This window comes from Rana temporaria, chromosome 1 (assembly GCF_905171775.1).
Source record: "Rana temporaria chromosome 1, aRanTem1.1, whole genome shotgun sequence".
Lineage (NCBI taxonomy): Eukaryota > Metazoa > Chordata > Amphibia > Anura > Ranidae > Rana > Rana temporaria.
The window spans coordinates 13,060,952-13,133,040 of NC_053489.1; the positions used below are offsets into that span (position 1 = coordinate 13,060,952).

Below are 72,089 nucleotides of genomic sequence, written 5' to 3' on the forward strand. Positions count from 1 at the left end.
GTGTAATTAAATTGTAATGCATTAGTTAACATTTCTCTACAATTTCCAAACTCATTGGGCCAGATTCTCAAAGAGATACGACGGTGTATCTCCTGATACACTGTAGTATCTCTGAGTTCGGCCGGTCGTATCTATGCGACTGATTCATAGAATCAGTTACGCATAGATATGCCTAAGATCTGACAGGTGTAAGTGACTTACACTGTCGGATCCTAACTGCAATTTAAAAATGGCCGCTGGGGGCGTTCTCGCTGATTTACACACAGCGCGTCACGACTTCCCGAAGGAAGCTCGGGTCGGCTTGGCTCTATTCGGCGCCAGCGCACCGGCGCCGAATAGAGCCGAGCCGACCCGAGCTTCCTTCGGGAAGTTGTGACGCGCTGTGTGCGCCGTCGTTTAGCATGTCAATCAATTGGCATGACAATAGGAACACCCACTCCCACCGGATTCCCTACCCGGAAAAAATTCCACGGCTAAACGCTATCTACGGCAAAGAAAAAAAAAAAGGTCAGTGTCATTTTATATGCAGGACTGGGCTGGATGTATTGTTAGAAATTTTTTATAGGGTGAACCTCCACTTTAAGCCCTGGACTATTTCGCTGGCCAAAGACCAGGCCACTTTTTACGATTTGGCACTGCGTCGATTTAACTGACAATTGCGCGGTCGTGCGACGTGGCTCCCAAACAAAATTTACGTCCTTTTTTCCACAAATAGAGCTTTATTTTGGTGGTATTTGATCACCTCTGTGTTTTTATTTTTTTGCGCTATAAATAATATTCTATATTTTTTGCTATGAATAAATATATAAAAAAACATTTTTTTTCCTCAGTTTAGACCGATACATATTCTTCTACATATCTTTGGTAAAAAAAAAATCGCAATAGGCGTTTATTGATTGGTTTGCACAAAAGTTATAGCGTCAGCAAAATAGGGGATCGTTTTATGCCATTTTTATTTATTTGTTACGAGTAATGGCAGAGATATGCGATTTTTATCGTGACTGTGACTTTATGATGGACACATCGGACACTTTTGATACCATTTTGGGACCATTGTCATTTTTACAGTGATCAGTGCTATAATAATGAACTGATTACTGTAAAAATTACACTGGCAGGGAAGGGGTTAACCTGTAAGGGGTGATGAAGGGGTTAAGTGTGACCTAGAGAGTGCTTCTAACTGTTGGGGAGCGTGGCTTGCAGTGACACATCACTGATCGCTTTTCCCGATGACAGGGAACAGACGATTAGTGACATGTCACTAGGAAGAACGGGGAGATGTTGTGTTTACACTAACATCTCCCCGTTCTTCAGCTCTGTGACCCGATCGCGGAACACCGGCGGACATCGATTCCGCGGTCCCGTGGGCACGGTCATGGAGCTTGCAACGGAGCTCAACCATACCCAACAATACCCAGCCATACTCAGCCATACCCAGCCATGCAATCTATCCCCATCCATACTCAGCCATACCCAGCCATACTCAGCCATGCTCAGCCATACTCAGCCATACCCAGCCATGCTCAGTCATTCCCATTCATGCTTATCCATGCCAAATCCGTGCTCATCCATGCCACATCAATGCCACTACAGTGCTTTTCAGTGCCTCACAAAAGTGCAATAGGTAGTCAAATTAAATTTGATATTTATGCCCTAGAGCACCTGATGGGCCTCACACATGTGGTATTGCCATACTCAGGAAGAGTAGCAGAATGTATTTTGGGGTGTACATTTTGGTATGTACAGTAGGTGAACTCGATATTGTGTCAATCTCGCTCCCTTTCTCGGCGAGATTGACCACCTACGAGCCCCATCGCGGGAGCCAGCGCCGAGCTGGCTTGCCGCGATGGAGACAGAGCCGTCATAGAAGCGACGGGAGATCCGACTTGGATTCCCGCCAATTCTAAACGTGTGCGGCGTTTGTTATGAATCCTGAGGGGGAAGTCCCCGCCGGATTTTAAATAAAAATCCGGCATGGGTTCCCCCTCAGGAGCATACCGGGCCCTTAGGTCTGTTATGGGTTGTAAGGAGAGCCCCCCTACGCCGAAAAAAACGGCGTAGGGGGTCCCCCTACAATCCATACCAGACCCGTATCCAAAGCACGCTACCCGGCCAGCCAGGAAGGGAGTGGGGACGAGCGAGCGCCCCCCCCTGAGCCGTACCAGGCTGAATGCCCTCAACATGGGGGGGGTTGGGTGCTCTGGGGCAGGGGGGCGCACTGCGGCCCCCCCACCTCAGAGCACCCTGTCCCCATGTTGATGAGGACAGGGCCCTTTCCCGACAACCCTGGCCGTTGGTTGTCGGGGTATGCGGGCGGGAGGCTTATCGGAATCTGGGAGCAGCCCCCTTTAATAAGGGGGCCCCCAGATACCGGCCCCCCACCCTAAGTGAATGAGTATGGGGTACATCGTACCCCTACCTATTCACCTGCAAGAAAAGTGGTAAAAACACAAATAAACCACAAAGGGTATTAAAATATTTTATTAGTCTGCTCCGGAGGCCTCCCCTGTCTTCTTTAGCTCTTTTACCAGGGTAGGCTTCTTCTTCCGATTTCCGGGGGTCTTCTCCTGCTAGGTATCACATGGGTAGGTACAGAGCATGATGGGAATGTGAGGCCTATATAAATCCGACGCAAGCTGGGCACACGTCATTGCAGCGAGAAGAGCTGGCCGGCGTGTCAACATCTGGAGAAGACGGAAGACGAGAAGAGAAGAAGATGACGCTACAGAAGAGCGGACTGACCGCCGCCAGTATAGCGGCGGCCAGCCCTGAAGGAGAAGGAACCGGACAGCGGGAGGAAGAACCGGGGTGCGCCGAGTCAAGAGCGGAGAGCGGCGAATATAGAAGAAGACCCCCCCAGAGCTGAGAAGACCCCCGGAGCGGAGAAGACGTCACAGAAGAGCTGAGAAGACCCCCGGAGCGGAGAAGACGTCACAGAAGAGCTGAGAAGACCCCCGGAGCGGAGAAGACGTCACAGAAGAGCGGTGAAGACCCCGGAGAGCAGGAGAAGACCCCCAGAAATAATCTGCTAATATGACAACAGAGTAAACCAAATTCTTGATTTTTCCAAGAATTGTGGGAAAAAATTATATTTAATTAAAAAAACTCACCATGCCTCTTACTAAATACCTTGGAATGTCTACTTTCCAAAAAGGGGTAATCTGGGGGAAATTTGTACGTTCCTGGCTTGTTAGGGTCTGAAGAAACAAGATCAGTACTTCAGGTGTGATACATTTTCAGAGAAAATTGCCATTCTCTGAAAATTGTTGCTTGTGAACTTCATAACTTTCACACAGACCAAATAATATACACAGATTTTGGTTATTTTTACCTAAGATATGTAGCAGTATACATTTTGGCCAAATTTTATGAAGAAAAATTACTAATTTGCAATTTTTTATAACAGAAACAAAGAAAAAAAATACAGAATTTTTGGTCTTTTTTATTTTATAGTGTAAACAATAAATAAACCAGTGGTGATTAATTAACCACTTAAGACCCAGACCATTATACAGGTTAAGGACCTTGCCCCTTTTTACGATTCGGCACTGCGTCACTTTAACTGACAATTGTGCGGTCATTCAACGTGGCTCCCAAACAAAATTGGTGTCCTTTTTTCCCCACAAATAGAGCTTTCTTTTGGTGGTATTTTGCGGTTTTTATTTTTTGCGCTATAAACAAATATAGAGCGACAATTTTGAAAAAAAATCTATATTTTTTTACTTTTTGCTATAATAAATATCCCACAAACATATATAAAAAACAAGTTTTCCCCAGTTTAGACTGATACGTATTATTCTACCTATTAATGGTAAAAAAAATCGCAATACGTGTTTATCCATTGCTTTTTGCGCAAAATTTATAGCGTTTACAAAATAGGGGATAATTTAATTTCATTTTTATTAATTTTTTTTGTTACTACTAATGACGGCGAACATGACTGCTATAAAAATGCACTGTTTACTGTGAAAATGACAATTGCAATTTAGGAGTTAACCACTAGGGGGCACTGTAGGTGTTAAGTGTGACCTCATATGTGTTTCTAACTATAGGGGGGCGGGCTGGACGTATGACATTAGTTATCGTCTTTCCCTATATCAGGAAACAGACGATCACTGACATTGCCACAATGAAGAACGGGGAAGGTGTGTTTACACACACCTCTCCCTGTTCTTCAGCTCCGGTAACCGATCGCAGGACTCTGGCGGCGATCGGGTCAGCGGGACCCGCGGGCACGGTCACTGAGCTTCGGTCACGGAGCTTTGCTCGCGACCCCACGGCTGTGCTTAACCACTTAACGCCCACCGCACGACTATTTACGTCTGCAAAATGGCACGGACAGGCAGAAGGGCGTATATATACGTCCTTGCCTTCTAGCGGGTGGGGGGTCCGATTGGGACCCCCCGCTGCGTGCGGCGGGCGGATTCCCGCGGGGAGCGATCCGGGACGATGGCGCAGCTGTTTGTTTATAGACGCTCCATTGTGATCGCTCCCCGGAGCTGAAGAACGGGGAGAGCCGTATGTAAACACGGCTTCCCTGTGCTTCACTGTGGCGGCGTATCGATCGAGTGATCCTTTTTATAGGAAGACTCGATCGATGACGTCAGTCCTACAGCCACACCCCCCTACAATTGTAAACACACACTAGGTGAACCCTAACTCCTACAGCGCCCCCTTGTGGTTAACTCCCAAACTGCAACTGTCATTTTCCCAATAAACAATACAATTTAAATGCATTTTTTGCTGTGAAAATTACAATGGTCCCAAAAATGTGTCAAAATTGTCCGAAGTTCCCGCCATAATGTCGCAGTCACAAAAAAAATCGCTGATCGCCGCCAATAGTAGTAAAAAAAAAGAATTAATAAAAATGCAAAAAAACTATCCCCTATTTTGTAAACGCTATAAATTTTGCGCAAACCAATCGATAAACACTTATTGCGATTTTTTTTTACCAAAAATAGGTAGAAGAATACGTATCGGCCTAAACTGAGGAAAAAAAATGTTTTTATATATGTTTTTGGGGGATATTTATTATAGCAAAAAGTAAAAAATATTGATTTTTTTTCAAAATTGTCGCTCTATTTTTGTTTATAGCGCAAAAAATAAATACCACAGAGGTGATCAAACACCACCAAAAGAAAGCTCTATTTGTGGGGAAAAAAGGACGCCAATTTTGTTTGGGAGCCACGTCGCACGACCGCGCAATTGTCTGTTAAAGCAACGCAGTGCCGAATTGTAAAAACGCCTTTGGGCATTTAGCAGCATATTGGTCCGGGGCTTAAGTGGTTAAAGAGACACATACAGGTACGTGATTGTGCCCAGCCATGCCATTCTGCCGACGTATATCGGCGTGAAGGGGGTCCTTAAGTGGTTAACACCTAAAGAAATCTCTGTTTGTGTGAAAAAAGGGACAAACATTTCATATGGGTCCAGTGTTGCATGACTGAGTAATTGTCATTGAAAATGTGAGAGCACCAAAAGCTGAAAATTGGTCTGGTTAGGAAGGGGGTTTAAGTGCCCAGTGGGTATGTGGTTAATGTAGAAAAATGTAAAATAGAGCAATTGAGTGGCAAAAATATGAATGCAATCTACTCACTCTGGGTGGGAACTTAGGATGGAAAGGGACCTGGAGGTCCTAGCTAAGGATGAGACGAACACCCCCCTGTTCGGTTCGCATCAGAACTTGCAAACACACCAAATGTTTGTGTGAACTTTAGAACCCTGTTAAAGTCTATGGGACTCGAACATATGAAATCTACAGTGTTAATTTTAAAGGCTAATATGCAAGTTATTGTCCTAAAAAGTGTTTGGGGACCTGGGTCCTGTCCCAGGAAACATGTATCAATGCAAAAAAAAGTTTTAAAACGGCAGTTTTTTCAGGAGCAGTGAATTTAATAATGCTAAAAGTGAAACAATAAAAGTGTAATATTACTTTAAATTTCGTACCTAGGGGGGGGGGTGTAAAGTCAGCATGTGAAAAAGCACATGTTTCCCGTACATAGAACTGTCTCTGCACAAAGTGTCATTTCTGAAAGAAAAAAAGGCATTTAAAACCGGCTTTGCGGCTCTAATGAATTGTCGGCTCCCGGCAATTTAGAGATGATTCATTCATAAAAAATTAAAAAGGAAAGCCTGGGGGTCCCCCCAAATTCCATTAACAGGCCCTTCAGGTCTGATATGGATATTAAGGGGAACCCCACCGTCAATTTAAAAAAAAAATGACGTGGGGTTCCCCCCAAATATCCATACCAGACCCTTCAGGTCTGGTGTGGATTTTAAGGGGAACTCCACCCCAAATTAAAAAAAAATGGCGTGGATATCCCCCAAAAAATCCACACCAGACCCTTATCCGAGCACGTTAACCTGGCCGGCTGCAGAAAAGAGGGGGGGACAGAGTGCGGCCCCCCCTCTCCTGAACCGCACCAGGCCACATGCCCTCAACATGGGGAAGATGTCCCCATGTTGATGGGGACAAGGGCCTCATCCCCACAACCCTTGCCCGGTGGTTGTGGGGGTCTGCGGGTGGGGGGCTTATCAGAATCTGGAAGACCCCTTTAACAAAGAGGACCCCCAGATCCTGGCCCCCCCTATGTGAATTGGTAATGGGGTACATTGTACCCCTACCATTTCACGAAGGAAGTGTAAATACTGTAGTTAAAAAAAATACACACAGACACCGTAGAAAAAATTCCTTTATTAATAAAAAAAAAATCCAGCGGTGGTAATCCACTGTCGATGCGGCTCCCTGCTCCAACGTTGTCTTCTATCCAGCGACGGATGATCAGCGGTCTGGTCCAGCGATGAGAAGATCCATCCTTCCAGAGCGCAGCAGGCGAGCTCCACTCTCCGCTGGACACAGCCCAGCGGAATGACGCGCTGGAGCTTTGAAATTACTTATATAGGGGAAGCGGCCACCCGTCACGTGACCCCGTGACGATTTTTTTTTATTAATAAAGGATTTTTTTCTACGGTGTCTGTGTATATTTTTTTTAACTATTTACACTTCCTTTGTGAAATGGTAGAGTTACAGTGTACCCTATTACCAATTCACATAGGGGGGGCCAGGATCTGGGGGTCCCCTTTGTTAAAGGGGTCTTCCAGATTCTGATAAGCCCCCCGCCCGCAGACCCCCACAACCACCGGGCAAGGGTTGTGGGGATGAGGCCCTTGTCCCCATCAACATGGGGACATCCTCCCCATGTTGAGGGCATGTGGCCTGGTGCGGTTCAGGAGAGGGGGGCCACACTCTGTCCCCCCCTCTTTTCTGCGGCCGGCCAGGTTAACGTGCTCGGATAAGGGTCTGGTGTGGAATTTTGGGGAAACTCCACGCCATTTTTTTTTAAATTTGGGGTGGAGTTCCCCTTAAAATCCACACCAGACCTGAAGGGTCTGTTATGTATATTTGGGGAGAACCCCACGCCTTTTTTTTTTAAATTGACGGCGGGGTTCCCCTTAATATCCATATCAGACCTGAAGGGCATGGAGCCGACAATTCATTAGAGCGGCAAAGCCGGTTTTAAATGCCTTTTTTTCTTTCAGAAATGACACTTTGTGCAGAGACAGTTCTATGTACGGGAAACATGTGCTTTTTCACATATTGACTTTACACCCCCCCCCCCCCGGTACGAAATTTAAAGTAATATTACACTTTTAGCATTATTAAATTCACTGCTCCTGAAAAAAGCGTCCGTTTTTAAAACTTTTTTTTGCATTGATACATGTTTCCTGGGACAGGACCCGGGTCCCCAAACACTTTTTAGGACAATAACTTGCATATTAGCCTTTAAAATTAGCACTTTAGATTTCTCCCATAGACTTTAACAGGGTGTTCCGCTGCTTTTCGAATTTGCCGCGAACACCCCTAATTGTTCGTTGTTTGCCGAACAGGCGAACAGGCAATGTTCGAGTGGAACATGAGTTTGACTCGAACTCAAAGCTCATCTCTAGTCCTAGCAGATGATAATGCAATGCCAAGCTGCTGCTAACAAAGGAAACATAATATTGGCATGCATTAAAAAGGTTATTTACTCCAGAGATAAGACAATAATTCTCCCGCTCTACAAGACTCTGGTCCAGCCGTACCAGGAGTATGCCGTCCAGTTCTGGGCACCAGTCCTCAAGAAGGATGTACTGGAGAGAGTCCAAAGAAGGGTAACAAAGCTAATAAAGGGTCTGAAGGACATTAGTTATAATGAAAGGTTGCAAACACTGAACTCATTGGGCCAGATTCTCAAAAGAGTTACGACGGTGTATCTCAGGAAACACCGTCGTATCTCTGTTTCTGAGCCCGGGTATCTATGCGAGTGATTCCTAGAATCATTTTCGCATAGATACGGCCAAGATCCGACATGTGTAAGTGACTTACACCGTCGGATCTTAAATGTAATTCGACGCTGGCCGCTAGGTGGCGTTTACGGTCAGTTCTCATTTGACTATGCAAATGAGCCTGATACGCCGATTCCCGAACTAATTTGCGCCGCGTAGTCATCATTTACGTAGTTTCCGTAAGCATAAGGGTACCCCTGCTATATGAGGGGTAACCTTACGCCAGTCCGCCGTATGCCATGTTAAGTATGGCGTCGGGTCAGCGCTGTCTTTTTCCGTCGGCTACGTTGTTTTACTAAGTCGTCCGCGAATAAGACTTTACGTCAATGACGCTCACGTCGGCGTCATTGACGTTTTCCGTCGTGAGCTGGAGCATGCGCACTGGGCTCTTTTTCCGCCCGGCGCAAGCGCAGTTCGATCGGCGCGGGGGTGCGCTTAATTTGAATACAAGCCGCCCCCTTTGAATTACGCGGCCATACGCCGGGCCATTTACACTACGCCGCCGCGAATTATGGAGCAAGTGTTTGGGGAATGCGGCACTTGCTCCAGTAAGTTGCGGTGGCGTGGTGTAAATGGCTTACACTACGCCAACGCAGAATCTTAGAGAATCTGGCCCATTCTCTCTGGAAAAGAGAAGCTTGAGAGGGGATATGATTTCAATGTACAAATACCGTACTGGTGACCCCACAATAGGGATAAAACTTTTCTGCAAAAGGGAATTTAAAAAGACATGTGGCCATTCACTAAAATTAGAAGAGAGATGTTTACCCTTAAACTGTGTAGAGGGTTCTTTACTGTAAGAGCGGTAAGGATGTGAAATTCACTTCCACGGGCAGTAGTCACAGCAGGGAGCATCGATCGTTTAAAAAAAAAAAAACTACACCATACCAAACGACCACACCATACAGGGATATACAATGTAATACTGACATACAAGCACACACGTAGGTTGGACTTGATGGAGTGCAATTTTGCCAACCTACCAGATTGAAATTTACTGACACGACAACCAAAATTTACTGGCACAGCCAAGTTTTTACTGCCATTTCTAAAAGTTACAAAACTACAGTTTTAGGTGCAAATTTCACTATTTAGGGTACAAACAAGTATAATATGGAATTAGCAATATGATTTTAGGTAGATATTAAGGCAAAAAGCATTTTCCTTATTTTATTTTTTGATGCTCCCACTTGCTTACTGGGCACTTGTGCCCAGACCAATTTTCAGCTTTCAGCGCTGATGCACTTTGAACGACAATTGCGCAGTCATACAACACTGTACCTAAATGACATTTTAATTATTTTTTCCCACAAATTGAGCTTTCTTTTGGTGGTATTTTATCACCTCTGTGGTTTTTATTTTTTGTTAAAAAAATTAAAAAGACACACATTTTTAAAAAATAAATTATATATTTTTTAATTTTGTTATAAAAATTTGCAAACAGGTAGTTTTTCTCCTTCATTGATGTACGCTGATGCTGCACTGATGGGTTGCACTGATGGGCACTGATGGGCTGCACTGGTGGGCACTAATAGGCAACACTGGTGGGCACTGATAGGCAACTCTGGTGGGTCGCACTGAAGGGCACTAATAGGTGGCACTGATAGCTGGCAGTGATGGGCATTGATGGGTGACAGTCATGGACACTGATAGGCAGCACTGCTAGGTGGCACTGACTGGCACCAATGGTGGTGGGCATTGATAGGTGGCACTTGTGGGCACTGATAGGTGCCACTCGTGGGCATTCATAGGTGGCACTGTTGGGCACTGTGAACACTGACAGGTGGCACTGGCAGGGGGTTTAGATTGGCACATGAGGCATATGTGCCTCCTTCCTCTTCGGGACCAATGTCCCTTGCACCTAAGCCGGTGATCGGCTTTTTTTTCTCCTCACGCTCCTCACGATTACCGAGCTTTGTTTACATCACGTGATCAGCTGTCATTGGCCGACAGCTGATCACGTAGTAAGGGACCGGGACCGGCGGCCCCTTAGTCGGATCTGTAATCACCCGAGTCTCAGTGACTTGAGTGATCACAGCGTGCGCAGGGGAGGACACCTATTTGACATCCTCCCGGCAATTGGGGTTCGCGCTGTAGCCGTCATTCGGCTATAGCGCGGACGAGAAGTGGTTAAATAGCTCAGGGACAGGGCAAGACATTAGAATGGGCAGGCACACACAGCAGTGTTGCCAACCTACCAGATTGAAATGTACTGGCACGACACCCGAAATTTACTGGAACAGCCATGTTTTTACTGGCGTTTCACAAAAGTTACTAAATTACATTTTTAGGTGCAAATTTCAGTATTTAGGCTACAAACAAGTACTCTAGGCCAATAGTAATGTGATTGAAGGTAGATTGTATGTTAAAAAAAAAACATATTATTGTTATTTTCAATATAATAAGGGCTAATTATTTAGTCACATCACCCCCTGCCTCCATCCCCCTCTGCCACCACCAACACCCACTGCCTTCACCCCCCTCTGCGGTGCCACAATCCCCCCTGCCTCCAATCTCCCACTGCCTCCAATCTCCCTCTGCCTCCAATCTCCCCCTGCCTCCAATCTCCCTCTCCCTCCAATCTCCCTCTGCCTCCAATCTCCCCCTGCCTCCAATCTCCCCCTGCCTCCAATCTCCCCCTGCCTCCAATCTCCCTCTGCCTCCAATCTCCCCCTGCCTCCAATCTCCCCCTGCCTCCAATCTCCCCCTGCCTCCAATCTCCCTCTGCCTCCAATCTCCCTCTGCCTCCAATCTCCCTCTGCCTCCAATCTCCCCCTGCCTCCAATCTCCCCCAGGCCCCCTGCCTCCAATCACACCCTGCCTCCATTGTCCCCTGCCTCCATCCCCCTCTGCGGTGCCACCAACAACCCCTGTCTCCATCCCTACCCTCTGCGATGCCACCATCCCCCTCTGTTGTGCCACCAACACCCCCTGCCTCCAATCTCCCCCTGCCACTAACACCCCCTGCCTCTAATCTCCCTCAGGCCCTCTGCCTCCATCGTCCCCTGCCTCCATCCCCCTCTGCGGTGCCACCAACAACCCCTGTCTCCATCCCCCAGCCTCTGCAGTGCAACCATCTCCCTCTGCGGTGCCACCAACACCCCCTGCCTTCAATCATCCCCTGCCACTAACACCCCCTGCCTCCAATCATCCCCTGCCACTAACACCCCCTGCCTCCAATCTCCCCCTGCCCCAATTGCCCCCTGCCTCCATCCCCCTCTGCAGTTCCACCACAGCCACCATCACCCCCTGCCTCCAATCTCCATGCGCAGTTCCAAGCCAAACCGATCTCAGCTATTTTTACTGGCACATTTCCGCAACCATGGACATTTACGAATGGGGGAAAAAAGAGCCCGTTTTTACGAACTGTCCGTAAAAATACGGACGGTTGGCAACACTGATGGAGTGGCATATTTTATATTTTTCAACCTCACCAACTATGTAACTGTGTTTTGGGGATGCTTTTCTTCAGCAGTGAAGCTGGTCAGAGTTGATGTGAAGATGGATGGAGACAAATACAGGGCAATCTTAGAAGAAAACCTGTTATGCCGCGTACACGCGATCAGTTTTCTCATCGGGAAAACTGTCATGTTTTCTCTTGGAAAGGCTCTCCAGCAGTTATCCCGACGAGAAAACCGCCGAGAATCACGATGGGAAAACTTAAACCACATTCTTTTTTCAGCAGGTTTGCCATAGGGAAACACTGCTAGGTAGCCTACACACGTCTGGTTTTCTCGACCAAGAGCAAACCTCTCAGGAAAACTGGCCATGTGTACACGGGGAAAAGGGACCAAGCTGGTCCTCGGTTTTCCCGTCGGGTTTCTTGGTGGTGTTTTCACACCCCTCGAGAAACCCGATCGTGTGTACGCGGCATTAGAGTCTGCAAAAGACTTGAGACTGGGACGGAAGTTCACCTTCCAACAGAACAACGACCCTAAACATACAACCAGAGCTACAATGGAATGGATTAGATCAAAGTATATTCATGTATTAGACCTCATACATACTATAAGGTTTTCTTCAGATTTTTGTCTTAAGATTTACCAAAAACATATAATATGAGTTCAAAACTTGATGTCATGCTTCACTTTAGTGTATTTTTACGGAAATGTTATGTTTCCTAAATCATTGCACTAATATTGTGTGACATAATTTTATTTTATTTTTATGTTTTTTACGTTTGTTAATTATATGAGGAGCAGCGCCACACCTACACTTTCCCTTTTCACTTACCTTGTACTCCACCCAGGTGGTAGTGTTTTTGTAGGGGCAGCTGCCCTCTTATTTACCCTTTTCTGCACTGTACTCTCCTCTGCGTGGAATCAGACACACTTTTTCCGATAAAAAATAGGAGCTACCACTATTTTATTATTTTCTGCTTTCAGAAAATAGATAACGTCTGGGGGTTTATGTAATCTGCAGGGCTAAAAGGACTTTGTAATCATTGCAAAAGACACCAAAACTGCCTTTTTCAGTTAAATGGTTTAAATAAATCAATACCAATCTCTCCATTTAAAGCTTCCTCTGATTACTGTATATACTCGAGTATAAGCCGACCCGAATATAAGCCGAGGCACCTAATTTTACCACAAAAAAAATGGGAAAACATATTGACTTGAGTATAAGCCTAGGGTGTCCATCTGCATGCCTCGCTGTGCCTTACTTTGCCTCACTGTGTCCATGTGCATGCCTCACTGTGTCCATGCCTCACTGTGTCCATGCCTCACTGTGTCCATGACTCACTGTTTCCATGCCTCACTGTGCCAATGCTCACTGTGCCCATGCCTCACTGTGTTCATGCCTCACTGTGCCATGCCTCACTGTGTCCATGCCTCACTGTGTCCATGCCTCACTGTGTCCATGCCTCACTGTGTCCATGACTCACTGTGCCCATACCTCACTGTGCCCATGCCTCACTGTGTCCATGCCTCACTGTGCCTATGCTTCACTGTGTCCATGACTCACTGTGCCCATGCCTCACTGTGTCCATGCCTCACTGTGTCCATGACTAGACTGACATTTAACCTGGGAGTCTAGGTCCAGGGGACCTACGACCGGCCAGTACCTGGTCCCCAAAGTCACCAGAGAAATTACCGTTTAACATGGGAGTCTATGGAAGGGGTGCCCGGGTTTGAAAAATCAGTGCTCCCTGGCCGTAGGTCCCCTGGACAACAAACTTTGCACACTTGTAGGGGAAGAGTGGGGCTACATGTGCGACGGATCCCCAAAGTCCTGGAGATCAGGCACAAGAAGGTAACTCCAGTATAATCCGAGGGGGGCATTTTCAGCACAAAAAAATGTGCTGAAAAACTCTGCTTATCTTCGAGTATATACGGTATGTCTCTTGAAGCAATAACTTGAATGTAAAAGCCATAACAATGTACATTTTTCGATCCTCCTGATAAACTGTATACGTACAGATTTGTCCAATCTGGAAATACATTGAATGGTTGATGATTCTCCGGATTATTGATTTAGGGGAATCTTTTCATATCAGAGAGATGTACATGGAAACATTGCAGGAGAATCAAGAAGAATAAGAATAAGATTCTCCGGATTCATTCATTCCTATTCACATTTATAGGAAGACCTGAATCTAATCACTTTGTGTTTCCTAAGTAGACTTTAATTCCAGGACTCTTATCTGTATATAATAATGTGTGTTCTTCTGTCTTTTATAAAAAAAAAAGCTGCACAAATATGTGAGTTATTTTCATTTCATGAACGGAGAAGGAAACAAGATCTACTTTAACAAAAGAAGAGAAGTTCCCTCCGACCTTCATTTACAATACTGGATTCTGAATGATAAAGGAAGGTTTTCTACTTGGACGGTTTCCATTATGGAAGGCCCAGACTATGTGCCGGAAGGAATTCCAAATATGCGTAATCCCAACATGTGGAAAACCGGCAAAGTAAGAAATTACTTGATCGTTTTATGTTTGTATTGTTTGCTGGGGAGGTTCATTATTAGGATTTATAGGGAATTTAGCTTTAGGCCCCTTTCACACTGAGGAGTTTTTCAGTCGGTTTAGCACTAAAAATAGCGCCTAAATACTGCCTGAAAAACTCCTGCACTGCATTCTCAATGTGAAAGACCGAGGGCTTTCACACTGAGGCGATGCTCTGGCGGGAGAAAAAAAATCTCCTGCAAGTAGCATCTTTGGAGCGGTGAGAGGAGCGGTGTGTTTACCGCTCCTTCACTGCTCCTTCCCATTGAAAACAATGGGAAACTGCGGTAATACCGCCGTCAATGTGCCTCTGCGGAGGTGCATTGCGGGAGGTATTAACCCTTTTCCGGCCATTAGCGGGGGTTAATACCGCACCGCTAGCGGCCGAATACCGCCGCAATTCCGCGGAAATTCAGACGGTATATCGCCGCTATTTTTAGTGGCGCTATATCGTCACCACACGTTCTGGTTATCAAGAAGTGGAAAATTCGGGGCTCTTTTGATACCAAGCCAAGGTCAGGTAGATCAGAAAGATTGCAGCCACACCTGGCAGAATAATTGCTCAGGATACAAAGAAAACCCCACAGGTAACCTCAAGCGAAATACATTCTGCTCTCCAAAAAGACGTTGTGGTTGTTTTTAAGGAGCAAAATTGAATGATACTTGAACAAAAAAGAGCTGCATGGTTGAGCTGCCAGAAGGAAGTCTTTACTGCACCAATTCCACAGAAAAGCCCAATGAGGCGTGTCAAGGTGTTGTTGGGCATATTGTAACCAGGCTTTTTTGTGGAACCTTTACAGTAAAGGCTTCTTTCTGGCAACTTGACCATGCAGCTTTTTTCTTCCAGTATCATCATATTGTGCTCCTTAACCACTTGCCAACCTGCCGCCTTCATTATACTGCGGCAGGTTGGCACGATCACGCAAACCGTCCTAGCTGTACGTCGGCCCCTCTAAGCAGGATAGCGGGCACACGCACATGCCCACTGCACTGCGGGGGTGCTGATGCTCATGTGCAAAGGTTGCAATGATCACCGATCATGAGCGATTGTGGGCACGAGAGGCAGAACAGGGACGTGTGTGTAAACACACACATCCCAGTTCTGTGAGGAGAGAGAGAGATTGTGAGTCCCTACGAGCTGGGAACCACAATCTCTCATCTCCTCTAGTCAGTCCCATTCCCTCCACAGTTAGAACACACGCCTAGGGAACACAGTTATCCCCCCTAGTTTTAAACACTTCCCTGCCAGTGACATTTACACAGTAATCAGTGCATTTTTATAGCACTGATCGCTGTATAAGGCCCTGTACACACGACCGGATCTATCCGCTGAAACTTTTCCGACGGACCAGTTCCAGCGGACCGATCCGGTCATGTGTAGGCCCGAGCGGACAATTGTCCGGCGGATCGGACAGTTTCCAGCGGACACAAATTGCTTAGCATGCTAAGCAATCTGTCCGCTGGAAACCTGTCCGTCGGACGTGTTCGGTTGTCTGTACAGACTCACCGGACACGTCCCACCGACCGCCATCCCTCGCATGCGTCGTACTGATTCGACGCATGCGTGGAAGCTTTGACCTTCCAGGGCCGCCCACGTTGCCGCGTCATCGTCGCGGTGATGGCGCGGCCATGCCCCGCGTATTGTTTACGCGCGGATTTCTGTCTGATGGTGTGTACAACCATCAGACAGAAATCCGGCAGCCGGACGCAGCGGATCTGTCCGCTGAAAACGGTCCGGTGGACCGTTTCAGCGGACAGATCCGATGGTGTGTACACCGCCTAAGTGTCAATGGTCCCAAAAATGTGTCAAAAGTGTCCGATGTGTCTGCCATAATGTCTCAGTACCGATAAAAATTGCAGATCGCTGCCATTACTAGTAAAAAAAAATATAAGAAGAAGAATGCCATAAATCTATCCTCTATTTTGTAGATGCTATAACTTTTGCTCAAACCAATCCATTTGCGCTTATTACGATTTTTGTATATGTAGAAGAATACGTATCGGCCTAAACTGAGGAAACAATTGCCTTTTTAAAATCAAATCGGGGATATTTATTATAGCAAAAATTACAAAATATTGTGTTTTTTTCAAAATAGTCACTCTTTTTGTGTTTTTTGCGTAAAAAATTAAAAACGCAGAGATGATCAAATACCAGAAAAATAAATCTCTATTTGTGGGAAAAAAAAGAAAGTCAATTTTGCTTGGGTACAACCTCGCATGACCGCACAATTGTCAGTTAAAGCAACTCAGTGCCTTATCGCAAAAAATGGCCCGGTCATTCTTCCAGGGCTGAAGTGGTTTAAAACAAACTTTTACCAGAGTAGCCTCTATTTCTCCTGAGGTTTCCTGTGGGTTTTTTTCTTTGTATCTCAAACAATTCCTATGGCAGTTATGCTTCATGTCAGTTAGCTGGAAACTGCTGAAAGTTCTCCAGAGCACCCTTTGTATTGTCCTATGGTGCCTCCGCTGAGTGCCTGGGGCCCTATCATTCAGTAAAATGCTTGATAATAGCAAGGAAATTCACTGTTATAAGCAAACATAATGTGTAAATATATACCGGTATATATATATATATATATATATATATATATATATATATATATATATATAGATAGATATAGTGAGGGATTAGCTTGTGGGGATCACCTTTTCTGAATCACAGTCCGCAAGCAGGCACTTTGTTTTAAGTCTGGCGGATGCCAGATTTTATTTGTAAATGGTTTGCAGGTCAAAATCAACAAATAAAATCCTTGCCGTCCGGTGCTAATCTAAACAAACAAGATCTCCTCTCTATACAGTGTGGGGCTGGTCCCCATCACCCACAAAATAACAGCAAAGCAAACCTTTTCTTGCAGTTACTTTCCATAGAGCCCCTCACACTCAGGTTCCCTCCTGAGTCTCCAAACCTCATCACCTCATTGTGTTTTCTTCCTGGACTTTTAGGCTTCATTTCCACTGGCGTTTTTACAGCCACTTTTCTGAGCGTTTTTTACAGCTTAAAAACGCCTGTCCATGTTATTCTATGGCATCATGCCCACATAGACGTTTTTGAGCTGCAAATGGCATAGGCGTTTTTGAGCTGTAAAAAAAACGCAGGACCAGGGCGTTCTGAAGCTCCAGAGTAGAGCTGTAAAAACGCCAGACGTTAAAAAACGCTCAAAAACACGCGAAAACGCTCAAAAACGCGGCATTTTTTTTTTTTTTTACAAAATAAACATGGACAGGCGTTTTTAAGCTGTAAAAAAGCCTAACAACAGTGGCTGTAAAAACGCCAGTGGAAATGAAGCCTTAAAGTCCACCTGACTGTGGACTTCAGTGGACCCAAACATCCTGCCCGGAACCCTAACCAGCCCCAGAGGCTGTGAAACCCGGACCGGATTCCGGTTCACTCCCTCATAAAGGAACGAATGCGAGGTGAAATGTACCTATTGTCATGTATCGCACCTTGCATACCGTCACAATATATATATATATATATATATATATATATATATATATATATATATATATATATATATATATATATATATATATATATATATATATATATATATATATATATATATATATATATATATATATATATTCATTTATTTTCCAAAAAATTGGGGCCAAAAAATGACAACTTCAAAAAACCTGCCATGCCAATTACTAAATACCTTGGACTGTCTACTTTCCAAAAATAGGTCATTTGGGGGTGGGGGTATTTGTACTGTCCTGGAATTTCAGGGCCTCAAGAAATTAGATTGGCTGTCAGTACAACAGGATTGATCGATTTTCAGATACTGTATTTATTGGCGTATAACACTCACTTACCCTGAAAATAGATGGTAAACTGTGCCTGCATGTTATATGCAGGGGACTGTGTAAAAAAAAAAATCCTGAAACTTCCCTCTTGAAGTTAGGGTGCGTGTTACACGCCTGTGCGTGTTATACACCGATAAATACGGTATATACCATAGTTTGTGGACTCTATTGCCGCGTACACACGGTCGTTTTCCTGCGATGTAAAAAAATGACGTTTTTAAAAACGTCAATTTAATTGATCGTGTGTGGGAGAAAACGACGTTTTATGTCTTCTGAAAAACGACCAAAAAAAATTGAAGCATGCTTCAATTTTATGTGTCGTTTTTCAAAACGTCGTTTTTTACTTCACAGAAATTGACCGTGTGTAGCAAAAACGACGTTTCAAACAAAGTTTTTACACCCGCGCATGCCCAGAAGCTAGTTATGAAGTGAGCTTCAATGGAAAAACGTGGTGAACGTAACCTCGCTTTGCTAGAGCACTGTGAAAAAACGATGGTGTGTAGGCAACATCGTTTTTGAAAATTGAAGTTTCAAAAACGTCGTTTTTTACTTCACAGAAAACGACCGTGTGTACGCGGCATATAACTTTCTTACAGACTAAACTGATTTGGGTTATTCTCACCAAAGAAAGGTATCACAATACATTGTAGGCTATATTTTTGAAGAACAATTATTTATTTAGAAATGTTTGTTACGGAAACAAAGATTATTTTTTTCAAGATATTCAGTCTTTTTTAGTTAATTTAGCATAAAAATTATTCAGTGGTGACTAAATACCACCAAAATAAAGCTCTATTTGTGTGAAAAAATTATAAAAGTTTCATATGGGTCCAGTGTTGCATGACCGCCCAATTGTCATTCAAAGTGCGACATCGCTGAAAGCTGAAAATTGGCCTGGGCAGGGAGGGGGTAAAAGTGGCCGGTATTGAATGGGTTATTTGTATAGCCTAATGAGGTATGATGCACTTTTATAAAAGAATAATAATAGTAATAATAATATGTGATTTCAGATCCCGGTATCTCGATGTTCATATCCCTGTTTACCCGGCAGCAGAAAAAAGTTTGGATCTTCAATTCATAAATGCTGCTATGAGTGTGTCTCGTGTCCAGAAGGAGAGATCTCCAACATTTCCGGTAGAGTTTGTATTTGTTAGTAAGTTATTGTTGGACTGGATAGAAGGTACCGCTGTGGGTAATGTGTGTGTCAGGGAATAATGCCGCGTACACACGATCATTTTTCGGGTTGTAAAAAATTAAGCTTTTTTTTATGTCATTAAAAACTATCGTGTGTGGGCTTCAGAGCATTTTTCGGGTCCTGAAAAACGGGCAAAACAAAAAATTTGAACATGCTCTATTTTTTAACGACATTTTTAACGTTGTCATTTTTCGAGTTGTAAAAAATGGTCGTGTGTGGGCTTTAACAACGTGAAAAATCCACACATGCTCAGAAGCAAGTTATGAGACGGAAGCGCTCGTTCTGGTAAAACTACCGTTCGTAATGGAGTAAGCACATTCATCACGCTGTAACAGACAGAAAAGCGCAAATCGTCTTTTACTAACACAAAATCAGCTAAATGGTGACGTCATCCGAATGGAACTTCCCCTTTATAATGCCGTCGTACGTGTTGTACGTCACCGCGCTTTGCTAGAGCATTTTTTTTCACGGTCGTGTGTAGGCAAGGCCGTTTTAATAATCGGGTTGAAAAAAAACGTTGTTTTTTCTAGAGCCTGAAAAACAAAATATACCAGAAAGACAAGGAAGATTCAGACGACTGAACTCCAACAATCCACATTATTTGTTATAAACATTAAAACATAAACATTGAAACCAAATGAAAACCAAATGACAGATGGAACAAGTACAGGGGGGGCAATCAGATAGACTGGAGTCACAGCGCTTTATCATTACCCAGAGGACCAAAAAATGTTTTTAAAGTTTACTGACATATATAATAGTCTTATAATAGTATTTTATGGTATCAGGTCACCATTGAATGATTGCAGCTGAAATGATTTGCTTATCTTCTTTTATTATCACTTGACCTAATTATCTTATTTGCCGGCATATAAAGACAACCTTTTATCCTTAAAAATTTGGCTCAACAATCGGGGGTCGTCTTATACGCCGGATGCAGACTGCGGGCGTCCATTTTTTAAAAGCCGTGACTCCTCCTCGTGATGTTCCGTGATAGGCTCAGTGATCCGCCTATCATGGACGTTGTTTCGTCCTCAACCTCGGACGAGAGGACGTCTGTGATAGGCAGAACACTGAACACAGGCTCTGCTGGGAAATTGAGTGTTCTGCCTATCATGGAACAGGACGAGGAGGAGACGCGGATTTTAAAAAATAGACACCTGCAGTCCGACTCGCTCTGCCAGGCAAAAACAGAATGAAGATCGGCAAATTGAGGTGAGTCAATGGCACAGTGAGGCAATGGCACAGTGAGGCAATGGCACAGTGAGGTGAGGCAATGGCACAGTGAGGCAATGGCACAGTGAGGCAATGGCACAGTGAGACAATGGCACAGTGAGGTGAGGCAATGGCAGAGTGAGGGGTCATCTTATACGGTGAGTATATCACAAATGGCAAAGTGAGTCAATGGCACAGTGAGGCAATGGCACAGTTAGGCAATGGCACAGTGAGGTGAGGCAGTGGCACAGTGAGGCAATGGCACAGTGAGGTGAGGCAATGGCACAGTGAGGGGTCGTCTTATATGGTGAGTATATCCCAAAACCAACATTTTAGCTGGAAAATTAGGGGGTTGTCTTATGCGCCCAGTCGTCTTTTATACGCAGGCAAATACGGTATTCATTTTAGCGCTTAAGTAATTTTCACACAAGTTTACTGACAGCTGTCTTTCATCACAAACAATGGGTTCACCTCCTACCATACTGAGACAGACAGGTAAATGTCAACTCCAATTTCTTGGTACAAAATGTCACACACATGATGTAAGTGTAATCCAACCGGCATCTAGCTCCACAAAAGTGTATATTATTTTTATGCCGCGTACACGCGATCGGAAATTCCAACAGTAAAAGTCCGATGTGAGCTTTTGGTCGGAAATTCCAACCGTGTGTAGGCTCTGTTGGAATTTTTCTGTTGGAATTTCCGCCAAGAAAAAAATTGAGAGCTGGTTCTCCATTTTCCCAACGGGAAAAGTTCTTGGAGGAAATTCCAATCATCTGTATGCAATTTCAACGGAGAAAAGTCCTATGCATGCTCGGAATCAAGTCGACGTATGCTTGGAAGCATTGAACTTCATTTTTCTCGACTCGTCGTACGTGTTGTACGTCACCGCATTATTGACGGTTGGGATTTCTTGTGACTGTGTGTAAGCAGGACAATTTTGAGCCAAAATTCCGTCGGAAAAATATCCACAGATTTCTTGTCGGATTTTCGGATTCTGAACTAAAAACCGGAGAAATGGTTGCCTTTCAGGAGGGTAAGATGCTGGCAATGCGATGGCGAGACAAGAAGAAATTGTGTCTCATGAGTACCGTGCACATTACCTCCACTGCCATGGTCCATACAAAACATGGGAAAGATGTGCTGAAGCCGCAAGTCGTGATTGACTATAACAACACAATGGGAGGTGTCGACAGAGCCGATCAGGCAATGACATTTTACCCGGCTATGCGCAAACAGAAAAAAAATATTATAAGAAGATTTTCAGGCATCTTTTGGAACAATACCTTTTGAATTCTTATATCCTTTATAGAGCAAAGAGTGGCATACCTCTTGTTCATTCTGACTTTATCTGGAAGGTGGCTGAGCAGATTTTTGTCAACCACCAGACACCATCAGTAGCTGCGAACAGACCCGGACGACGTGCTGTCGACGTTGTCAACCCAGAACGCCTGACAGGTCGTCATTTTATGGACTACATACCGCCAACCGCAAGAAAGGCAGCACCTACCAGGATGTGCATGGTTTGCTGTTCAAAGAGAGATAACAATAGAAAAAAAGTCAGAAAATAAACAAGGTTCCATTGTCCTAATTGCGACGTCGGACTTTGTCCAGTTCCATGCTTCAAAATGTTTCACAATCAGGATGTTTATTAAATTTCTTTGTTTGACAAATTTCATAATTTTTCATTACATTATTGAATAAAATTGTATTATTTGTTAGATTATAATTCATGAGTTTGTGTTTCAAATTTATCACATCTGGGATGTCTACTAGAGTCTTGTTTGGTCAGGTTTAATAAGTAATTACTAAGAATTGCAGGCCTATAATACATATCACCAAATTTCCATGCAAAAAATTGTACCCCCATTGACAACGTCCAATAGCGACAAAACGCGTCTGGGAAGGATCACGCAGTGACGTCACCACGACAAGGAGTAGGGCTCCTGTATGCCGGCCGGCAATTTACCTTTTATGCTGATTTTAAATGCTCGTTTGTGAGTATAATTTTACCTTTTTTTAAATAAAAGTGTATGTCACAGAGTCACGCTATGTGCGCCTGTCTTTTTTCATTTACATTCTAACGGTGGTGCTGAGACATCACGCTCAGGGGACGGAGAGCTCCTGGTGAAAAATCCGAGGATTAAAGGCCTAGGCTGGGCTATAGCCACCTGCCCCAAACCGCTTGCCTTCCGGTAAGCGGCTTTCCATTTTCCGGTGGAGGGTCACTTTATGCATATGTGTCACTGGGTGGTGTGGAATGTAGGATCTACCATTACAAGGACTGTATCAGAATATCTGTGAACATATATGTGCCATCTGATCAACCACGGACCTATTACATCTTTATTGAGTGTGATCCAATAGACTTTTGTGGCGCGGCTTTTTCTTTTGTTTAAAAAATTGTACCGCTTTTGGTACAAAATTCCAAACATAATCATACCGCCAGGGAGGTTAAACATTGGTCGGACTTTTACCTCATCCACACCTGGGGAAAATTTGTTTCGGAGTTTTGTTATCGTCCAAAAAATACATTTATTTAGTTACTCTTGAAATTAGTTTTTATTTATTTTGTTTTGTTAAAAAATGCATTCGTCCAAAAATCCGAATTAATTAAGGTGTCTGTCGAATGTTCTAAGAAGATTTGACGGAGCAGCTGGTCAAATGCCTACAAGCTATATAAGAATCTAGAGTCTTAGGCCTCGTACACACGATAGGTTAAACAGAGGACAACGGTCTGAGGACCGTTTTCATTGGTTTAAAACCGATCGTGTGTGGGCCCCATAGGTTATTTAACCATCAGTTAAAAAAAGTCAACTTGCTTTAAATTTAACCGATGGATTCCTAACCGATAGGTCAAAACTGTTCGTTAGTAGGCACAACCATCGGTTAAAAATCCATGCATACTCAGAATCAAGTCGAAGCATGCTTGGAAGCATTGAACTTCATTTTTTTCAGCACGTCGTTATGTTTTACGTCACCGCGTTCTGACACGATCAGTCAGCTTCATCGGTTAACCGATGACAACGGTCCTTCAGAACGTTCTCATCGGATGGACTGATCGTGTGTACGAGGCTTTATGGATGGGCAAAGAGGCTCCAAGAAGCCACCACCGCCCAAGAGAGTCTAATAGGTATCCAAGAAGTCACAGACCAAACCGTAAAATGAGTACATTGCAGACATGTGCATTTTGTTTAGTTATGAATCAAAATTTGTTACAAATGTATTCAAATTTCCAAATCACAATAATAACAACATTTAAAGGAATCCGAAATAAATGATAACAAAGCAAATTATTTGAAGTTAAAAATAAATACAAATTTTAAAATGAACATTTTCTTATTTAACAGTGAATTTGAAATGAAAACATATTGCAATAAATACAATAAAGTATTGTCAGGAACCAGGAAACAGGCGGAGACAGAAAATGCAGTAAAAATCACACATTTTAATAAAATTGTAAAAATGGCACAAATGGTAAACAGTCAAAACATTGCCAGGTTCGGTAGCCAAATCGGGTAGCCAGAACAAGCCAGGAAATCAGGAAGCCAGAGATCAGCGTAGTCAGAGGCTGCAGACAGGGTCAGGAACCAGAAGGGATGTCAGCCAGGCAAGTCTTCAACAGGAACACGGCAGAGAGTCTCCACATATGTTTGACCAAGGCAAAAGCAATCAATTAAATTGATCAGGAAGTTTAAATAGCCAGGCGGGGCTAACTGTGGGCTTGACTAATGAGCAGGAGATGATCAACAGGCGAACTGTTGTGGAACGATGAGTTCTGGCAATTAACCGACAGCTGAGCAACCTGAGCACAGAGAAGGAAGTACTGGGAGACCAGCCCTAACAAGTATAAAAGTGAAGTGAAATAAGAAGATGAAAAGAGGGGGGGAGTAATGGCGCTTACCAGTTAAAATAATACGCAAATGATTAGTATATGCACAATAACATAAATGACCAGTTAAAATGTGTTTCACTCCTTATTCCTTGAAACCCTCCAAGCATCAATATCAATGATGAGAAGGATGAAATGTCGTGAGAATAATGAAAATCCAAAATATATGATTGACTAAAAGGTTTCGGTCATCAGATATTTTTCCAAAATTAATTTCCAAAAAACATAATATGTGAGAAAAAATATGAATCCCTTGGTGGATAAAATATCAAACATCCAGTGCAAAAAAATCCAATAATAAATAAATATGAAAAAATATGCAATATGGATATATAAATCAATATAAAACTGTAAACAAAAGTATATGTGCACAGACCCGTGCTTAAAAATATGTAAATAGCGTTCAATCAAAATATCCGTGCTTCAATAATAATTCAACAGTGTGTAGTGCTTCAAAACCAATAATCCAAATAATAGTGTTTCCAAAGTGCAAATGTGCTTCCAAAGTAGCTGTGCAGAACAAACACCAGTGTATGGTAGTACAAGCCTCTCACCTTGGGAAAGGCTATAATGAGCCTATAATGATTGCCGAATAATGGCAAAGCCCAGCAGATATCCCTGCAGATCAGTGTTTCCAGGACAGCCTTCTCTCCAAAATCCCAGCTGCAGGTCTCCCAGGTTCTAGCCAGAACGCCCCCAGCATGGATGGCACTCAATAAAACACATAAGGAGTCCCCATAGTGTAGTATGTAGTATAGTGTAGTATGCAATCATAAGGGTTTTTTAATAAAGGTAATGCACTCACATTTAAAACGGCTAACATTAAGCATAAAGCCGCATGTAGCTAGCAGGCGTGTGTCTCTGAGGTATCCCCGTTCTCGGCCGCGAACGGAGATGACGTCACCGACGGCTCTCCTGAATCTTGACGCGTTACGTGGCAGCCCGATGCCACTTAATCATAAGATGAAGAGCCGTAGATGCACTGGTGACTTTTATAATGCCGCGCTGGGCACACAAACTCAGCGGCATAACAAATTACTAATTCGCTATCATGGTTAAAAATGTATATAATATTAAAGAAACATCCGCTTAGAATATTGTAAAAACAATTCGCTTAAAATATATATTAACACTGGCATGTCCCTCTAGTGGTGGATAAACATATTGCTTAAACTAAAACTTAATTAAATGTAGGCAAATGGTAATATAGCCCCCTCTAATGGATAATAGGAGAGTCACAACCAAATAGTTAACATGGCCAGAGCAATGATAATATATTAAAATAAATCATTGGACTAAAAATTGTTAAAATTGTTAAAATGGAGAGAATATAATGGTGGGCAGGGAAGGAATAATAAGTGTGTTACAGTAATGGTCCATTGAGGATATTGATTAAATATTGGAAAAATATTAAATTTAAAATATATAAAATATATAAGAAAATATAAAAAATATTATTAAATAAATATCCTTTAAAAAATATATTTTATAAGGGAGATAACATGGTGACAAATAATTTGATATAAAACAGTTAAGGTCAAACTCTATGTTATGTCCGTTAGGGGCCAAGGTGCACAATTTGTGAATCCAACGAGATTCAGCTTGACTGATTATTTGTACCCTGTTGTCCCCTCTCCAGTGGGGTTCGTACTTCTCTATGCCCCATACCCTTAATGTGGAGGGGTCTTTGTTATGACAACGCTCATAGTGGCCAGATAAACTATGTTTAGGGAATCCATTTTTTATATTTTGTGTATGTTCACGTAATCGTTTCCAGAGTGGTCTTTTGGTTCTTCATACATACTGGATTTTGCATGGGCACTCTAAAAAGTACACTACCCCTTCCGTTTTACATGAGATGAAGTCTTTGATTTTATACTCTTTCCCTGTAAAACTTGATCTAAAAGTTTATTTTTTCTTTTTACTCTCTTTCGTATGTTTACAGGTGAAACATGTCTTGCATGGGTAGTAGCCTTTTTCATTGAAAAAAGAGAAGCTTTTCTTTTCAGGAGGATCCAACACATTTTTAGCAATTAAATCTCTTAGGGTGGGGGCCCTCCTATATATTTTTCTGGAAGTACAGATAACAAATGGCGATCTGCTTTAACAATATGCCAGTACTTCCTGCAGATTGTTTCTACTTGCTTGTGTTGTACACTATAGTCCATTATCAGCGGAACCCCGCCAGGAAAGGTATTATTTCTTATAGAGTCCTGGATTAAAATATCTCTGTCCAGGGCCATGACATCTTGTATTTTTTTCTCAATAAAATCCTGTTTGTAGCCTTTCTCTATGAATCTTTTTCCAATAAAATCAGCCTGTTTTAAAAATGTATCATTTTTTGTACAATTTCTTCGTAATCTTAAAAACTGTCCCTTTGGTATGTTGTCCAGCCAGGGGGGATGGTGGCAGCTGTCTAGAGGTAGGTAACTATTTCTGTTCACAGTTTTAAAGTGCGTCTGCGTTATCAATTTTGTTCCTTCTTTGATGATTTCCAGGTCTAAAAAATTAATCTTTTCATCGCTTATCTCCCAGGAGAGTTTTATATTTTTTTCATTAGTGTTTAGATAAAAAACGAAATCCATCAAGCTCTCCCTGTCACCTGACCAAATAATTAAAATATCATCAATAAAGTGTTTCTATAAAAGCAGCTGTTTTGGTTTCCTATTGTATAAAATATCTTCTTCCCATTCTGCCATATAAAGATTTGCTACACTCGGCGCATATTTCGCGCCCATTGCTATACCGCAGATTTGCTTAAAATAGTCACTTCCATACCAAAAGTAATTGTGATCCAGACTGTATTCCAGGCAACTTGTAATGAACTTTTTTTGTGCATCCTTAAGGTCACTCAGGCCATCCAATGCCCAACTGGTTGCCTGTATGGCTTCCTTGTGATTGATAATAGTATAAAGCAGAGCTTTTTTTATCAGAAAATAGGTGCAGGAACTCAACCACGACCCCGTTCAGATTTCACAAACAGTAGAAGGGTCTTAAAGGGGCATTAAATACCAGGATTGCATAACATACAGAGTGCAGAGTTCAGGGGGTTACACACAGAGTGCAGAGCTGTCACTTGTAAACACAGAAACCAGACTTCTGTGTTTACAAGTGATTGTGGTGAGGAGGCACCAAAGGGTCTGAGCCAAAGGTGGTGGAACTGAGTTCCACCAAGTTCCCCCTGAAAAAAAGCCCTGGTATAAAGGGATGAAACGTCAGCTGTAGCCATATACATGGAGTTGCCATCCAAAAAGATTGTATCCAATAACTGTATTAAATGTTTCGTATCCCTCAAATAAGATTCAGTCTTTTTAACTAGAGGCTGGAGGAACCAATCAATATATTCACCAATTCTGGCCCCCACTGAATTTATTCCGTTAACAATAGGCCTTCCCGGAGGTTCTTCCCTAGATTTGCGGATCTTCGGGAGGGTGTATATGACCGGGATACTGCACCCCAATGGTTGTAGGTATCTCCCTTCTTTTTTGTTTAAAAGGCCCTTTTTGGTTCCTCTTTTTACAAGGCTGGCCAGGTCATCCTTATACCGAACTATAGGGTTCCCAGGTAGTTTTAGGTAAGTGGTACCATCACTCAATTGTCGTTCAATCTCTTTCTGATATGCCACTTTGGATTGAATGACGATGGCCCCCCCCCCCTTATCTGCCTGTCTCACCACTACATCCTTTCTTTCTTCTAGTTTCCGGATCTCGTTTTTGATATCTCCTGGGTCATGTATTTTCTTTATTTTCATATCATGTAAATCCTTCAAAACCATTCGCCTAAATGCTTCAATGTGTCCTTCGTTACTTATTGGTGGGTTGAAGACAGATTTATTTCTAAGATTACTATATACGACATCACTTTCTGTAGTTATGTTTCTAGTTATTCCTTCACCTGGTTTATTAAGCATATATTTTTTAATATGGAGGCTTCTGGCAAATTTGTTAATATCAACATAAGCATCAAATTTGTTGAAGTTTTTCTTCGGGGGAAAATTTTAAGCCTTTATCCAATACTTTTAGTTCCTGTTGTGTGAGTTCTACTCCACTGATATTAATCACACCTTCTCCTATTAATCTCTTTTTCTTCTGTTTCTTTGTTCCCGCCCTACATCCTCTCCTTGATTTCCGTGTATTCCACGTTGATTGTCTTGGGTCCTTCCTGGTGTCCTCGTATTCCTTCCTTCCCTGTCTTGATTCCTTTGGGGATCCTGGTTCCTGGGAAATTCGCTCTTCATTTCTCCCGATCTGTGTTCCGGGCTCCAATTCCTTGCTCTCTACACCCCATATTCCTGTTGACTAGAGGGACATGCCAGTGTTAATATATATTTTAAGCGAATTGTTTTTACAATATTCCAAGCGGATGTTTCTTTAATACTATATACATTTTAAACCATGATAGCGAATTAGTAATTTGTTATGCTGCTGAGTTCGTGTGCCCAGCGCGGCATTATAAAAGTTACCAGTGCATCTACGGCTCTTCATCTTATGATTAAGTGGCGTCAGGCTGCCACGTAACGCGTCAAGATTCAGGAGAGCCATCGGTGACGTCATCTCCGTTCGCGGCCGAGAACGGGGATACCTCAGAGACACACGCCTGCTAGCTACATGCGGCTTTATGCTTAATGTTAGCCGTTTTAAATGTGAGTGCATTACCTTTATTAAAAAACCCTTATGATTGCATACTACACTATGGGGACTCCTTATGTGTTTTATTGAGTGCCATCCATGCTGGGAGCATTCTGGCTAGAACCTGGGAGACCTGCAGCTGGGATTTTGGAGAGAAGGCTGTCCTGGAAACACTGATCTGCAGGGATATCTGCTGGGCTTTGCCATTATTCAGCAATCATTATAGGCTCATTATAGCCTTTCCCAATAGCAATAGGAGGAAGGAGATGGACAGCCGCACTCCAAAATAACTTTTCAAAAAAGTTGTCTTTTATTTTCAAGCAGGAACATGCATATTCACCACAACCATAAACCAGGACAGCCGAACTAGTTTCGCACTCTTGCTAGTGCTTAATCATGGCCTTTCCCAAGGTGAGAGGCTTGTACTACCATACACTGGTGTTTGTTCTGCACAGCTACTTTGGAAGCACATTTGCACTTTGGAAACACTATTATTTGGATTATTGGTTTTGAAGCACTACACACTGTTGAATTATTATTGAAGCACGGATATTTTGATTGAACACTATTTACACATTTTTAAGCACGGGTCTGTGCACATATACTTTTGTTTACAGTTTTATATTTATTTATATATCCATATTGCATATTTTTTCATATTTATTTATTATTGGAATTTTTTTGCACTGGATGTTTGATATTTTATCCACCAAGGGATTCATATTTTTTCTCACATATTATGTTTTTTGGAAATTAATTTTGGAAAAATATCTGATGACCGAAACCTTTTAGTCAATCATATATTTTGGATTTTCATTATTCTCACAACATTTCATCCTTGGAGGGTTTCAAGGAATAAGAAGTGAAACACATTTTAACTGGTCATTTATGTTATTGTGCATATATTAATCATTTGCGTATTATTTTAACTGGTAAGCGCCATTACACCCCCCCCTCTTTTCATACTATTGCTGGTGCGTGAGCATCTCTTAGTAGTGGCTGCTGCCTGTATACATATTTTATTTATTCAATCTATTTATAATATTAGTTTTTTAGTGCCCTTGGTTAGAGTGGTTTTGCGCATTAGTTCCCCCCCTTACACATATCTGAAATAAGAAGATGATTCCTACAGTACTTAGGCTGCTTTTATAGCATAGAATATACAATGAAATAATCGAATAGAATAGTTTAGAATAGTATAGAATGGAATACAATAAAACATAATAGAAAATTATAAAATACAACAGAATAGAATAGTAAATAAAGGAATAGAATATAGAAGAAAATAATAGAAAGTAAAATAATAGAATAGAACAGAACAGAAAATAAAATAATAGTATAGAATAGACTAGAACAGAAAATATCAGAATATAAAAGAGTAGAATAGAATATTAAAAATTCTAAATAATAGAATAGAATAGAACAAATATAGCCATCTTCTCAAATTAAATTTTTTAACCTGAGATTTTGAATGTCACAATTTGTCAGGTTGAACTGGGTGGATTGTTGTCTTTATTCAACCTCACCAACTATGTAATTATATAAATCTCGGAAGACAGCTATATGTGTTCTTTTCTTTTCTTCTCATTCCCTATCATTATCTTATTTCACTTGTATACCTTATTGTATTTGTTTGCAATATGTTTCCATTTCAAATTCAAATACATTTTTTAATTCAAATTTGAATACATTTTCTAATTTAAATTAATTTTGAATCGATTTGAAAATAATGAATATATACAACAATTTCTGAAAACAAATTATTCTAACCTAACAAATATAACAAAACAGAATTATAATCCAAAACCAAACAAAACACATTGGGCCGGATTCACAAAGAGCTACGCCGGCGTATCAGTAGATACGCCGACGTAACTCGGAATCTAAGCCCGTCGTAAGTTTAAGTGTATGCTCAAACTGAGATACACTTAAACCTAGCTAAGATACGATGGCCTGTGCCGTCAAATCTTAGGGTGCAATTTTCCCGCTGGCCGCTAGGTGGCGCTTCCGTTGATTTTGACGTAGAATATGTAAATTACTAGATACACCGATTCACGAACGTACGCTTGCCCGTCGCAGTAAAGATACGCCGTTTCACCATGCAGCTCCCGGTCGGGGAGGAAGGCATGGCGGTTCCACACCCAAGAATTTATTTCCTGGCGTCTCAGCTACAGCAGATTGCAGGCTGCGGAATCCAAGACCCAAAAAAAGGACTGCTTTAGAATAATACTAGCAGGAGCCCCACATAGAACGTTAGTTGAAGTCTTAGAGGCAAACTCATTTGTTTATAAGTGCCCAACTATAAACTTACTTAACAAGGTGTGGAGGACAACAAAGGCTATACTGGGATACCCTGGAGTAACAGAATTTACTCCCCTTTGGAACAACAAAAACCTTCCAGAAGTCGAGGGGGTGGGGAAATGCAATATCTGGGAGACACAGGGAATTACGATAGTAATTAGATGTAATGCTACAGGTGACCTTGTCCATATGTTCTGGAGGTGTCCCAAGCTCTTCAGGTATTCGACAGAGGTCATCAACAAACTCAATAACATCTTTAAGACCTCTTTAGAGCCAGAAGTTAGAACCTGCCTCTTGGGAGACATGGAAGACTATAGAGTCCCTCCGGGTACACTCGAGGGCGTGTTGCGAGGCCTATTTTAGGCACGCAAATTAATTGCGCAGCGGTGGTAGGCACACGACCCTCCATCTGTTAGGAACTGGATTGGAACTATAAACATGCTGATGGAGAGTGAGAGAGTGGCCTTTATCAAACAAGGAAACCATAAAAGGTTTGAAAAAGTGTGGGGACCTTGGTCGAGATATACAGGTTTCCCTCTGTAGAGGAAAAAGATCGTTACCACCAGAAATTTCCCCCAACCACAGAAGATAGTAATCTCTCAACAGTTAAAAATTAAAATAAGGTATATTAAATTTTGGTCCCTCCCTAAAAAGGGATTATAAGCTAGATTTGTGAAAGTGGCAACTTCCTCCTCCACCTTGGCTGACCTCCCTTCTCTCTTACAAGAAGACATAAGAGATACACAGGGGGGGAGGGATGGGGTAGGTGGGGGGGAGGCGGGATGGGAGAGGGGGGGGAGGGTGGGAGAAGAGTGGGGGTGGGCTGTGGTAGAATAATTTATTGTATGTATACCATGACCAGTGTTGGCGATAGCTGTTTATCTTGTTGCATGTATTACGCACCTGTTGTATGGGTGTGAGAAACTATGTTATCACAGAATGTTGAAAAAAAAAGAAAAAATAAAACAGAAAAAAAAAAACACGATACGCCGTTTCCGTAAGAGATACACCGCGTAAAGATAAACATGCCCCCTAGGTAGCGTAGCCAATGTTAAGTATGGCCGTCGTTCCCACGTCGAAATTTGAAAATTTGACATTGTTTGCGTAAGTCGTCCGTGAATGGGGCTGGACGTAATTTACGTACACGTCGAAACCAATGATGTCCTTGCGGCGTACTTTGGAGCACTTACGGCGGTGTAGCATAAATGAGATACGCTGCGCCGCCGTAACAATGCGCGCCCCTACCTGAATCCAGACCATTTTCTGCACATCTCTATTCATGAATACATCCGCTTCATTCATACAGTCATGGCCAAAAATCTTGGCACCCCGGCATTTCTAGCAGATAATGCCCCACTTCACCCAGAAAATTGCTGCAATTATAAATTTTTCGGCATTCTCGTGTTTTCATTTCCTGTGTTTGTATCGGTATGACACAAAAAGTGGAGAAACAAAAATCCAAATCTGACATATTCCACACAAAACTCCAAAAATGGACTGGAGAACATGATTGGCACCTTGGAGCTTTTGATCAAGCCCACCTGAAACACTGACAGGCTGATCTGATTGGAGAGCCCATATAAAGGGGTCCTTACAGATACTCCTGATCCGAGAGTCCAACATAAGAAGAGGATGGTAAATCATTTGTAAAATTTGACAAAATAAATTCTTATAGCGTATGTCAGAACAAAACACACATAGAGAACATCTCTGCACTACATGAACACTTCTCAGTGTTTTACCCCTTTAACTCCTTGGCACCGAGCAGCCGCATATTCGCACGCAATAGCGCCAGTAGAGCTGTGCCAAGATCACTCGTCCTGCACACTCCCGGCATAGTTGTCGGTGGTTAACGGAAAGCTCCCAACATGACCGCCAGCCCCGCCACACCTCCCAGAATACTAAACCCCTTAAAGGGCCAGCACCAGCTTTAAGAGGTTATAGACTCAATAGTAAATTACCTGTTGATCGGCCAGAAATGCTCTCAGCTCTTATGTCCTATCGTGGTCTGACAACACACAGCACTTCTGTGGACTTATGGTGTCAACTCTGTCCAGTTCTCTTTAGCAAAACTATTGAAACCCCAGATTTTGGCCCGGAAGTGAGCGGAGAAGGACGCATTCCAGCGGAGCTCCACAAACCCAGGCCTAATCTCTTGCCATCCGCAACGGGAGGCCGCTCCAGTGTCTTAAAACACCTCCATCCTGGTCCTAAAGCTATCCTGTACAGGTACATACCTGTTTGGTGACCCCTGGACAGCCGCCTGCTTTGTAATCCGCTCTGTGGCCGGATCAATCCGCAGACGAGCCACCGCCATTTTGAGGCCTGTGAAACCTCCACAAGCTTGGGAGAATGGAGAGTGATTGGTGGACACTGGACAGTGAGTACACATAGCAGAGCGCCCTGCTGGAGGGGGGGCTGGGTGATTTCTGAAGACATATAGAGCAGAGAGCTGCACGAGGGGGGGCTTTTCTTGTTCTGCACCGCGGTCCCTGCTCGGCACTCGGGGCTCATAATAGAACACATGTCTGAGCCAACCTCCTTCTCTGACGCCCGTGTTAAGCGGCCGGTGATTGGCCAGACCAAGTGCATGTCATACCAGAGGCGGAGCCTCCGCCTCTGGTATGACATGCACCCGGTCTAGCCAATCACCGGCCGTTAAATGCGGGCGTCAGTCGCTCCCTCCCCCTGGCCAAGTTCGTGTACGCCCCATGTATGTAGCGTAAGTGCAACGCTACAAGCCGCCGCGCCGGGGGCTAAATTTATATGGGAGCCGGAAGCCGGCCGCGGGAATTGTCCCGGTTCTCCCGATTAGCCAATCCGGGCCTGGCGCCACCTACTCATCCCCTGGTCTCCAGGGCCCTTTGGCGTGCTGTTTGCCGTCCGCGGACGCCGCCATTCTCCCTGTCTGGGCAGCTGTATTAGGACAGACCGCGGCTTCGGCCTAGTCCTGGAAGCGGCGGCCATCTTGCTTCATCCGGCGGCGGTTCCAGCGCATCTCCTCGGCCTCCCTGCCATCACAACACCCGGGCCCTCTGGCTACCACCTCCAGACTGCCTCTGGACATCATCGCTGTGCCTCCTGGACCCTGCAGTTCCATCCAGGTCAGTCCCCAGCTCCAGCCTAGCCTCCCAACGGTGGCCATCTTGCTCCACCTGGAAGCACTACCTTTACTGCAGGCCCTCATCTCCACAGAATCAGCTGCCTCTTGCCACATACCCCTTCCCACAAGTCATAAGCTGTCCTTTCTATTGCCTGGGGGTACATACAAACGTTAATCAGTGGTAACTGTACAGGCCTGGCGAAGACACGGTGGCCATCTTGGTGTACCTCGCTCTCTTGCTCACGGAAATTTTCATGTTTCTAAAGCTGTTATTCCCTGTAAGTGATTGAACTTCCGCCATTCCTGACTCTCTGTAAAGTGTGACTACGACCTGTGTAATTATTTTATTCTTCATATGGCACTAAGGGGTAATGCTTAAGCCGGACCCTGTCTAGCTACCGACCTGATTTCAAATAGCAATGCCAGCAAAAGGCTCTGCCTCCCGTTCATCGATAAACAAACGGTCCGCTAAATCTTCAACTGTTCATCAGACTTCTGTTGGTACCATCAAACGCTTTCTTGCTGCTGAGAGGGTGAGCCCAGCCTCTCACACTGCCTCTATTCGCGAAAGTTTGCCGGCCTCATCCTGTGGATCGGAGATAATGGATGATCCTGGTTCCCCTAGTGGTTCTGAAATGTCCTCCTTTCTGCTTGAATTCAGAAAAGAAATGGCGGGTATGTTCCATGATATGGAGAAATCGATCAAAAAATACATTTCTGCGGTCCGGGCGGACATGGCTCACCTCCTCGACAGGGTTGAGGAAACAGAACAACATCAAGATTCGCACAAAGTGGCTATCAAAGAGCTACAGGACACTGTCACCCAATTGTCATATGCTCACAGGGCCTCATTATATAAACTTGAGGACCTCGAGAACCGTAACCGCAGAAATAACTTGCGTATCCGTGGCCTACCGGAAGCAACTGGGGATAGTGATCTGGAACCCTCGCTCCGTGGCATCCTCAACACCATTTTAGGTAGGCCGCCTACGGATCCTCTGCGGTTTGATAGAGTCCACCGTGCTCTTCGGCCCCGCAACCTCTCTTCTGATCTGCCCAGAGATGTGATTTGCCGTCTCCATTACTTCGAAGATAATAATGCTATCATGATCAAATTGCGGAACACCCCTGACATTGACTTTGATGGAGCTATTCTTCACATTTTTCCGGATGTAGCTAAGGAAACCCTCGACCGCCGCAGGGCCCAAAAACCACTTTTGGAGAGACTGAGAAGTGATGGAACTACCTATAGGTGGGGCTTCCCAGCATGCCTAATTGCGACCAAGAATGGCCGCTCATCCACATTGCGCTTCCCTGAGGAACTTCCTACCTTCCTACAAGATCTCCATTTGCCACACATGGAGCTCCCAGGCTGGCAGAACCCCATTCCCACTTTTTCCACGCTTCGCTCATCCCAATGGAAGAAGACCCCTGCTAAGCTACGGAAGGTTTCTACTCCAAGCTCGTCCAAGAAAAATGGGTGAGGTACTCCGGGGCACCCAATCATTTTACCTTTAGCAATTCTCCTTACGGTGGTAAAGACGTGTTTTCCAGTCTGTTATTTTTTACATTGTTTTCTGGAGTTCCCTTGCCACTTTGAACACTTGATGGCTCATTTTTGAAAATAGAATATGTTTAAACCGTATTGCTCCCTATTTTGAGCCTTGCTGAACGTACATCACATCACCTGATAGTCTAACCTAGTGTTTGGAGAATGCTATGTTTATGTTTTATGTGTTGCTAATTTCTTTCAGTTATAATTACCTTTATTTACAGGTCGGTAGCTGACGGGGCCTCTGGCTCCATGTTGATTCACTTGCTGGGGACATTGTTTCTCCCCCTTCTCCTTTTGGGGTTGCTGGGAAATGGTGGTCTTTATTTTTCTCCTAATGTTTTTTTACTTTAAATTCTTTGTGACCGCCTGCTCCCTTCATCCCCACTGGGACCACCGCAGATTTCTGCGTGATTGTCACCTTACTCCCAATTGTTCTACGAAATGTACTGATACTTTTTTATGTACTTTTGTACTTTTCTTCTTTTCTCTTTCATTTCCCTTCTTATCTCTTTTCTCTTTGCCCTCTCTCTCCCTTCCCCCTCTTCCCCCCTCCCTATTTTGCTGGTTCACATGGCTGTATGACTTGTTCACCTGCTTCTTCCTGGAACCATGGCTACTTTAAAAATCTCCTCTTATAATGTACGAGGCCTAAGTGTGGCCGCTAAGAGACATCAAGTTCTCCGGGAATTGCGAAGCTCTGCCTGCTCTATCGCTTTCCTTTAGGAAACTTATCTGACTCACGCTACATCTGTGAAACTCTATTCACCACACTTCCCGCAATGGTACTATAGCCTATCTGACACTAACAAAGCCAAAGGAGTGGCCATTGGTTTCAGTAAGAATGCATCATTTCGTTTTACAGATATGCTTGCAGATGACCACGGTCCTTATCTTTTTGTCAAGGGATTCATAGGTAACACTAAATGTACTCTGGCCAATATCTACTGCCCCAATCATAATCAAACTTTTTTTTTACCCAAACTCTCACAAACTCTCACAATTTGCTGAAGGATTGATCGTTCTTGCGGGAGACATAAATACACCCCTAGATCCTGCGATGGATACTTCTTTGGGCCTGTGAGGTATTCCATTCAAGCGGCTAGCGCAAGTAAAGAAAAAACTCTTAGATCTCCAACTTATAGATGCTTGGCGTCTCCTGCACCCTACAGATAGAGACTATTCCCATTTTTCTGCACCCCATAACTCTTATTCTAGAATAGATAATATCTTCTTAGATTTCCACCTTCCCTTTCTCCGTTCAGCCAGTATAGGCACTGCATCTCTTTCTGATCACACTCCTGTTTCCATATGCCTGACCATACCAGATTTACTTCACCACCCCAATAACTGGAAACTCAATGATTCCCTCATCACTAATTCAACAGAGGTATCCGCCTTAACCAAAACGCTTTCCCAATATTTTGAGGAAAACTCAGACGCCTCTCCCTCTCTTTTGTGGGAGGCGCATAAGGCTCTAATAAGAGGAAATCTTATTGAATTGGGTGCGAGGAAAAAAAGAGAACATGGTCAGCAGCTCAAACAGGTCTTGTATCAGATTGCTGAGTTGGATAAACAACATAAACTTTCCCTCCACGTTTCACATCTAAAAGCACTTACCCTTAAAAGAGAAGAACTCAAAACTCTCCTTGCCCTTGAAACTAGGCGAAAATGTCACTACATTTCCCAGAAAGTATATGAATGGAGTAACAAACCGGGCAAACTATTGGCTAGGTCACTTACAGCCAGAAAAACTCTATCATTTATACCCAAAGTGAAACTGTCGTCAGGAGACTTAGTACACACCACCCCCCAAATATCGCGAGCCTTTAAGGAATTTTATGCTGACTTATATAATGTGGAGGGTGGTTTGGCTTCTTTATCGCTTGCCGAAAAACGTAAACGCATCCTCGCCTTTCTTAGACAAGCCAATCTCCCTAAGCTTTCAAAGTCCGCCCTTAGCGCTCTTGAAGCGGATTTCTCCGTGGAGGAATTTAATTTAGCACTCAAGTCCTTCTCTTCCGGTAAGGCCCATGGCCCTGATGGTTTTACCCTCCTATATTATAAAACCTTTAGAGATGTCTTATTCCCCCACCTTGTAGCTTATGCAAATTCTGTTCCCCATGATACTCTCCTTCGCCCTGAATCATTATCCGCCCACATCACGGTTATCCCTAAACCTGATAAAGACCCTACCCTATGTAGCAGTTATAGACCCATCTCCCTTTTAAATGTTGACACCAAACTCTTTGCCAAAGTAATAGCGAACAGATTGCTTCCCCTTTTACCTAAGTGGGTCTCGGCTGATCAAACTGGTTTCATTCCGAATAGAGAGGCGAGAGACAATTCTCTCCGTACTTTGTCACTGATCCATTATGTGCGGAAATATTCCCAGCCCACCCTTCTCCTCTCCACCGACGCTGAAAAAGCATTTGATAGGGTGGACTGGGAATACCTTAAAACTACTCTCTGTCATTTTGGCCTTGGTCTAAAGATGTTTTCTCGCATCTTCTCCCTTTATTCCAACCCCACCGCACAAATACGTATTAATGGTTCCCTAAGTGATCCATTTACGCTACATAACGGAACCAGACAAGGTTGTCCTTTATCCCCCTTGTTATTTGCCATCTCCCTTGAACCCTTTCTGGCCACTATTAGGAATAACAGGAGCATTCATGGTATCCAGGTCGGCACTAGAATACATAAATACGCAGCCTATGCTGATGACATTTTATTCTTTATCCAACAGCCACGTATTTCACTGCCGAATCTGATGTCTGAATTTTCCTCATTCCAAGGTCTCTCCGACTTTAAGATTAACCTTTCAAAATCCGAAATTTTAAATGTAACAGTTCCCCAACGAACAGCTGATCAGCTGAGACCCCTATTTCCCTTTCGCTGGGTTCCATCGCGCATGAAATATCTTGGCATTTTCTTGACTCCCCACCTTCATTCCCTCTTTAGGCACAACTTCATCCCTCTTCTAAATGCCATTAAGGATGATCTCCGGAAGTGGTCCTCCCTCTCTCATACTTGGCTAGGCAAGGTCAACATAATTAAGATGAACGTTCTCCCCCGTATTCTTTTTTTGTTGCAAATGATTCCCTTGAAGATCCCGATAGTTTTGTTTACCCTTTTACAAACCATGGTCTCCTGTTTTATATGGAGGGATGGGCGTCCCAGGGTTTCTAGAGAGACTCTTTTCAGAGCCAAGTGTTCAGGGGGCCTGGCTTTACCTAATTGTAAAGCTTACTATCAAGCAGTTATATTAGCATGGATAGCGGACTGGAAATATGCCTCCGCCTCCAAATTATGGGTCCAATTGGAACATTCTTTATGTGGCTCTGATCTCTCTGTAACCCCTTGGATCCCACGCTCTTTTAGAGATCTATCCCCTACTACCTTGCCTCTCACTTCATCTTCCCTACAAATTTGGGATGATCTACATACGAAATTTACGTGGCTCTATAATTCCCCATTAACTCCCTTGATGTCTCACAGATACTTCGCCCCGGGTCTCCTTGACTCAGGTTTTCAGAAGTGGTCACCGGATGGCCCTCTTCTATTATACCATGTTGTCTTGTCCAATTGTCTTAGGCCCTTGTCTGAGATTCTGGGTCATAATTCACCCTCATTCTTAGACAAATGGAGATACAAGCAATTGAGTAGTTTTTTCCATACACTACCTCGTCCCTTAAGAGGTATCCCAGATCTCAACGGCATAGAACAGGTTTTTCTGCCTAGAGACCCTCCTACACATTCTATCTCCCAATTTTACAAGGCCCTTTTAGACTTACAATGCCCTTTGTATCCAGAATATCTATCCCGGTGGGAGAAGGATTTGGGGACTACTATTACAAATAAAAAAAAAGGATAAGATGCTTAAGCTTATGCATGTCTCTTCCCTGGCTTCTTCCATGACTGAATCTAACTTCAAGCTCCTTACTAGATGGCACTACACTCCTGCCAAGCTTCACCGTATGTTTCCTAGTAGGTCTCCACTCTGTTGGAGGAATTGTGGTCAAATTGCCACCCATGCCCACATTGTCCCCTCATTCGTCCTTACTGGACAGAAGTCTTAAACTTGATATCCCAGATCACTGAGGTACAAATCCCCCTTGAACCGTGGATGGTTCTTTTCCACGTCACCTCTAGACCCATTGGCAAATACAAACGTTCAATCGTCCCACACCTTCTTAATGCAGCTAAAGCTATTATCCCTCGTCTCTGGGGTCAACCTGAAACTCCTTCAATCAAAACATGGTTGCAAAAGATTTCTGAGGTTAGTCTCATGGAAGAACTCACTCACGTTGCAAGAGACACCAGCGAACAATACTCCTTAATCTGGGCATCCTGGTCTTCATTCATCTCCACACAGTGTTATTTAGATATTATTTCTTCACCCCCTTACATGTCTGAAACCACATGAGGCTTCTTTTCACCAAATTGTGACCCTCTCTCCCACTCTCTGATATGGTTCCTCCTTTTTGCTGATGTCTTACTAATTACGCTCGTTTAGCGATGTGCTCGATACGACTGCCATGTGTCCCGGCTCTCCCCCTTCCCCACCCTTCCCTGCTTGTCCACCCCACATCTTTTTTCTGCCCTCTTATCTCTTCCTCCCTACCTCTTTTCCATCTCTTTCCTCCTCCCTTTTCTGTAATCTCTCTATATCTCTCTTCTTTTTCTTTATTTATAGACAATTGAAACGTTTATGCTCTCTATGATGCATCATCTGTAATATTCCCCAACTTATTACTCTGTAACGATGCTTCTTCAAAGAGTTGATTTACTTTTATTGTACTGTCTATTTCTATCAATAAAAATATATTAAACAAAAAAAAAACTATTGAAACCCTCCCCTATCCTACTCTCCACAACATAGAGACAAATCACTCTGTGGTCTCAAGATGAGAACTAGGAGGGCTGATTAAATTGTGTGGAGATAACTCAGGAAGTGTGCACAGGACAGATCTAAATTGCTCACATCATTGTACTTATTAAACAGATATAACAAAATGTTAATAATGTTATTTTTACCAAACCAAAAGATAGAAAATAAGATACATTTATTTTCAGGATTTTCAGACAATTTACATTGAAACCCCCCATTATCATCTTTTCTGCCTAGAACACGTTTCTTGTGCTCATTGTGTTTGTATTTTTCTTCCTGCAGACAGTGAAAACTGCATGAAATGTCCTGATGATGAATGGCCAAATGAGAAGAAGGATCGGTGTGTTCCAAGAGTGGTGGAATTTCTCTCCTACACTGATGATCCCATTGTTGGAGTATTTTCAGCTGTGTCCATCCTCTCTTGTCTTCTGGCTGGTTTAATATTGGGGATATTTATACATTACCAGGACACCCCCATTGTTAAAGCCAATAACCGGGACCTGAGCTATCTTCTCCTGGTCTCCATCATGCTGAGCTTCCTCTGTGTCTTCTTGTTCCTCGGCCATCCAGTAGATGTGACCTGCATGCTGCGTGTCACCTCTTTTGGTGTCATCTTCTCAGTTGCCGTCTCTTCTCTACTTGCCAAAAGTATCATGGTGTGTATTGCTTTCAAAGCCACCAAACCTGGGAGTCCCTGGAGGAAATGGATGGGAGCCAAACTGCCCAATTTCATCATTTGTGTCTTCTCATTGGTTCAAGTCATAATCTGTGTCACTTGGTTGTCTATTTCTCCCCCCTTCCAGGATCGGGACACTCACTCTTATCAGGAAAAGATCATCATTCAGTGTAATGAGGGTTCAGTTATCGGCTTCTACTCTGTCCTGGGATATATGGGGCTTCTGGCAATTGTGAGCTTCATTATCGCTTTTTTAGCCAGGACATTACCGGACAGTTTTAATGAGGCCAAGTACATCACCTTCAGCATGCTGGTGTTCTGCAGTGTCTGGATTGCCATGATCCCGGCCTATCTGAGCACCAGAGGGAAATACATGGTGGCTGTGGAGGTTTTTGCTATAATGGCCTCAAATTCTGGACTTCTTGGCTGTATATTTTTCCCCAAATGTTACATAATTCTGTTCAGACCTGACCTGAATATAAAAACAGTTATCCACTAATATGTATGGGAAAACAATGGGTTACCAGTAGTTATAGCATTATCTCTATTATTGTTCATTTTAGTATTCGGTTAGTGTATTGAGAATGAACACTGTTATATATAAACATTTAATAATTACCTCTCCTTTGGATGATGATTCAAATTTTTGCTCTGGACACCGCTGGTATCAGACACTTTGGGTTTGTTGGAAATCTTGTCCCCCGCTGGGTGTAGTGGTTCCTCCCACCAGCCGTTACATCACAACAGAACAATGTAGTCACTTAGTGAGGAGGAACCACAGTGACCAGAGGAGGACAAAGTATCCAAATCATCCTAAAGTGTCTGATACCAGAGACACCATCACTCTTCCAGAGAGGGAAGATTTCACTCACCACCTTCCCGGAAGAGAAATATTAAACATGTACAAGCTGATTGTAAGGTATTTTTAGTGTCAGGGTCACTTTATTATATTGTATGTAGATGTATCTGGATATATTAATAAATACATTTTGTTGGTGTATTAAAAAATCATTTTAACTACTTGCCTACCGGGCACTTTTACCCCCTTCCTGCCCAGGCCAGTTTTCAGATTTCAGAGTTGTCACCTATTGAATGACAATTGCACGGACATGCAACACTGTACTTAAACTACATTTTTTTTTGAGACACAGAGATTTCTTTTGGGGTATTTAATCACCACATAGTTTTTTATTTTTTACTAAAGAAATGAAAAGACCAAAAAAAAATAGTTTTTCTTCACTTCTGTTATAAACATTTCTAAATAAGCATTTTTTCTCATTCACTTATGTGTGCCGATGAGGCTGCTGGACTGATGGGCGGCACTGATGGGCACTAAATGGCACTGATGGGCACTGATAGACTGCAGTAATGGGCAATGAAGAGGCGGCGCTGATGGGCACTGATAGGCACTATTAATGTCCATTGATTGGTGGGACTGATAGGCGACACTGATAGACACTGACAGACATCAATGATGGGCATTGATTGTCAGCATTGTTGGGCACAGATTGGCAGCAATTGTGGGCATTGTTGGGCTGCAATGATTATCAGAACACTGGTGATCAGTGTAGATGTCCCCTGTGTGTATTTTCCAGTTACCGGTTCTTCTTTCCTCAAGTTCTGTCAGCATGAAGAGAGGACTTCTGATAACTGGCAAATACTGTTTATACTGTGATCAGCTGTGATTGGAAACATCTGGTCACCTGGTAAAGAGCTGCTGTGATTGGCTCTTTACCCAGATTAGTTATCAGCTGTGTCCTACTGGTGGTGTGCTGGAAGCGCAATCACGGTAGGACATCCATGGACGCCCTTCCCGGCAATGTGATCCTGTGCTGTAGCCGTCTTTTGGCTTTAATGCGGACAGGAAGTGGTTAATATTAGTTGAAGTTGATGAGAACATGATCTCAGAAAGTTCACATTTTGAGAGATAACTTCATTTTTTGTTGTTTATATGGATTTATTTCTGTTACTGTACATAGAAAAGTTGGATCCTTCCATTAAGCCCTATGATTCCTCAGTTCCAGAAGGTGTATATCCACCCTTTGTGTTTCTGGTATAGATGACCTAGGCTCTGTGCTTGGACACCAACGTAATCAGGCCTTTCTTGAGCAGCTCCTAGAGGGCATCCCTGGCCAGTGAGTCTCTCAGACACCACCGTTGGAGTAATGAGTTTAAAGTTTGGAAATTCTTTATATGGCTTGTCATAAATGACTTTGTCAAAGAGCACAAGATTGTTCATCTTGTCCCTCACTTTTCCTTTAGACCACTTCTTCTTTTTGGCCTTCCCTCTGGACTTATTGACTGGGTCCTTATCCTTCATGGCAGACTTGTCTGCATCCTTCTATTTCTTGTCGTCTTTAGGTGGCATGCTACTGCTGTCTCAAAGACTTCGGACAGAAAGCAGATAAGGTCATTTTAAAGGATATTTTTTAAAGGACCTAATAAAAAATTCTTTCTCCATGTCTATATTTATTTGTAAACTGCTGCCATGTGGGAGTAAAAATTACATACACTTTATTACCAAAAATATTGGGACGCCTGCCTTTACACGCACATGAACTTTAATGGCATCCCAGTCTTAAGGCCCATACACACGATCAAATTTTATTGCCATAATTGTCTGATGGATGAGTTGTATCAGATAATCCGACCGTGTGTATGCTCCATCAGACAATTATTGGCTGAATTAATGACAACAAAAGTTGGCTGTTCATGCTCACCAATTGTTGGGCAATAAATATGTTACGTCGGATTATCCGATTGTGTGTACTCAAGTTCGTCCAACTAAAATCCAAAGTACAAACACACATGCTCAGAACCAATGCTAAACATCAGACAGCAACAAAGGGTGGCGGTAAAATGCTGAAAAACCATGTGGTACCGTGAATGTTGGCTCAAAACGTTGTGCCGTTTGTATGCAGAACAAGTTCACGGCCAATGCCCTTCAGACCAAAAATCCATGGAAAAGTTGGGCGGAAGTCCGATCGTGTGTACAAGGCTTTAGTAGGGTTCAATATTGAGTTGGCCCATCATTTTGCAGCTAAAACAGGTTCAACTCTTTTGGCGTCCTAATACTTTTAGTAATATAGGGCCAGATCCACAAAAACCTGGCGCAACTTAAAAAATGCAATTTAAGTTACACTGCCTTAAAATTTCTACCTAAGTGCCCGATCCACAAAGCACTTACCTAGAAATTTCAGGCTGTGTAACTTAAATCCGGCCGGCGCAAGGCGTTCCTATTCAAATGGGGCGAGTCCCATTTAAATGAGGCGCGCTCCCGCGCCGGCCGTACTGTGCATGCGCGAAGTTACGTTACGCCGAGTTTTGTGGATCGCGCCGGGTTAAAAAAGTTGCGTCGGAAAAAAAAAAATTAAAAAAATTTGACAACGTCGCTCGGCATGCATTCCTGAGAGGGAGAACTCCATGCCAATTTTCAAATAAAAAACCGGCATGGGTTCCCCCCCCAGGAGCATACCAGGCCCTTAGGTCTGGTATGGGTTGTAAGGAGACCCCCCTACGCCGAAAAATCGACGTAGGGGGTCCCCCTACAATCCATACCAGACCCGTATCCAAAGCACGCTACCCGGCCGACCAGGAATGGGAGTGGGGACGAGCGAGCGCCCCCCCCCCCCCTCCTGAGCCGTACCAGGCCGCATGCCCTCAACATGGGGGGGTTGGGTGCTCTGGGGCAGGGGGGCGCACTGCGGGCCCCCCCACCCCAGAGCACCCTGTCCCCATGTTGATGAGGACAGGACCTCTTCCCGACAACCCTGGCCGTTGGTTGTCGGGGTCTGCGGGCGGGGGGCTTATCGGAATCTGGGAGCCCCCTTTAATAAGGGGGCCCCCAGATACCGGCCCCCCACCCTAAGTGAATGGATATGGGTACATCGTACCCCTACCCATTCACCTGGAGGCAAAGTGATAGTTATTAAACACACAACACAAGGGTTTTTAAAATAATTTATTAGTCTGCTCCGGAGGCCCCCCCTGTCTTCTTTAGCTCTAATACCAGGGGGGGCTTCTTCTTCCGCTCTCCGGGGGGGTCTTCTCCGCTCTCCGGGGGGGTCTTCTTCTTCTGCTCTCCGGGGGGGGGTCTTCTCCGCTCTCCGGGGGGGTCTTCTTCTTCCGCTCTCCGGGGGGGTCTTCTCCGCTCTCCGGGGGTCTTCTTCTATCTTCGCCGCTCTCCGCTGTTGACTCGGCGCACCCCGGTTCTTCTCCAGCTGTCCGGTGCCTTCTCCTTCAGCGCTGGCTGCCTGCTATCTTTGTGTGTTAGCTCAATTACTAGCAGGCAGCCAGCGCGGTCTTCTGTGACATCATCTTCTTCTCTTCTCTTCTTCTCCCTTCTTCCGATGTTGACCCCACGCCTCTTCTCACTGTAATGATGGAAGCGCGCCTTGCATCCGATTTATATAGGCCTCACCGTCCCATCATGCTCCGGTAGGTACCCACGTGGGTAGGCACCCACCACGTGGGTACCTACCAGAGCATGATGGGACGGTGAGGCCTATATAAATGGGATGCAAGACGCGCTTCCATCATTACAGTGAGAAGAGGCGTGGGGTCAACATCGGAAGAAGGGAGAAGAAGAGAAGAGAAGAAGATGACGTCACAGAAGACCGCGCTGGCTGCCTGCTAGTAATTGAGCTAACACACGAAGATAGCAGGCAGCCAGCGCTGAAGGAGAAGGCACCGGGCAGCTGGAGAAGAACCGGGGTGCGCCGAGTCAACAGCGGAGAGCGGCGAAGATAGAAGAAGACCCCCGGAGAGCGGAGAAGACCCCCCCCCGGAGAGTGGAAGAAGAAGACCCCCCCGGAGAGCGGAGAAGACCCCCCCGGAGAGCGGAAGAAGAAGACCCCCCGGAGAGCGGAGAAGACCCCCCCGGAGAGCGGAAGAAGAAGACCCCCCCGGAGAGCGGAGAAGACCCCCCCGGAGAGCAGAAGAAGAAGCCCCCCTGGTATTAGAGCTAAAGAAGACAGGGGGGCCTCCGGAGCAGACTAATAAATGATTTTAAAAACCCTTGTGTTGTGTGTTTAATAACTATCACTTTGCCTCCAGGTGAATGGGTAGGGGTACGATGTACCCCATATCCATTTACTTAGGGTGGGGGGCCGGTATCTGGGGGCCCCCTTATTTGAGGGGACTCCCAGATTCCGATAAGCCCCCCGCCCGTAGACCCCGACAACCAACGGCCAGGGTTGTCGGGAAGAGGTCCTGTCCTCATCAACATGGGGACAGGGTGCTCTGGGGTGGGGGGGCCCGCAGTGCGCCCCCCTGCCCCAGAGCACCCAACCCCCCCATGTTGAGGGCATGCGGCCTGGTACGGCTCAGGAGGGGGGGGGGGCGCTCGCTCGTCCCCACTCCCATTCCTGGCCGGCCGGGTAGCGTGCTTTGGATACGGGTCTGGTATGGATTGTAGGGGGACCCCCTACATCGATTTTTCGGCGTAGGGGGGTCTCCTTACAACCCATACCAGACCTAAGGGTCTGGTATGCTCCTGGGGGGGAACCCATGCCGGTTTAGAATTTACAAATTGCCGTGGAGTTCTCCCTCAGGAATGCATACCAAATGCCGTCGCTTGAATGTGCTTTTACAAGGTGTTACTAACTTTACACTTTGTAAAAGCAGCCCTAATTTTACACTTGCAAACTAAAACTTACGGCGAAAAAACGAAGCTGAAAAGCTTTGTGGATCGCCCTAAGTGCTAATTTGCATACCAGAAGCGGCATTTCGACTCGAAATGCCCCCAGCGGCGGATGCGGTACTGCATCCTAAGATCCGGCAGTGTAAGTCCCTTACACATGTCGGATCTTCTGCCTAACTTTGGAAAACTGATTCTGTGGATCAGTTCCAAAGTTAGAACCAGGGATACGACGGCTTACGCCGGCGTATCCCTTTTGAGGATCTGGCCCATAGTGTACAATACTAATCAAAAAATATTATATAATACTAATCAATAAAGTATATATATATATATATATATATATATATATATATATATATATATATATATATGTATATATATATATATATGTATATATATATATATATATATATATATATATATATATATCAAATAAATACAATCCCTCTTACACGAAACACCTTAAATGTGCAAATAATAAAGTGCCAAATAGTATAAAATGAATATATAGATCTCCAATCATTTAACATACAAAATTTCATCCCACAATAAAAGTGCCAAAGAATGTGCAAAATTATGAAATTCCCTTAAAGGAGTTCTCTGACCTAAAACTTTTAACCCCCGCTGTGCCCGGGCTGTAAAAATATAGAAAATAAACTGTCACTTACCTGCCTACGATCCCCCGTTGTTCCGATATCGCCGTCCCGTTCTCCGGGCCCGGGCCCCTTCCGCTTCCTGTGTGTCGGTGACTCATAGTGCGCTCAGCCTATCAGCGGCCGCGACGGGACATTGCTGAGGCCGCTGATAGGCTGAGCGCACTATGAGTCGCCGACACACAGGAAGCGGAAGGGGCCCGGGACCGGAGAACGGGACGGCGATATCGGAACAACGGGGGATCGTAGGCAGGTAAGTGACAGTTTATTTTCTATATTTTTACAGCCCGGGCACAGCGGGGGTTAAAAGTTTTAGGTCAGAGAACTCCTTTAAATGATGTACAACATGTGAAGATCAATCCCCCCCCCCACTACTAAGTGTAATACATCTCCTCCTCAGTGACATGGAAGAAGCTCCTTTATGTTCTTTAATCTCTTCATGAACCCCCCAATCCGTTATCCACTCACATTATAAGTCTGACCTCTTCAATGGATAAGTTGGTCATAGAGCGCTTGTTGTATATAAAAAATCAGCCGGGGAACTCGGATCCACATAGACAAATGCAGTCAGTCACACAGGAAACAAAATCACACTTTTCTATAGAGAAGTCCTGCTGCATAAAATCAGTTCAGTATAAAAGAGAGGTCCTATCATCACCAAATAATAATCAATATACCTGAAAAGAAATACAAACAACAAAATTCCCCTCCCCCTCCGAAAACAAGAGCCAGAAGAAAGGGAAGCAATGCAGTAAAAATATTGATGTGTTGCCTGGCAGAGGTGATGACTACAAGGAATATCACTGAGGTGAGAGTAGAGAGAGGGGTGTCTCTAATGGGTTACAAAGGCCAGAGAGAACCAGATTTCCATGGATGAAGTGAATAGTGGCCCCTCTGTGCTATCTGTACATTGGAGAGGGTTGGGGCCACAAAAAGGACTGAGGAACCAAGTCTAAGTACACCCCCCAGACCTTCACCAGAGACCCCACAAAAGGCAGAAACTTCACCTTTGATAATAGTGAGAGCCAAAGGCTGGTCCAGACCCAGTCATTTCCCACCAACCATCATTGTTTTGTTATGTATTTCTAACATTTATTTTTATTATTATTTTTTAATAATTTTTTTACCACATTTTTGCTGTTTCCCTGTAAAGCCTCGTACACATGATCAGTCCATCCGATGAGAACGGTCTGAAGGACCGTTCTCACCAGTTTAACCGATGAAGCTGACTGATGGTCCGTCGCGCCCACACACCATCGGTTAAATAACCGATGTTACCCAGCTAAGTAACAACATCCCAGAGATGTTCCGGACCCGGCCGTCAGGGACACACGTGGAGACACACGCTACACAGGCCGCATCCCCGGCCTCGAGTAGCAACACGGCCGAATCGCCGTTCGCCGACGGCGGAACTATGGCGTCCAACCCCAGCCTGCTAGACCTCCAGAGGGACCTGCAGAAGGTGGCGCTGGACATCAAGCACACCCTCACAGCGGCTATATCCGATCTGAAATCGGACATCCACACGATGAATCACCGCATCACGGCAGTGGAGGAATCCTCTCAGATGCAGGCAGCAGCGGTCAGGCAAGTACAGAGGGCCTACGACCTACAACTCCCACACATGTTTGAACTCCACAGGCAAGTGGAGGAATTAGACAACCGTGGCCGCAGACACAACATTAGGGTGAGGGGGCTCCCCGAGGGGGTAGACCAAGCTACCATGCCACAGACAGTTTGCGCCATTTTTAATGACCTGCTTGGGCGCCCAGCTGAAACCCCCATCGAAATGGAACAAATCCATCGGGCCCTGAGACCTCCTCCCCGTGACTCTGAACCCCCAAGAGACATTGTCTGCTGCATTGTCAATTTTCCCCTTAAGGAAGAAATACTGCGGAAGGCGAGAGACAGAGGCCGCATTTTGTTTAATGGAGCAGACATTAAACTATTTCAAGATCTCTCCCAAATAACATTACAAAACAGACGGACACTGCGCCCCCTGCTGGACACGTTGCGGGCTCGCAACATCCAGTATAGGTGGAAGTTCCCCTTCTGCCTCTCGGCCTCCTCCAGAGGTCACACAGCTCTCCTCCGTACCCCAGAAGACCTGCCCACGTTCTGCGAGCAGCTGGATATTCCGCCTATTGACCTGCCGGACTGGTACGCTTTCTACTTCCCTGCTGAGCCGTGGAAACCGGTCTCCCACACTTCGTCCCCGAAGTCGCAAAGGCAACGTTCCAGACGTCGCAGACTGGACCCCACAGCACCTAATGACCGCCATTCCCACCGTGATCCTCCTCCACGTGACCTTGAACCAGCCGTCACCCCGCGTAGGGGCCACCAAGATGCTTAAATCCTGAAGACCTCACCCATCCACTCAACAATGACGAGAGGAAACCCCCGTTATGTTTTTGCTCATGTTCTTTTTCCTTCTTCTTGTTGTTTCCTCTCGTTCTTTTTTCAGCATGAAGGTTTGCCTGTTCTTATCTCCACTTGTATTGCACAGTCGGGCCCTAGACGACTGACATCGCCCGGTAACCCGGAAGGCCGTAGCCGACGCGATGCAGTGAGCTTCCGATATCTTCCCGCGACTCCAGATAGACAAACCCCTGGATCTCCCCGGCTCAGGTACTGTTTCATCAGAATGTTTGCACGTACACAGCCGCAATAGCCCCCCGTGACCCAAGCTGAATCATTATTTGTAGACTCTAAAGCTCAGGTATTGATGTGATCATTACACATGTATGGCTACTATGGCCTCCTATGAACCCCAGCGAGTCCATTTCCTTGAGGCGCTCAGGCTTAGACACTGTTTGACTCTGCCAATAGCCCATATGCACATCTATAACTGCAGTGTCCCCCTGCGAATCTCATCGGACAACTTCTGATACCACTTCAGCCCAGATTCTGCTGTGATTTATTCGTTAGAGCGTGTGTGCACTTAAGACTGCTAGATATTCCGCTCTGCTATGTCCCCTTACCCCCCTGAGGGTCTAAGGGAAATCCTACACGCCTCTTACACTTTCCCTATGGGCTATACTCATACTTATACTCATTGCAAAAACTGATAGTTGGGATTTCAAATGTTGCTATACATGTGTGGGTTGAGCTTATATCAAGCGGGAAGCTGTGACTACCTTCTCGGAGGAGGTTCCTGGCAGCTACATCTGGGTCTAGAGGGGGGTGACCTATCCAGGTAAAGATGCGGATCGCCTAATTTTCTCAGAATGGGGAAATTGTATTGTATTTTACAACTCTGATGAAACATGTACTGGTCTTCTTTAATCGTTTGTTTTAACTGTTTATCTGCTTAAAGACTGACTGTCTTATACTTAATGTGTTTATAGGATTGGGTAGGTCCAACCCCTTTCGGGTGTGCTAGAAGCTTCCTGGCGGTACTCAGAACCGCCAGATGCTGTCACTACCCCTCAGATGTTATCTAGGATTTTGCCTACTTGTTAGACTTTGGCCCTTGATTCTGCCTACCTTGCACTTGGTGTGCGGTTAAGCCGCGAATTGACTGCGGAGCTGGGCAGACCCAATGGACTACTGATCAGCTTTACTCTGGAACGTTAATGTCCTTCTTTAGTGGTGATACGTCTCTATCCACACCCTGAAAGCACCTGTTCTCCACCCTTCGTCCTCTGTGGTGCGACATTCCGTATTCCGCCCACGGTTTTCTATCCCCCCCACAGCTTCCCTACTGGATTGAAGCTGACATTCCGGACTCCCTCCCTACCCCCCTAAGGTGGGTGGGTATTTCCCTAGCCACCTCCGGTAATTTCTCACACCTGGGATTGATACACCCTGCGTAGGTGTGATTTTTAACTCTATTATCCCCCCCCCCCCCCGTTTCTGCTCAACTAGCCCGCCCCCCTCCCCCCCCCCCTAATTGTTCCCCTTTTTTTTTTTTCTCTTCCTTTTTCTTTTTTTCTCTCTCTCTCCTCTCTCTCCCCCCTTCTCTCCCATTTCTTTCTTTCCTTACACCTCCTCCCTCCCTCTCCCTGGGTCCAGCGAGTGACGCAAATCCCTTGCATACACTCTCTACTCCCCGCCAGCTGTTACGATGCAGAAGACACAGACCCCTACCCAACAATTGTCGCTGAAATGCCTCTCGTTAAATGTCAAAGGCCTCAACCTCCCAGAGAAAAGGTCGCAGGTCTTAGCTGCTCTGACCAAACACAAAGCTCACTTCCTCCTATTACAGGAAACACACTTCCGTTCAGATGCCATCCCTAAACTAGGCAACCATGTATACAAATGTGCATTGCATTCCACAAACCCAGACTCCAAAACAAAAGGGGTATCAATCCTCATCTCCAAACACGCTGATTTCCAAATCTTAGACACAATGATAGACCCCGAAGGTAGATACATATTTGTTAAAGGTAGATACGCCTCCAAACCTGTTACGCTAGCAAATGTATATTGTCCAAACGAACACCAAACTTCCTTTTTCAGGAAAGTGTCCGATCTTCTCTTCACATTTCGCAAGGGGATCGTGCTGCTAGGAGGGGACTTTAATGTCCCACTCAACCCAACTGTAGATACGTCCACCGGTACGACGGCTCTCTCTTACAGAGCCCTCCGCCAAATTAAACTCCAGCTGCAGAACCTGGCGCTCCATGACACATGGCGCGCCATGTTCCCCACTGGAAAAGACTATACTTTTTTTTCCCCCCCGCATAACAAATACTCAAGAATCGACTATTTCTTTCTTTCTCAAACAGACCTTTCACTTCTCACGAAGGCCACCATAGAACCAATGTTTCTATCAGACCACCACCCCATTATAGTGACACTCGTCTTTCCAGAATCCAACAAAACGACTAAGACCTGGAGACTGAACCCCTCCTTACTAAAAGACCCCGAAAACCTTAGACAGATAAGCGCACAAATCCAACGATACTTTGGAGAGAACGCCACCCCTGACGTGACACCCATCACACTATGGGAAGCCCACAAGTGCGTTATTAGAGGGACTTTGATTGCCCTGTCAACAGTGCATAAAAAACGACACCAAGAAAGGATTAAGACACTCATTGCCACGATTAACCGCCTGGAAGCTGCCCATAAACAGTCGGCCTTGCAAGCCACACTACAAGACCTCCTGCTTGCGCGCTCCACACTGCTAGACGAATTAGGCAAACGTACCAGGCGACAATACGTCCTTGGCCAGAAAATCTTCTACGAGCATGGGAACAAGAGCGGGAGATTATTGGCGCGCACGATACAGGCTTCCAAAGCTTCTTCGGTAGTCCATCATATCCGGGACAAAAATGGCAATGTGTTCTCTAAAAATGAGGACATAACCAAACAATTCGAGAAATTTTACTCGAAACTCTATAATTTGACGCCAGACAGGGGGAAACCAGCCGACGCGCTCACACGTTCGGCCCAAATAAAAGAGTTTCTTGCTCGATATTCCCCCAAGCCCATTCCCTCGGAAAAGGCGGAGGCCATGGAGAGTCCTCTCTCCATGGAAGAACTTAAATTGGCAATTAAACAAATGAAAGTGGGAAAAAGCCCGGGCCCTGATGGCCTCCCCTTAGTTTATTACAAATGCTTCCAAGACGACCTTACCCCTCAGATGCTGAGGACATTTAACTCACTCGCAAACCCCCAAGTGTCATTAGGAAGAATGTTAGAAGCCCATATAGCTGTTATCCCGAAAGATGGTAAAGACCCTTCACTAGTTTCGAACTATAGGCCAATATCCTTGCTTAATGTAGATATTAAACTCTACTCAAAAATCCTAGCAAACAGGCTGATATCACTGATTCCGGGCCTTGTTCTACCCGATCAGGTGGGTTTTGTCCTTGGCAGGGAAGCCAGGGACAACACCATCCATACCCTAAATCTACACCACTGGCTCACCTCATCAGGCACTAAGGGGTTCCTACTTTCCCTCGACGCCGAGAAGGCGTTCGACAGGGTGGCCTGGGATTACATGCGGGAGGTTTTGAGGAACATAGGCCTCCTTCCTCGCATGTTCGCGCATATTGATGCTCTGTATTCTAATCCCTCAGCCAAAGTTAAGGCTAATGGCCTCCTGTCGGACGCCTTCTCTATTAGCAACGGCACACGTCAGGGCTGTCCGCTGTCCCCCTTGATCTTTGTCCTAACATTAGAACCCCTATTGAACAGAATACGTGACAATACTGACATCAAGGGCATCCCTTTTGAACGCAGAGAATTCAAAGTCGCAGCCTTTGCCGACGACATACTATTATCCTTACAAGCCCCCCGAATCTCTTTACCTAACCTATTGAAAGACATTAATTACTTTGGGACACTGTCCAACCTTAAAATAAATTACACGAAATCTCATGCACTCAATGTGACACTGTCCCCCCAAGACGTCTCTCACTGTCAGGACTCCTTCCCTTTCCAGTGGAAAACTGAGGCCATTACCTACTTAGGAATCCAAATCTCTAGAAAGTTAACAGATCTATATAGCGAAAACTTCCTTTCCTCCCTCACTAAAATTCAATCAGACTTGAAAGAATGGACCGCACTAAACATATCTTGGTTCGGACGTTCAGGGCTCGTGAAAATGGTTGTCCTACCTCGCCTTTTATACATAATGCAAACCATCCCAATCCACTTACCCCCCTCCTTTTTCGCGACATACAAAAAGGCCCGCACAGCCTTCATATGGAAGAATTCAACCCCACGCATTAAATTCTCGTGCCTAACCTGTGCAAAGACGTCGGGCGGAATTGGGCTCCCTGACCTGAACAAGTATTACCTAGCTTGCCATCTAACCAGAGTAGTCGACTGGAAAACTCACAAACAAAGCAAACCCTGGGTGATGTTAGAAAGCTCCTTTTCACAGTTCTTGACACATACTCTACCTTGGGTGACGCCCAGATACTGGCCCCCATCTATCAAGCAGCACCCTCTCATTCTCCCCTCTCTTCTAGCCTTCAGGAAAGCGATGTCTCTCTTCAACCTATCCTCACAACCAGGTCCGCTGACTCCCATGAGAGAGAACCCTGAATTCCCACCGGGAGAGTCCAAAACATTCCTGCAAAGGGAATGGCCACACAAGGAGTTTCTGGCTTGTCATTTCTTTCATAAAGGCCGTCGGCGTTCCTACGATGAGTTGAACTCTGATTCTCGTACGGGTGCCTTTCCCTTCTGGTCATACAGACAACTGACACACTTCCTTACCTCCGCAAACTCGAACGACCCCTGGAATAGAAGTCTCACGCCATTCGAAACACTATGTACACGCTCTACGCCCCAAAGACATCTAATCTCATATATTTATGCTCTTCTGCAAGCTGACAAGGACCCCTCCCTGACACAGTCGCTACATACTTCCTGGGAGGCAGATTTACAACTGACTCTCACAGAAGATGACTGGGAATCCATCTATACATCTGCTCACAAAGGCTCGATGAATGTAGCTTTCCAGGAAAATGGATATAAAATCATCACAAAATGGTATAGGACCCCAGCTCGTTTACACATGTTCTCACCCTCAGTTCCGAACACCTGTTGGAGGTGTCAAAATGCAATAGGCTCCATGATTCACATCTGGTGGGAATGCCCTCTGCTCCAACCATTTTGGAGAGAAGTTCACTCCATAATCTCCTCGGTCACCACCTATACCTTAGACTACACCCCAGCTCAATACCTTTTACACCACACATCCCTCTCCCGACACGCCTACCAGAAATCATTGGCCATGCACATGGTCAATGCGGCCAGACTCTGCATCCCCACCCACTGGCGCTCATCGGATGTCCCAACCATCAGAGAATGGCTGGCCAGGGTGTCCAAAATTGAGGAGATGGAGGAATTAATTTATATTGCCCAGGATCGTATTCAGAAGTTTACAACGACGTGGGCATGTTGGTCACACTTCAGGAACTCAGATTTGTACAAGTCCCTCTTCCCTTGCTAGCAAGAAACTACTTGTCAGAAGGACTCTCACGACCTGGACCCGGACTTTTTTATGATTATTGGGTGTAAAGATCTGAGCACACAGGCAGGACACATAAGAAAATGTTCCCCATCACTGCAATCCAAAGATCTCAGTCATGTTGATGTAACCCGACCACTTCCATCTCATATAATCTTTACCATCATAACATTACCTGCAAAGATTATTTTTATGTAATCACAAGTCTTCATGAAAATGGTTTCTGGTGATATTGATATAAAGTCCTTGTTTGGACACTTTTTATTATGGGGGTGACAATGTTCTGCCCATAATTCCTGCCTGTAAATCCCCCGGTTACATGATTCCCCAAAGAATCTTTACTGATGTACATTGTCCAGGAATCTTCCATTGTTGTCATTTAACCACTTAAGGACCTTGCCTGTTTTTCAGACTCGGTGTTTACAAGATCAAAGATTTTTGCTAGAAAATTACTTAGAACCCCCAAAAAATATATATATATTTTTCTAACACCATAGAGAATAAAATGGCGGTCATTGCAATACTTTTTTCACACCCTATTTGTGCAGCGGTCATACAAGTGCACTTTTTTTGGGAAAAAAACAATTTTGAATTAAAAAATAAGACAATAGTGTGAAAGATAATGTTACGCCAAGTAAAATGATACCCAACCTGTCACGCTTCAAATTTAGGCCCGCTCGTGGAATGGCGTCAAACTTTTACCCTTAAAAATCTCCATAGGCGACGTTTAAAAATTCTATGGGTTGCATCTTTTGAGTTACAGAGGAGGTCTAGGGCTAGAATTATTGCTCTCGCTCTAACGATCGTGGCGATATCTCACTTGTGTGGTTTGAACACCGTTTTCATATGCGGGCGCTGCTCAAGTATGCGTTCGCTTCTGTGCACGAGCTCGTCGGGACTGGGGGCTTTAAAAATTTTTTTTGGGGGTTTTATTATTTATTTTTATTTATTTTTACACTGTTAAAGTGTAAACATCCCTTGTAATAGAAAAAAGCATGACAGATCCTCTTAAATATGAGATCTGGGGTCAAAAAGACTTCACATCTCATATTTAGACTAAAATGCAATAACAAAAAATTGTAATTTGAAAAAATTAGGAAAATGTGCCTTTAAGAAGCATGGGCGGAAGTGACCTTTTGACCTCGCTTCTGCCCTGCTATGCTATGGAGACGGGTGGGAGACCATCTTCCCCTCACCCGTATCCATGCCAGGCAGGAGGAAGGACCCAATCGCCTCCACCGCTGCCAACGGCTCCGGTAAGTGGCGGAGGGCACGGGAGAGCGGGAGACAGTTTTTTTTTTGCACCCTGAAGATTAGTTACCCCCCTAAAAATTCTATATTGTCTGATAGCAGAGACCCCGGAGAATAAAATATTGGTAGTTTTATGTCACATGTTTTTAATGCAAAAATGCAATGCATATTATAAAAATACAGTAAAGTAAATCTTAGTGCACACAGATGAAATATATTACCCAATTGTTATTAAAAAATAAAATATGAGATTGTGTTCAGTAAATACCCAACATGTCACCAAATACAATTTGGTGTGTCCCTAAAAATTAGGTTGTTTTCATTTTCGTTAATTAAGGTTTTTGTTTTTTTAAGAAATTCCAAAATTCTGAAATTATAAATTTCAAAGAATTCGTAAATTTCAAAATTCTGAATTCGTAAATTCTGAATTTGGAAATTCGCAAATTTGAAAATTCGGATTTCTAAAAAAAATTTAATCTGTAAAATTCAAAAATTCGGACACTTGTAATTCAGAAATTCATACATTGTAAAATGTGTAAATTCGAAAATTTGGAAATTCAGAATTCATAAATTCAATTTTTTTCAAATTTGGAATTCGGAAATTCAGAAACATGGAAATTTGAAAATTTAAAAATTCAAAAACCGTGTATAAATTGACAATTCAGAATTTGTGAATTCGGAAATTCGAAAATTTGGAATTCATAAATTCGAAAATTTGGAAATGAGAACATTCGGAAATTTGGAGATTAGAAAATGTGGAAATTTGGAATTCGGAATAAATGCACTAAGATTTACTTTGAAAATTAGTAAATTAGAAAATTCATGAATTTGAAATTCATAATAAATGCACTGAGATTTTCTTCAAAGATTTGTAAATTTGGAAACTCATAAATTCAAAAGTTTGTAAATTCAAAAATTTTAAATTTGAAAATTTGACAACTCGAAAAATCAAAAATCCGAAAATTCTAAAATGCGAAAATAAGAAAGGAAAATCTGAAAATTAAAAAGAACACAAATCAAAAAAATCAAAATAACTAACTAACTAATAATAACTATTAAATTATAGGTATTGGAATTTCCTTTAACATTTGGCTGTTAGGGAACATATCCTCTACAAATGTATCTGAAGTTACAAATTATCTGAAATAAAGAATGCCACATCTAAACAAATAGAACTGAACAAAAAAAAATATTCATAATAATACGTTCATATCATTATTATTATTATTATTATTATTGTTATTATTATTATTATTATTATTATTATTTATTATTAATTTGTTACTTTCCATTTGTTTAGCACTCGTTTCTTCAGATAATTCGTAATTTCAGATAAATTTGTATGTTCACCAACAGCCAAATTTGAAAGGCAGTTTAAATACCTATAACTTAATAGTTAGTAATAGTTAAGTTATTATTAGTTAGTTATTATTTTAGATTTTCATATTTTAGGTTTTACATTTTTGGATTTTCATTCTTATTTTTGGATTTCCAAATTTTTGGATTTTCGGGTTTCCAAATTTTGAATTACTGAATTTCCAAATTTTGAATTTTCAAGTTTTGAATTTCTGAATTTTCATTTTTTTTTATTTCAGAAATAGATTTTACATTAAACTAAACTTGAATCTGAAATGTAAAAATATATGTGAAATAAAGGCTGTGTGTGTTATTAGAGTATCATTTAGAAATAATTATGTTTTTGTTAAGCCAAAGGTGATGAAAAGAGTCATTGTAATCAGTAAGCAAGTGGTTAGTGCCCAGTAAGCAAGTGGTTAAATGTGAGGTCACATGCTCAGAGGTGAGCGGCTATTGGCTTAGGGGGGAACAACAGAGTGTGGACACTGCAACACATTTTGATCACTTCAATCAATAGATTTACTTATTTATGTCTGATAAGGACTTCATGATATTTATGTTGCACTGATCCATGAGATATATGGTCAGTGCGTCACAGTTTGTTGCACTATAGCACTTTATTTTTCACCTTGTGTCACTTTTATTTCATCAGGATTAACTTTAATGAACTTGGTTTTGTCTATCCCTATCATGTTAGTGTGATTTGTGAGATCTTGAAGGGAATTAATCCAAACAAAATTGACGTCCTTTTTTTCCCACAAATAGAGCTGTCTTTTGCGCTATAAACCAAAAAAGAGCGACAATTTTGAAAAAAACACAATGGGCCAGATTCACATAGCCCGGGCGCAGCGTAACTTAAACGATTTAAGTTACACCGCCGCAAATTGCCCAAGTTAGTGCCCGATCCACAAAGCACTTACCTGGAAATTTGCGGCGGTGTATCCTAAATCAGTCCGGCGCAAGGCGGGCCAATTCAAATGGGGCGAGTCCCATTTAAATTAGGCGCGCTCCCGCACCGGACGTACTGCGCATGCTCCCGACGCTATTTTCCCGACGTGCTTTGCGCGAAGTTACGTTGCGCCAAGGTTTTGTGAATCGCGACGGGTAAAAAAAAGTTGCGGTGGGAAAAATTTCCAATGTAAAAAAAAATTGACAGCGACGCGGGAAAGGCGGGTATACTTTTACATGGTGTACTAACTTTACACTTTGTAAAAGGTACCCTATCTTTGCGACGGCAAACTAACACTTACGGCGACTTCACAAAGGGAAAAAGTTTTGTGGATCTCCGTAAGTGCTAATTTGCATACCCGACGCTGGTTTACGACGAGAACTGCCCCCAGCGGCGGCCGCGGAACTGCATCCTAAGATCCGACAGTGTAAAACTATTACACCTGTCGGATCTTAGGGATATCTATGCGTAACTGGTTCTATGAATCAGCCGCATAGATAGAAACGCCGTCGTATCCCTTTTGTGAATCTGGCTCAATATTTTTTACTTTTTGCTATAATAAATATCCCATTTTATGGCCCGGGACTAAAGTAGTTAATCACTGCTGGTATAGCAGTAGAATATGCAAATTTCCTTGATTTTTATGCACACACATGGCTATAAGGGACATGATTATTGCCAGCAGCTGTCTATATCATTTTCACTCATAAAGATTTTAAAATTTTACTTGAACTCTAGCAGTAGACCTCCTTTGTAAATCTAAAGTTGTAAAGGCTTTAAAAAATGTATGTAGTTTGTGGCTACTGCACGGTTGTGTGCAATTTTAAAGCATGACGTGTTTGGTATCTATGTACTTGGCATAAGCTCATCTTTTATATTTTACCAAACATTTGGGCAATATAGTGTGTTTTTGTGCATTAAAATTCCCCAAAGAAAAATAAATCCCAAAAAATTGCGTTTGGAAAATCACTGTGCAAATCCTGTTTGGAAAAAAATTACAACACCCACCATTTTAATATGTAGGGTGTTTACTTTGTTTGGGGGTTCAAACTAATTTTCTAGAAAACAAATGTTTGCATGTAAACAAAAAGTGGCAGAAAGAGCTTCAAGTGGTTATAAGATTGGGTGATGTGTGACATAAGCTTCTAATGCTGGGCATAAAATGCCAGGACAGTTCAAACCCTCCAAAATGACCCCTTTTTGGAAAGTAGACATCCAAAGCTCCTTGTTGTGAGGCATGTTGAGTCCATGGAATATTTTATATTTTGCCACAAGTTTCGGAAAAGCAACCAACATTTTTTATTTTTCTTTACACAAAGTTGTCACTAAATTATATATTGCTCACACGTGACATAGGTATATGTGAAATTACACCTCAAAAATACATATTGCTGCTTCTACTGAGTACGGGGATACCACATGTGTAAGGCCTCGTACACACGGTAGGTTAAACAGAGGACAACGGTCTGATGGACCGTTTTCATCGGTCAAAACCAATCGTGTGTGGGCCCCATAGGTTATTTAACCATCGGTTAAAAAAAAGCCAACTTGCTTTAAATTTAACCGATAGATTCCTAACCGATAGGAAAAAAACAATCGTTAGTAGGCACAACCATCGGTTAAAAATCCACGCATGCTCAGAATCAAGTCGACGCATGCTTTGAAGCATTGTACTTTGTTTTTTTCAGCACGTCGTTGTGTTTTACGTTACTGCGTTCTGACACGATCGATTTTTTAACCGATGGTGTGTAGGCGCGACGGACCATCAGTCAGCTTAATCGGTTAACCAATGAAAATGGTCCATCGGTCCGTTATCATCGGATGAACTGATCGTGTGTACGTGGCATTAGAGGGGCCCCTAAAACCAATCACCACCTTCAGGATTTCTAAGGGCGTAAATTGTTGATTTCACTCCTCACTACCTATCATAGTTTCAGAGACCATAAAATGGCAAGATGACAAAAAGACAAACAAATAATCCCTTTTCGGAAAGTAGACACCCCAAGGTATTTGCTAAGAGGCACGGTGAGGCTGCTTAAAAAAATTGTAAAGACATTTTTCTTTTTTTACTTTTTTAAAATTTCAAAACTTTTGTGACAAAAAGTGAGATATGCAAAATACTCAACATACCTCTTAGCAAATAGTTTGGGGTGTCTACTTTCCAAAATGGGGTCATTTGAGGGGGGGTTGGACTATCTTGCCATTTTATTGCCTCTGAAATTATGATAGGTAGTGGGGAGTGAAATCAACTCTGAAGCCTCGTACACACGACTGAGGAACTCGAGAGGCGAAACACATAGTTTTCCTCGTCGAGTTCCTTCTTAGGCTGTCGAGGACCTCGACAAGGCAAAGTTTCTCCATTCCCATCGAGGAAATAGAGAACTTGCTCTCTTTTTGGCTCGTCAAGTTTCTCGACAGTTTCCTCAACGAAAATGTACACACAATCGGTTTCCTCGGCAAAAAAATATCTCCCAGCAAGTTTCTTGATGGTTTTTGCCAAGAAACTCGGTCGTGTATACAAGGCCTAACTCTAACTTCTAACGCCCTTAGAAAGCCTGTGGCAGTGATTTTGGCATACAGTGTAACAAAAATAAAAAATAAATGATAATTTTTCTGAAACTTGTGACAAAATATAGAATATTCCATGGACTCAACATGCCCCTCAGCAAATAGCTTGCAGGGTTTACTTTCCAAAATTGTGTCATTTGGGGGCGTTTTTTGATATCTAGACATTGCAGAGCCTCCAAAACAGTGCTTGGAGGCTCTGCAAACACAGTTTTGGAGGCTGGGGTGATTGGTTTTCAGCGGTCCTGTATGTGGCAAGGCTTCCAAAACGTATCACACATGTGGTATCCCCGCACTCAGGAGAAGCAGCGGAATGTATTTTGGTGTGTAATTTCACATATACCCATGTCATGTGTATTTTTTTTTTCAGTCACTTGTGACAAAAAAAAAATGAAATATTCAATGGCCTCAAAATGCCTCTCATCAAATTCTTTGGTGTGTCTACCTTCCAAAAAGGGGTCATTTGAGGGCGTTTTTCCTTCCCTGTTATTTTAGCACCTCACAAAATGAGATAGGCAGTCATAAACTAAAAGCTACATAAATTCCAGAAAATGTACCCTAGTTTGTAAACATTTTGACCCAAATGTATGACAAAAATTAGTTTATTTGATTTTTTTTTATAACAAAAAAGTTGAAAATATAATTTTTTCGGCAACATTTTTGGTCTTTTTTCATTTATTTCGCAAAAAAAATATAATCACAGTGGTGATAAAATACCACCCAAAGAAATCTCTATTTGTGAGAAAAAAAGGATGCAAATTCTGTTTGTGTTCAGCATTGCATGACTGCGCAATTACCAGTTAAAGCACCAGAGTGCCAAATTGAAAAAAGTGCTTTGGTCATTAAGGGAGTAAAACCTTCCGGTCCTCAACCACTTGACAACCGAGGACGTCATATGACATCCTCGGCTTTGTGTGGTGATATCTGAATGATGGGTGCAGCTACAGGCATCATTCAGATATCACCGTCTTCAGCCGGCGATTCTCTGCATGATAAGAATGATCAAAGTGGCAGTTCCGCCGCTTGATCATTCTTATAGGTAGCGGGAGGGGATGCCCCCCCTCCTGCCGCCATCCGGTGCTTCTCCGGGCTCTCCCGTGCCATCGGGGGCCTGGAGAGCGAATCGGCCGACACTGGCTCACGACAATAGAGATGACTGGTGACCAGATGGTCACCAGTCATCTCTATGACCGTCGGAGGTCCGGGCGCAACGTTGTGACATCACGCCTGGTACCCGCAAGTAAACATGAGAATTTTTTTCACGATCTCATGCTTGTAAGCCTGGAGGAGAGATGTGGGGTCTTATTGACCCTGCATCTCTCCATAAAGAGGACCTGTCACAGTGATTACTATTACAAGGGATGTTTACATAAAAATAGGAATAAAAGTGGTAAAAAAATATGTAAAAAAAAGTGTAAAGATAAAAAAAAATGAAGTAAAATAAAAATAAAATTATTTTTTTTTTTAAAAACACCCCTGTCCACGGTAGCTCGTGCTCAGAAGTGAACATGCATGTAAGTCCCGCCCACATATGTAAACGCCATTCAAACCCCACATGTGAGGTATTGTCGCGTGCGTTAGAACGTGTGCAACAATTCTAGCACTAGACCTTCTCTGTAAATCGAAAATAGTAACCTGTAAAAAAAGTGTTGCCTATGGAGATTTTTAAGTACCAAAGTTTGGCACGATTCCATGAGTGTGCGCAATTTTAAAGCATGACATGTTAGGTATCTATTTAGTAACATCATCTTTCACATTATATAAAAAAAATTGGGCTGACTTTACTGTATTGTTATTTTTTAATTCATGAAACCGTTTAGTTCAAAGCTTCCAAGCATGCGTCGACTTGATTCTGAGCATGCGTGGATTTTTAACCGATGGACGTGCCTACAAACGATCGTTTTTTTTCTATTGATTAGGTATCTATCGGTTAAATTTAAAACAAGATTGCTTTTTCTTTTAACCTATGGATAAATAACCGATGGGACCCAGATACGATCGGTTTGGTCCGATGAAAACGGTCCATTAGACCGTTCTCATCGGTTTGACCGATCATGTGTACGTGGCATAAGTTCTTTCATTGTGTTTAGAGACCTATTTAAGTGTTCTTGCATAGCAAGACCACTTATTGTTATTTCACATATATACAGTCAGGTCCATAAATATTGGGACATTGACACAATTCTAATCTTTTTGGCTCTATACACCACCACAATGGATTTGAAATGAAACTAACAAGGTGTTCTTTAACTGTAAACTTCCCGCTTTAATTTGAGGGTGATTACATCCAAATCAGGTGAACGGTGTAGGAATTACCCAAAAGTAATTGGAAAGATTAACAATCATAAATCAAACTTTGACTTTTTAATACTTGGTTGCAAATCCTTTGCAGTCAATTACAGCCTGAAGTCTGGACCGCATAGACATCACCAGATGCTGGGTTTTGTCCCTGGTGATGCTCTGCCAGGCCTCTACTGCAAGTGTCTTCAGTTCCTGCTTGTTCTTGGGGCATTTTCCCTTCAGTTTTGTCTTCAGCAAGTGAAATGCATTCTCAATCGGATTCAGGTCAGGTGATTGACTTGGACATTGCATAACATTCCACTTCTTTTTGCAGTATGCTTCGGGTCATTGTCCATCTGGTCCCTTAAAAAGTGGAAGGCACATATACAAACTGTTGTAATTCCTACACTGTTCAATTGATTTGGATGTAAATATCCTCAAATTAAAGCTGAAAGTCTGCAGTTAAAGCACATCTTGTCCGTTTAATTTCAAATCCATTGTGGAGGTGTATAGAGCCCAAAAAAATAGAAATGTGTCGATGTCCCAATATTTATGGACCTGACTGTATTATTATTATTATTATTATTATTATAGCCAAATTTACCACCCTAACTCCTCCCACTACCAAAATGTGCGGATTGTTCCGAATTGGTGTGCTATTACTATGTGGAACGTTTCGCTGAATGGTTCACAAAATATTGTCGTTTTTGCTGCAAATTGGTCCATTGGAATGAATGGCGAAATGTTCAAAACTAGAGTGGGAGCTGACAAAAGCTGAAAAATCAGGACATGATTTTTAAACTGCCACCACTCCCTCATTTTCAAGGCCAACCTACACAAATCGTATATCTAAACGATCAGCTATCCATCCTGCCACTACACATGTCCACAGCTAAGCCATAGTCCTGATAGTTTTCACAATATGACCATTTGTTTGCAACTCACACCATCTATTGACATTGATTGAAACTCCACTCTAGCCACCTAAAATTTGAAGGGCAATATCTAAACTGCGACTGTGCCTTTTTAATATTTTAGAGACATACTATGCATGTGTAAACCTATGCAAAATGTAGGTCTGGGTCTTGTGATTCTCACAATATAAAGCTCTTCGCTGTAGGATTTAAAATACGGCCATTTGAAGAATGTGGTTGTGAACACGCTTAGAGCCTGCATAACCAGGGCATGAGCGTTGCCAGGAAACAGTGGTTGTGAACACTGATTATCATCAAACAGATAGCACATCTTCACTTCCATTCTACGTCAAAATGCTGAGACCCCCCAAATGCATGTGGTCATACCTTCATCTGCTAGGCTTGATAATGCTGCTAATGTTTTTATAAATGTATGTTTTAATGTAACTGTAAAGCACTTTGGGCAACAACGTTGCAATTAAATGTGCTATATAAATAAATAAAAGTTGAAATGCATTTCTCACTCTATCAAGCTTGTCATGTGCACTTTTTAAATTTGATCAATCAATTGGTTATTGTATTGTTTACTATCTTTACTCACTCCAAACACTCCACACAGTTACTCTGTCCACTCCATAAAGTTACTCTGCCCAGACCAACCTTTCCACAGTTACTCCTGCCACTCCACCCAGTTACTCCGCCCACTCCAGTTGTAGACTATTGGTGAAGGCAAGAACACTTTACACAATTTCCCCAGAAATTGTAGCTTTTCTAGTTATATTATGTTGTATTTAGACGTGTAACTGAAGCATGCTGAAATGTTTCAAAATATTTAAAAAAAAATGTTCCATTCCCAGTATCATAAAAACATTTAAATCCAGCATCTGGGCTTGAAGCCCCCAGTCCAATCAACCTAAGTATATTGAGTCAGTGAGTGAGTTAGTGATTGAGTAACTTGTATAGCGCTACACATGAGAACTGAATCGCCTCAAGGCGCTTGGTATCCATTTTCTTCTTTTTCAGAAGAGGTGGGTCTTGAGTTTTTTTCTGAAGGCCTGATGACTTTCTTCCATTCGGATGTTAGTTGGTAACGCGTTCCACAGTCAAGGTCCTTGAACTGTAAATCTTCGTTCTCCTTTAGACTTGTAGCGGGCCTTGGGGATTTGAAGTAGATTTTAGTTGGTTGATCGAAGAACGTGATTGGGGTTGTGGTATTTTATTTTCTCACATAAATATTGGGGGCGAGTCCTTGTACACATTTAAGAGTCAGGCAGAGGGCCTTAAATGTGACTCGGTCCTTTACGGCCAGCCAACGGGGTGATTGATTCCCAGTTTTTTTTTCCCGTTACAAGTCTGGCTGCCGTGTTCTGGACGACTTGTAGACAAGCAATCTGGTATTTTGGGAGTCCGAGGTAGAGGGAGTTTGCATAGTTGAGCCTGGAGTTGATAATTGTTCCAACCACTACTGCTGTATCCTCTTCCGGAATGAAGGGGATGAGTCTTCGTATCAGGCGGAGAAGATGGTGTGATCCGTTGATTACTGATCCTATTTGTGCATCCATAGTCATGTCAGAGTCAAAGGTGACTCCTAGACTTGGTGCTTTGGGTGATGATTTGTCCCAAAATGGGGGGTGGCATCTATGTCATCCTATAATTTGTCTTTCGGTTTGCGTGAAGCAGAAGAAGTTCTGTTTTGGATCCATTGGGCCAGATCCACAAAGAAGTTACGCTGGCGTATCTATTGATACGCCACGTAACTTCTAGGATGCTCCGGCGTATCTTTTTTCTGTATTCAGAAAACAAGATACGCCAGAATTTAGCTAAGATCCGACTGGCGCAAACCTCTTATGCCGTCATATCTTAGTTGCATATTTACGCTGGCCGCTAGGTGGCGCTTCCGTAGATTTACGCAAGGAATATGCAAATTAGGTAGATACGCCTATTCACAAATGTACATACGCCCGGTGCATTTTTTTACGTTGTTTACGTAAGGCCTATTTTCCGGCGTAAAGTTACCCCTGCTATATGAGGCGTATGGACGTCGGGCCACCGTCTAATCTTTTAAGTTTTACGTCGTTTGCGTAAGTCGTTCGGGAATAGGGCTGTGCTTAAGTTACGTTCACGTCTAAAGCATTGACAATTTGCGGCGTAATTTGGAGCATGCGCACTGGGATTCTTTCACGGACGGCGCATGCGCCGTTCGTAAAAAACATCAAATACGTGGGGTCACGATTAGTTAGCATAGAACACGCCCCCAACCAGCCTCTTTTGAATTCAGCGGGCTTACGCCGCCCGATATACGCTACGCCGACGTAACTAAAGGCGTAACTTCTTTGTGAATACAGTACTTGCCTTTCTAAGTTATGGCGGTGTAGCGTTTCTGAGATACGCTACGCCTGCCTAAAGATAGGCGCATGTACGTGGATCTGGCCCATTGAGTTTAAGGGGTGACTCTCTGTCATCCAGTTGTCTATCAATGTGAGGCATTGTTCTAGTCCGCGGTATTGGTCTTTTTTGTTGCTGATGCGAAAGTAAAGTTGAGTGTCGTCAGCGTAGGAATGGTAGAGTAGTTCCTGATTTCTGATCATTTTGAGCAGTGGGCGGAGATAGATGTTGAATAGTATGGGCGACAGGGGTGATCCTTGAGGGACTCCGCATGAAATGGTACGTGCTTCCAAAGTGAAGGGTCCTAGTTTCACTGTCTGGGTTCGATTTTCCAGGAATGATGTGAACCAGGGTAGATCCGAGTCTGCAACTCTGGCTACTTCTGTGAGGCGAGTTAATATTACAGGACATTTAGATTTTTACTATACCATTGGATTTTTGTGTGGTTTTATCTAACAACCTGGTGGCTTTGTACTATAAAATGTGCCCATACCATTTGTAAGTCAATGTTTATCCATTCTTTTATATGTTATTGCCAAGGAAAGATTCAATTAATTATATGTATTTCTCTTTTGATCATATACCTGTTTTTTTGCAGTGTTTTATGACATCACAAGTTAATAGATATGAAGTTTTGCTTCACCACTACAATGAATTTGCAGCAGTTCCCTCCGGCATTCATAAAGTTTGAAAATCTTAGACCTTTGGCTGATAAGTTTGCAGGTTCACCAACAGAAATAAGGAGCAACCTATAATGCAGTGCATACTTATTGCCCCAGTCAGCTCAGTCACAAGAGCCAATAATGTAAAGGAATGGATAACCCAGACCTCTTTTTTATATAAGGGTGGCCTTATGGCAGCCATAGTGTCAGTGTGTGTCAGAGTTATTAGGGACAGTCTGTATAGGGAGAGATTTTCAGTTTTTTCATTGTTTTTTCATTGGTACATCCATCTGTCTCTGCAGCAGAAAATTTAAATGTGTACATTTTCCTTGTCCCGTTACACAATGTGATATCAAACAATAACAGGTCTACAATACCTTCTGCTATTTCACAGAATTATTGTCAGAGTAGAAGATACAAACAGCCAGATATCAATATAGAGACCTTGGTGCTTCACATATAAATGTTTTTATACTGATTGCAAATTGTCAAATTCTCATTAGGAATTGGAATACTGCACAGCAAACAGCAATGTAAAAATGTCCAGCAGCAAGATAGTTTTATTCATGGATAATAGGCCTAACTGGTGTATGCCAACTTTTCTCTTATCAGTTGGGATAGGGGGGTTTTGTGAATGATGGTTGAGGTGCATGCAGTTCTTGCACTTAGGCCGCGTACACACGGTCGGTTCAACCCGATGGAAACAGACTGAAGGACCGTTTCATCGGTCCAAACCGATCGTGTGTAGGCCCCATCGGTCCGTTATCCTTCGGTCGAAAAATGTTGAACTTGCTTTAAAATTCAACCGATGAACGCCTAACCGATCGATCAAAACCAATGGTTAGTATGCAAAAGCATCGGTCAAAAGGCAGCGCATGCTTAGCATTAAGTCGACGCATGCTTGGAAGCATTGAACTTAATTTTTCTCAGCACGTCGTTGTGTTTTACGTCACCGCGTTGGACTCGATCGTTTTTGAACTGATGGTGTGTAGGCATCAGACCATCAGTCAGCTTCATCGGTTAACTGATGAAACGGTCCTTCAGTCCGTTCTCATTGGATGGACTGATCGTGTGTACAGGGCTTTAGTCTTTCAAATGATCCAGTGGCAGTCTTTGAAGAACAGACAGTTTAAAGAACAGGTTGGCAGTATCACATTTATGTTCTGATTTATGCACTGCCATGGGGGACATACAGAGAGGAAAACATTAAAAAAACAAAAATAATAATCTCTCCCTACACAAAAGTGTCAGATGTACCTAAAAACACTGATAATAAAGCTGCTGTGACCCCCACCTGTACATCAATAGGTCATCCATTCCTTGTGTACTGCATTAAAGGTTGTTCTCTATGTTGGTGGTGAACCTGAAAACTTTTCAGCCAAAAGTTTGTGATTTACAACCTTTCTAAATCACAATGATTCCCCACAAATCTATGGTAACTGCCAAACCTCATCCCTACACCTGTATTTATATAATAATAATAATAATAATAATAATAATAATAATAATAATAATAATAATAATAATAATAATAATAATAATAATAATAACAATAAACATGGAATTATTGGCTATAAAACTTCTTATTTTTTCTGTTTCATGTACAATATATCATAATGGTAATTTTATAACCTTAACTTTCTACAGTACTGACAAAGATGGATTCTGTGTATTTTATGTTTGGCCTTTTTTTCCTACTCTATAAGCAGATTCATATTCCAGTCTATCAGTAATAAATAACAGAATTATTCTTTATAAACCTGACACTCTCACAGCCTTCAGCTGAGCCATGAAGTCAGTGTCAGGATCCTGGGCTGCTGTCAGTGATGATGAGGAGGATGGGAGAAAAACTCATTGGAGTCTATCAGAGACTCGGCCATGTTGCCTTCAGATATCCACTTAGAATATTGTGCTTGTTGTCTTTGTGTGTGACCCCCTGCACATCTGACACCCAGAACTCTGCTCACCGCTGTGATATGACTATGAGGAATTATACATTTGAGTACAAGTATTCTCAGGATGGAGACATCATTATAGGAGGGATATTCTCTGTACATTCTGGAGTGACACAATGGTATCAGAAGGGAAGTCTTATTAGAAATCTTATAAAAAATCTCATGTGTTCAGCGTAAGTGAAGTATGAATTGTAAAGCTTCCAATCTGATCTACAGAGCTGTGTCTTTAGGAGAGATGTGTGATAATGATTATGTGCAGGACTCATTCAGTCTGTTACACAGCATTTATATCAAATCAAAGTATATCCTTCAATGTGTTCATGAAAACCCCGTATGGCCCATTCACATTTAGGTGTCACATTGCCGGGTGTTAATGTTCACATATATTCATTATGAATAGCTGCCAATGTACCACAATGGATGAAAAAACACAATACCTGTTTGTTAATAAGGCAGCACACCGCAGAGCATGATATGTGTATTATGGAGCCTAGAGGTGTGTTGTGTGTTGGGATCTACTGTACAATGCATTGGGGTGCAATTCACAATGAATGACATCACATTGCACTGCCCATAGAGAAGGGGCTTTGCCATGCATTGTTATATGTTAAGGTGTACATTTTTTACCACAATACACACGTGTAAATGGGACCTTAAATGATTCCATATATTTTTGTGGGGAAGGATAAATAATGCTTGTCCATTTTTTACTGCTACAGAAATACTATAGTACATACAGTGCCTTGAAAAAATACTCATACCCCTTTAAATTCTCCACATTTTGTCATGTTACAACCAAAAAAAATATTTTATTGGTATTTTATGTGATAGACCAACACAAAGTGGCACATAATTGTAAAGTGGAAGGAAAATGATACATGTTTTTTATTTTTTTTTCACAAATAAATATCTGAAAAGTGTGGCGTGCATTTGTATTCAGCCCCCTTTACTCTGATACCCCTAGCCAAATACAGGGCAATCTTAGAAGAAAACCTGTCAGAGCCTGCAAAAGACCTGAGACTGGGGCGGAGGTTCACCTTCCAGCAGGACAATGACCCTAAACATACAGCCAGAGCTACAATGCAATGGTTTAGATCAAAGTATGAAAATGAAGAAAAAGCCTCCGCGCTACTACAGACTCCTTAAAAGTGATAACCCAAAACAGATAAGGTGCTGCAAAACCTAATAGTGTTTACAATACACAAACAAGAAATCATAAATAAAGGGGTTCTGCGCGAACCAACACAGTGGTAAAAAAGGTAAATCACTCTAAATATATATATATATATATATATATATATATATATATATATATATATATATATATATATATATATATATATATATATATATATATATATATATATATATACGGTGAATGTGAACAAATGGTAAAGGACGGGATTGTAAATAGTCCCAATATGTGAAATAAATATATAAAGTGTAAAACTCAAAAAAATTAATTAATAAAATAATTAAATAATTGAGCAAGAATCCAATAAATCCAAAAAGTTGAGGTGATCAAAATGAAAAATAAAATATTAAAAATATAAAAAATGGGTGAAAAAGTGAGTAAAAGAGTGTCCCAATAATGGTGTGCCAAGCTGTCAGATGGTGGTCGCAGTGTAGCTGAATTTCCACTAGGCAGATAGTTGACAGATGTATAGTTCACTCCCTTACCAGGCTCCCAGAACTCTTACCTCAAACCATAAATTAATATGCATCCAATAGATACTGAATCACCATAGAGATCTTCTCTCTTGCTAATATCAGCTGGAGCGTCTCCTCGGCCAATTCCTAATACAGCTCCAAAACAGGGAGGGAAAAGAAAGGAACACAAGGGCTCCAATAGTGTGATATTGTAAGACTCAGGGGGGTATTTATTAGGAAAAGACCTGCGCTTACATCAAAACATTAAAACGAGTGCAACGAATAAACATACGAGCGGCGTCTTCAGCGCCGGCTTACGTCACTCCAGGTGTACGCTCTGTCCAATCTCTACGCGTTAC

General features: G+C 43.1%; 1 protein-coding gene and 1 pseudogene across 1 annotated transcript; one reads left to right on the forward strand and one right to left on the reverse strand.

The window, feature by feature from the left end:
- Positions 1-14,045: 14,045 nt before the first annotated feature.
- LOC120939644 (vomeronasal type-2 receptor 26-like) lies at positions 14,046-42,488 on the forward strand. Its single transcript, XM_040352355.1, has 3 exons — positions 14,046-14,237; positions 19,091-19,214; positions 41,143-42,488. The coding sequence occupies exons 1-3, from the start codon at positions 14,046-14,048 to the stop codon at positions 42,033-42,035; spliced, it is 1,209 nt and encodes a 402-aa protein (XP_040208289.1). The 3' UTR covers positions 42,036-42,488.
- Positions 42,489-43,540: 1,052 nt separating this feature from the next.
- LOC120924782 lies at positions 43,541-43,916 on the reverse strand (annotated as a pseudogene).
- Between the last annotated feature and the right edge of the window lie 28,173 nt (positions 43,917-72,089).

Excerpts from the sequence above, each read along its gene's own strand:
- LOC120939644 (XM_040352355.1), top strand. The coding sequence starts at position 14,046 with ATGAACGGAGAAGGAAACAAGATCTACTTTAACAAAAGAAGAGAAGTT. Across the intron at positions 14,238-19,090 it reads ACATGTGGAAAACCGGCAAA|ATCCCGGTATCTCGATGTTC; the intron begins GTAAGAAATTAC and ends ATGTGATTTCAG. Across the intron at positions 19,215-41,142 it reads AGAGATCTCCAACATTTCCG|ACAGTGAAAACTGCATGAAA; the intron begins GTAGAGTTTGTA and ends TTCTTCCTGCAG.